Raw genomic sequence first — 72,089 nt, forward strand, 5'->3', positions numbered from 1 at the left:
TAAAATCTCACAAAATTCCAAAATTAAAATCTCCCCTCAAAACATACTAAAACGATAAATGGTAAAAAAAAATATATAATTGGTCATTAACACACATTAATAGGGTATTGAAGAAGGGATAGGAGGAAAAATATGGAAAATAGAGAAGTAAGATAGTACTAACGATTTGTGTGTTGGAAAAAATCTTTCACTTCTACTGCGTGAATAAATATAAAAATAACTAAGAAATAGTTTAAGTGGAAAACTCCCAACTCAGAGAAAAACCACAACCCACCAAAAAGAAATCTGCTATGTTAAAAATTGTTACAATCACATAGAATAATTCTCTCTCCCAATCCAATTATAAGACTACTTTCTCAAATCTTTTATACTACTCACACCCTTTTTCCACTCTCAAATTAGAGAATACATAAAGAAAATTTAACCATCGAAGCTTAAAGTGTTTTCAATTGGGACAAGCTCATTTTATAGTACTTAGAGCTCATGACTTACCTAAACCTTTTCAATATAGGACAAGCTCATGACTTTCCTAAATCTTTTTTATGTGGGACAACTACACTTCTAATATTTTGCCCAAAAAATCTAACAAATTCTACCTTGGCAAGATATTTGAAGAATCCATAACTTCGGTAACATCCATTGTCTTCAACAACAATCATAATTCTCAACTCAAAAAATTATAACCTACTTCACCATAAAAAGCAGTTGGAATACCACCTCTCAAATTTTCCTTTTTTGCCACATTGATAAACCTTGTTGATATTCATGGTGCAACATCCACCTACTTGGCTCACTTGGAAGTCTTTTAGCCATCGACACAACTTCCACCACACATTTTACATAACTACCAAATCAATGCTCGTGTGCAAACTTATGGAACTGCTAACATCACATCCTCTATCATGATAAAGCGAACATACCACAAAGATAATTTTTGTCTTCATTTTTGTCTTGTTCAGAGGAAGTCACTATCTCCTCTAATGTGAAAGATACTGTCAGCATCTAATCCAGAGCCATTTGATGAACCTACTCTGTTTTTCATGTGCTCAAACTATCTGCATCCTCAATAGCCTATCTTTTGCTCGAAGAATATTCTTTTTAAACCTCTGTTGGAATCACTTAGAAACTGCACTAGAACACCATCACCGCTTAACTTACACTTATGTAACTCATAGTGTATCAATACATCCTCGACTTGCACTTTCCACAAGCCGAAGTTGATCATTCCATGAAATTTCTCCACATCAAAATTTACTAGAATCATAAAAGCTTGACACACATCTGCTTCAGTTATAGAAAATCAACAGATAGTGAACAACTCACACTATTCACAAAACATCGCAACTCATTTCAAGAATTCTTTTATGATGTGGAAGCTTAGACAAAGCTGCAACCACATAGCATACTTAAACATTCAAGAAACTACGAACCCAACGCTCTGATACCACTTCTTGGAGAAAAAAATCTCCCACTTCTACCACAAGAATAAGTAGAAAATAACTAAGAAATTAAAAAAAAAGCAATAAAAAAAAAAACTAGAAACACGAGTTTGGAGAACTCCAAACTCGGAGAAAAATCACGACCTACTAGAAAGAAATCCACTATGTGAAAATTTATTACAATCACAGAACAATTCTCTCTCTTAATCTCAATTACAAGACTACTCTCTCAAAGCTTTTATACTACGCATACTCTTTTCCCACTCTCAAACTAGATAATACATAAAGGGAGTTTAACTAGAGTTAACACACTCAAGCTTAAACTGTTTCTGATTGAGGCAATTGAAAACCAAAAGCATAAACTCATTTTATAGTGTTTAGAGTCTATAACTTTCCTAAACATTTTCAATGTAGGATAAGCTCATGACTTTTCTAAACCTTTTTATGTGGGACAACTGTACTTTTAATATTTTGCCAAAAAATTTAACATTGTGTTCATATAACAGTAAAAGTAAAGTTTTTTACTTTTTCTTTTTTAAGTTTGGATATTGTTGAAATTTTTTAAAGTTCAAGGATATTTTTCACACAAAGTATAAAGTTTAGAGGTATTTTGTATAATTTGGCTAAAAAAGCTACATTGAAGTTTATATATACATATAATTCATTAAAAAAAAAGGCAGGGTTTGGATATATTTTTATTTTGGTCATATTTTATTAACGAGGTCTTCTTATGCCTCATTGGATAATCATTTGGTTTTTAGTTTTTAGTTTTTAAAAATTAAACCTATACACACATCTCTCACCTCTAAATTAAGTTTGTTGACGCTTATATGTTCTTTTATCAATATCTTCAAAACCAAGGCAAGTTTTGAAAATTAAAAAAAAAGTAGTACTTTTTAACAACTTATTTTGGATTTATAATTTAGCTAAGAATTTAAAGATGAAAATCATGATAAGAAATTGAGATGAAATAAGCTTATTTTTAAAAAATCAAAAAGGGCCTATTGGCTTAACCATTTAGGCCTCGTTTGGTAACCATTTGGTTTTTTATTTTTTTCTTTTAAAAACTAAGTCTATAGACACAACTTCCACCTCCAAATTTCTTCATTTGTTATCTACTTTTTACCGATGATTTAAGAAAACCAAGCTAAATTTTGAAAATTAAAAAAATGTAACTTTTAAAAACTTGTTTTTGTTTTTGGAATTTTGCTAAGAATTCAACCATTGTACTGAATAAAGATACAAATCATTGTAAGAAATGCATAGGAAATAGGCCTAATTTTTTTATAAAAAAAAACTAAAACTAAAAAAAAAAGAAAAGAAATGGTTACCTAAGAGGGCATTAGTTTTTTGTTATTGAAAATTAATCTAATAAAGACTACTATTATAATTTTTTTTTGTTTTGTTATCTACTTTCAAACGATGTTTCATAAGTCAAAAAAGATTTTTATCGTAATCTAAATATTAAAAAAAAAAAGTTTCTTTTACAATATGTGGGACTGGATTCTAACCTCTAACAATGAGGCCAATGGCATAAGCTTTATGTCAGTTATAAGTTTTATGTCAGTTAAGCTATGTTCATTTTGGAATTAAAGAAAAAAGTTTTTTTTGGTCATACTTTGAAACAAAAATGTAAATTTAGTAATTCATGTCGTTACTCAATTGGCATTTTGTCATAAAAATATATTAGGTAAGCATACAAATCATAATCCATGTTATCAAAGTAAGCATAACTCAACTATCATATAAATATGTTAGTGATAAAGAGATTTGTAGTTGATAATGACGCATGACAATGAGTGTTAGCTGTGAGGCCAAAATAAAATGTTGGAAAATTGTGGTTGGTAACTAAAACACATATCCCAAAAACCACCTTCATTTAAACAAGCCAAAATTTTTTACTAGTTATTTCTAATGATATTTTCAATACCCAACTAGGCCCGTTTAAATTGATTTAAGAAAAAATATTTTTTAAAAAAAAATCATTTTGATTTAAACACTTTTAACAAAAATAGTTAAAAATATACTTCAAAAGCTATTTTGAATGGTTGTCAAATAATCTATTTTTTTCTAAAATGATTTATTTTTTATATTAAACATTTGAAAATACATTTCAAACATACGCTCAGTCCAAGAAAAATACATCCCCAGTTATCTAAAATCGACCAACATTTTGATAGGAAACAGTATGCAACACTACATCTCATATTCCGAACTCAAGATGGAGATTATGGATTTTTTTTTTTTTTTTTTTTTTTGTTGGTCTGATTGCTTTTTATTGAAATCTTCTATTAAAATTTTTGGGAGATTCTTTTATGGACTATTTTTAAATATAGAAAAATAAATCAAAATATGGTAAAATTTTAGATCTATCAATGATAGACGTTGATAGACACTGATAGACTATCCGTGTCTATTAGTGATATTGATAGACTATCAGTGTCTACCAATGATATTGATAGACATTAATAGAATGTATATTAGAGTCTATCATTGATAATTCGAAAAATTTGCTACATCTTATAAATATTTTCAACAGTTTTATCATTTGAAATAATTTCCCTTCTTTTATCTCTATTAATTGCACATATTTTTCTAAACAAACCTTTAGTTGGTTGAAGAAATAAGATTCTTTTTCAAAACATAGTCTCTAAATCCAAATACTAAAATATTTTAGTATTGTAACCCTTTCGTTTTTTGTTTTTTATTTTTGAGAATTAAGCCTATTTCCTCTCAATTCTTTTTGCAATTATTTGTATTACAAGAATTCTTAACCAAATTTCAAAAAAATAAAATAAGAAAAAAATTAAAAGCTATTTTTTTTTTAATTTTCAAAATTGGACTTGATTCTCTAAATTATTACCAAAAAGTAAATAACAAAAAAAGAAATTTGAAGGTGGAAGTTAGTCTATAAACTTAACTTTTAAAAACTAAATGGTTACGAAACGGGCGTTAACTATTTTTTTGTTTTAGCTATCCCTCACAATTTCCCTATTTCTTACTGGTCATGCATATGCATAAGGCCCATTCGGCCTTAGATATTCATTGCAGCATGCATTTGCTATTGGGCTCACTTTATGTATAAGGCCCATGTGGCCTTAGATGTTATCACACAGATCTCATACAGGCCGCCCGTCTCTATGTGGAGCTCTTTCTGTTCGAAAAGTTCAAACGAGCTAGCTAACTAGAGAACTCGCATATGTGTGATATCGATTTAGACACATTTCAATGCTTAAATTAGTAGGTAAAGTATTTAATTTGTATAAGCACTCAAAATATTATTTACCACTTGAGATGGTGGAATGAGCTTATTTATAAAGTATGTCGTCTAACATTCAATGGGAATTGTGCAATATTGGTTGAATTTTTTATGTGTTTTTTGAGTTAGGTTAGGTTCTTGTTAAACTTTTAAAAATTTGGGTTGGAATTTCTAATATTATTAAAAATATATATATCATAACTTATAAATGTTATAACTCATATATATTTCTTTGTATGAAGTTTGTAATCGATATCTTGGATTTTGATATTTTATGAAATTTTAATTATAAGTTAATAAAAATATATAATAAAAAAGAAAAAAAAATAACTCGACAATCTAACCCAATCTAACCCGAATTCTAAGAGTTGAGTTGAGTTGGGTCAGAGACCTTATTCTGGTCGTTCGGCTAGTCAATCTGTTCAAGTTGGTCTGAAAAATTCCTCCAGTCTAATTACGCCCTTATTGAGATATGTTCAGAAGGTCTATTTTATAGAAATTTGTTAAAATTTGACGAATTTCAATCGAAATTTGTTCAAAATAGATGAATTTGGGTTGGAATTCATCTAATCTCCCAATAGAGATTCAAATATATATTTTTTTTCAGCTTCAAATGTTTAATTTGAAAACCTAAATCTCCTCGAAATTTGCCAAAAAAACTTTAAAAAAATCAACCAAAACAACTTTCAAACTCAATAAACATAAGATAACTTACTCAATATGGTAATTTTTATGAAGGGAGGTTGATTATTTTCATTTAGATAAGAGAATGATAGTCAAAATGAACAAAACAACGGGTATAAACTTGTTTTACCTATCCCACATATTGTAACGAGAGAGAATGAGATGAAAAAAATAATAGGAATTATTTTAGGTTGGTTATTATAGTGTGTAGAGTATAATAGTCTATATCTGGGTGAAGACTATTTTAGTATCAGATATTCAGTTATACTAATATGTGTTTGGGGTGCATGTTAATTATTTTTTTTTTACATTTTTTTATTATAATAATACCTTAAATATCATATTTTCTAAATATTAATAAAAGCATTTGTTCCATCAATTTATTAAAAAAATGTTGGATTTAAAATAATAAATAAATAAATAAATTATGTGTTGTATTTTGAGTTACCTTATTATCCGTATGTTTGGTAATTTTGGATGTAGTAATATATTGGTAAACATGCAAAAAAAAAAAAAAAAGAAAAGAAAAAAAATACATGAGATTAGGTTAGAATTCAAATATCAATCTCTAGTGGTCGTCGAATTTGAGTCCACTCATAGATGTCCATTTTTATTGCAGGGACTCACCCGATTTCACTATTGGCCTCTTTTTCAATATAAAAAAATTGGAGTACAAAGAAACTTTTTAAAGTTGCATTGAAAATATGGAAAATTTTGAAATTCTTCAAATTTTTAGCAAATACATCGTCAACCATTTTCCCCATATTTTGTTATTGCCCTCGATTGGTCCATCAAGATGCTCACATCACCATTTACATGTACAATATATTTGTATATTGGTTACGTGTTAGTAGATTTAAAAAGAATATTGCGTTCATGATTTTCCTCCCTAATCAAAATTTGGATTTCAAAATTTTGAATATCTTGTTTTAATGTATCTTCTATTTTTTTGTTTAGATTCCCTACTTTTTTTTTTTTTTTTTTACTATGTCTCGATAATCTTTTTCTTTTTTCTCTCAATAATCCTTTTCTTTTCATTCTTTAGCTTTGATCGTCTTTTTCTTTAGCCTATTATATTTACAATATTTTTAGGTACGTAGGTCGTATATCCACTTTCATTAGTAAACATAAATAACATGTGTATGGAATATCATATCACGAACATGTACAAAATTACTAGGATCACCGATGTCTAAATATTAGGTCTTATTCAAACTAAGTGCCATAACATGCTTTCAGATGTGAATTGCACACAAAATTATATTAATTATCAAAGAAAAGGGACTAAATATTGATAGAAGTTCCAACAATCCCCAAAGTTGTGATGTTAACAAAATTGCTAGTTTGTAATAATTAAAACTAAAAATACTACCTATTGTTCACTTTATATGCAATAGGGCTGATTTTTTTTAGGAAAAGAAAAATCTAAACTTAAATGGTTGAATTAAAAAAAATAAAATACACTTTCATCACAAAAAAAAAAAAAGAAAAAAAAAACCAATCTCAATTTAATATTAATTTCCAACGTATAATTTATTTTACTTATGACAATATTATATTTACATATATTTATTTTAATTTTATGATTTTTGGATGTTTATTTACCAACCACTCCTAATTAATATATATATATATATATATTTTGTAGTCTTCGAAAGACAATTTTCGTAATATAAATTAAAATTGAGTTGCTATCTTAATTCAATATATAATTTTTTTAAAAAATTTACATATCATATTAAAAAAATTAATAAATGACTCAAGTAATTCGAATCAATTCGACCTAAATGTTTCATGGTTAAATTGAGTTCATTATTTAATAAGTGTTATTTAGGTTGAAGAAACTTACAATCCAAATAATTGAATTGGGTCTAAAAAGCATATCAACCCAACCCACAAACATCCCTGCTTTTGGTGAGTGCAAGATCTTGCTGGAGATCGAACAACAAATACTAGAGAACAAGAATACGAAGGGACTTCACGATGAAGAAGGCCAACTAATGATGGAGGCATGTCGTTCCCCGAACTCGATGGACCCAACGACGAAGAAGACCCATAGCAGAGATGAAGGCGTGTCTGTAGAGCTTCTTGACCGACGGTGCAGTGAAGAAGAATCAGGTGGGTCGGAGAAGAAGCTGGGTTACTATTCCCCCTCTTTTTTCTTTTTTGTTGTATTTAATTTTTCTATTTTTAATTTTAACTTAATTTGATCTTTTTTGTGTGTATATTTTTTATTTCCAATTTCAAACATCGTTTTTTTAAAACAATATATAGGATCGAATCTCATTAATAATATAAAAATACAAGTAATATGTCAATTGAGTTATATTTAGTTTAACTAATTCAAATATCATTCATTGTTTCATATTATTAGTTGGTTGATTCGGTAGGGATAAGAGATTAAAAAGAAAAGGTCAAGAATTTTAGAATTTTCTTTTAATTGTAGATTGATTTATGGATTTTTTTTTTTTTTTTTTTGGTGATGTGTTAGTTAAAGTCGTCAATAGGTATAGATGACTCACTATATCGCATATTTTTAACATGTATTCCCTAATTCGAATAGAACACTTCAAACTCACTCATCACACTATTCTAAGATTTAGTCCGATATGAGCTAGCAGGAGGACCTAATGGACCTAAATATCATAAGCTCCAATGATCCAAGATTAATTGGCTAAACTCTTTTAGCCGAATTAACCAACATTCCTTAACTACCAAAATATTCCGTTGAAGCCCAGTAGTTGTACTCTCCTCACTGTAGATATATTTCTATCCACTTAATTTAACCATGATCAGTAAGTTGATCCTTCACAGGTTGTTCGTATTTACAGCTAGGTCAAAATTATCATTTTACCTCTGTAATACATCTTGTTCCTTAAGTCTCCACTGATCCACTAGTGAACAATTGGTTTATGGTCCTACCAATAAATCGAGTCCCTTTTAGTCATAGAGAGGACAAGCCCCTTGTTCAAGACTAGAAGTTAGTACTTAAGGGAACAACCTATCTACTAACCCTGAAATCGGGTAAGAGTGAATTCCATCTTGCAGGACTATATTCTCAGCTATCTACCTAATTGTACCCCTAAAATGGGAGGCTTATTGAGCGACAATGTTGAGCCACTCTCACCCATGTAAATTAAAGGATAATCCCAAATAAACAGGAGTTCATAGTTAGCTCAGGATCAAGAGCGAGTTACCTTAGGTCATCGAAATGAAATAGTCGGTTTTAATAGTAAACGACATTATAAAGAAAAATGACTATTTCATGGTCTGGACTTATGCAAACATCTTTTGCATAGGTTGCCCCCACTCGCATGTCTTTACATGAACGATTTAGGATCACATCGTTTTTCTTAAATACAAAGTAGGCCATATCCATAGTGTTTCATGGTCAGGAGTTCGTTAGTTTATTGGATTTAGGTTTTAACAAGTTCAATTTACATATTCAATAACAATTCTACTGAATGTACCCCAATAACATCTTTATTGCAAAATAGTATATGTTTAATATTTATAAACTACGAGTTTTAGGACATACAACCCAATAGTAACAATGTTGACTGAAGAGATTAACATTTTAAAGGATAACCATATGTAACTCAGTCTCAATCCTGAGTGAGTTATTGACTATTGCCTGTGAGGGCTTATCATTTTATTTGTATGGGTGAAAGTGGTTCATATCACTGACTCAATATGCCTACCATTTTGGGGACAAGATCGAGTAAGTAGCTAGGAACATAGCTACTCAAGATGGAATGTGCTCCTTCCTGACTTTAGGGTATAGTAAAGGAGTTGTTCCTTTAAATACTAACTTCAGGTTTTGAACAATGGCGCCCCTCCCTCATTGACCCAAGGGGGATTTTGTTTATGGTAGGACCATAAATAGGTTGTTTATTAGAGGAAAACATAGAGACTTAAGGAGCAAGATGTAATTATAGGGTTAAAACAATAATTCTGACCTAGCTATAATTACGAACAACTCATGAAAAATCGATTTACTTGTAATGGTTATATCCATAAACACAAAACATTCTACAATGCAAAGAGTTTAGCTATGGGTCTTTAGTAGAGTGACCCGTGGTTAATAAATGTTGATTAATTTAATTAAAGAGTTTAATTAATTAATCTCGACTTATTGGAACTTCTAATATGTAGGTTCATTAGGTTCCCCTACTAACTCACTAATGACTAAAAATAAGGATCAAAGAGTTTTGGAATAATTTAAATTGTTCAAATTAAATAAAGGGAATGTGCATTAATTGCATTAGATATAATTGATATAATATATGTTATACGTTATAATATGAAGTTAATTTTAAATAAAATTCAAAATTAAACTATATAATATGAGAGAAATATTTGAATAAGATCATATTAAAACTATAGGTTAAAATTAATATGGATGTGATTCATGTTAAAGTTATAGGTTGTGAGAGAAATAAGTATTTAAATATGATTCATGTTTTATTTAATTTATAATTAAATTAAAATTTATTTTATTTTATTTTATTCAATTAAATAAATAAAAATCCCTCCCAAGGTTCTGATGCTCATTATGTCTGGCATTGAATAGACTGCTATACTACAGGGGAGTGGATGAGTGAGTGGACAAAATCATAACTCCCTCTCACCTTAAATTAAGAGAGTCTGCATAATGTATTTTTATTTTATTTTATTTTGGAAAAGAAAGAAGTTACTCTTATCCCTCTCAAAAAAATTATCTCAAGTTTTACAGAGAAAACTCTCTACAAAATTCCAATTCCCTTCTCTTTCAACAAAGGTTCCCACACAGCCTGATCCTTGCTAGAAATATAGTGGAGAAGTCTTGATGGCGGTGTCCAATTTGTTCATTGAGGGAGATAACTTGCTAAGGAAAAGAAATCGAAGAAAGATCTTCAAAGGTAATCATCTTTTTTCTCTGCATTCCTTCTACAGTAGAAAAAGCATGTTTAATCATTGTTTTTCCTTCTCTATATTTTATGTAAATTCTAAATCATAATTAATAGCAAGGTGATCAATTGCTTCTGCTTGGGATTCAATCCCTTCAATTATGTCCATAAAAAAGCACACAAAATGACCAACAAAATTGTCTTCTTTGTACCATAAAACAGATGACCCACCAAAAGAGATGCAAAAATGTCAAAAATATTACCAAACTAGACTAATCACGAATAAAAAAAATATAAAGAATAATATATAAAAAATGAGAAGCAAAAGAACAATGCACAATCAAATGAGCAAGGGACTTAGAATGACCCTAACACATGACATACCAAGATAAAGAGATGGACATATAAGGCATATGACGCCGAAGACGATCAGCAGTATTGATAGCACCAAGGCTAAGCTCCCATAAGAAATATTTTATTTTATTAAGGTAATGATCCATCCAAATGAAAGAATATAAATCCTTGCAGGAGGTTCTACTGTGCCATCAAGTCACCAATAAGAGATTTCACAGAAAGTGATGAAGAGGGGTCAATGGTCAATTTCCATGATTCAGGGGAAAGATGAAATCAGATAGAGAATGACAACTAGGATAAGGAAGCTCCTTCTAAATTTTCAAACTAAGATTTCAACAAATACGTACATCCCAAGCCATCGAATTTGCAATCCACATATCAACAATCTTAATGTTAGGAAAATGAGCAAGACAAAACAGTCTTGGGAAAGACATTGAGAGGACACACTATTAATCCAAGAATCTTTCCAAAAAGAAATAAATGAACCCATACCAAGAAAACACTGAGTAGGAGTTGCAACCAAATAAACGAGAGATTAAGATGAACCACGAGTAACAGTCAGCCAAATATAGAAGAGAGAATAGTACTTAACCATGATTAGCTTCCTCCGCAAAGCATCATGTTCATGTAAGAACCGCCAAATCAATTTAGCTAAAAAAAAATTACGACAATGGAAATTTCTTAAACCAAAGTCGCACATTAACTTTGGAGGATGGGTAACCTCCCAATTCACACTATGCATCTCACCATCACCATAAGAATCCTCTCAAAGAAAGTTATCGATCAATTTTTCCAAACACTTAATAACATCAGATGGATTGCATAAAAGAGATAAATAATACGTGGGCAAACTAGATAAAGTAGCTTGAATAAGAGTATTCCTAATACCCTTTGAAATAAATGCAAACTTCTAAGTTTCAACAATTGGTTGCCAGAATCGGGTGAAAAGAAATTACCTTCCAAAGGAAAACCAAGATAAGTTGTAGGCCAGTGAATCTACTAATAGTGATTGAAATTAAAATCTAATCGATGTTGTAAATTGATACATCTATGTATGTTTTGTAGTCTCGGGGGTAAAACGGTTTTTATGACCCAACCGAGATTACGAACAACTTATGAAGGATTAGCTTACTAATCATGGTTATATCAAATGGACACAAATATATCTATAGTGAAGGGAGTGCAACTACGGGACTATAGTGGAATGACCCGTTAGTTAACGAATGTTGATTAACTCTATCTAAAGAGTTTAGCTAGCTAATCTCGGATCGTTGGAGCCCATGATCTATAGGTCCATTAGGTTCTTCTACTAGCTCATATGGAATAAACTTAGAACAGTATGATAGAATGATTCGAATTGTTCGAATTAGGTGAAGAGAGAGAAACCGACAAGTATACGTGATATAGCGGTTGGGTTTTTCAATTTAGAGATACAAATTTAATATTTAAATGTGATTTAAATATCAAGAATATGAATAGGTTCATATTCGGAAGCTCGAAAATGATGGAAATGGTCAAAGATGTAAAAAGTCAAAGAGTTGACTTCTGACTTTGAAAAGTCAAACTTTGACCGACCTTATATTCAAATGTGATTTAAATTTCGAGAAAATGAATGTGGATTCATGCTCGGGAGGTCAAAATTAGTCAACACGAAAAAATCATAAAAAGTCAAAATGTTGACTTTTTGGTCAAAGTTTGACTTTGACCAAATGACTATTTTGCCCTTTGACTAAAGTTAGTGGGAAAATCCAAATTTTTGTTGGATAATTCCATTAATAAAATAGTGGGCTAGTGTTGGCTTATAGTGGAGATATTAAGCCCACTAAGATAGTGGATTTTAGGTGTTGGGTTTTTATGGATTTGGTTCATGCAATTGTTGCATGGTTTTTTTCTATAAAATGGGCTTTCATTTTGAATGAAATTTTTTTTGCCAATTTTGTCAAATTATTTTTTAAAATTGGGCTGAAAAAAGGAAAACCCAAAAACCTACACAAAGTCCATTTCTTATTTTCCATCTCTTTTCTCTCTCTCTGTTTTCTTCATCCACCTGGTCCCACAACCCGGTTCTGAGTCCAGAGGATAGTAGGTCAACTTTAGTGGTGGTCTGGAAGAGTTTGGGTCGAGACTTAGCGAGGAAAAGCGTTTCGGGAGCTTCAAAGGTAATTTTTAATTACTGTTTTCCCTTCAATTGCATGCATTTTTTTCCTTTAAATTAAAAACAATTAGAGTGTAATTAGGATCTAATTCCACTACGTATGTCTCGTGTTCCATCATGTGGTATCAGAGCATACTTTAATTACGCTCGATTACTTTTAATGGGAGTGTTTTTTCCTTTCTATTCAAGTGTTGAATGAAATATGGACTAAAGTGGATTTATTATGATTTTGGCATTGTTTTTCTTTAAATTTCTAGTAGAAATTTGTAATTGCTCACATGTTTATGAGCATTAATATGTGAAAAAGGGTCTGTAAATTTGTTGGAGTCATTAGAGTTGAAATTATGTTGTAATTTCTTGATTCCGGGAGAGAGGACAGCAGCCAAATTGGAGATAAATTACTTACAGACCCGAATATGGCCACCAGACCCGAGAGAAGGCTCCTAGACCCGACCCGACCCGGTTCGCCACTGGTTTCTCTCACGCCTGCCCTGCCTTGATTCAACCAGTGCCCGCCCACTCCGCTTTACCGACCCAGTATGAAGCTGTCACGCGCGCCCCGTGAGTGCCTCCCGCCTCCACGACCCGCTTTCCGTTCGCCCGACCGCTCACAGTTCCGTTGACCACACCAGCGAACATTGACCAACCGGTCCAGACGATCTGGATTGGTCTGTTTGACCTGTTAAGCCGGTTTGATCGATTTAACTTGGGTTTTGGAGTTTTTGGGTCGGTTCGGGAGTTTTTGGGCCAGTTCGAGAGTTTTTTTGCCAGTTCAAGATGGTTCAAAATGTTTGAAGCCGATTTCGGGAAGCTGGTTGCTAATTTTTGTAATAAATTAGTTATTTGTTTGTTTTTAATTCCAAAATCGATCCACTTTAGTGTTGTTTACCTATTATGTATGTGATGTATAATGTTGTTTTATTATGTGTGCATATAGTATGCTTATAGTTTTAAAACCCCACTATAGGAAAAGCATGTGACATGCATTTATTATATCTTATAAGTGTTATAAAATATATATTATGCATGCTTAGTTTTAATATAAGTGTTATATTAAAGCATGTTTGATTGAAGGAAGCATGTTATAGATGAATGCTCTAGGGTTATAATTGTTATAATTTCTTTTATAATTGTTATAAAATAACCTAGACTTCTAAAATCTATAACAAAGATAAGATGCATGCTCATTTAGGGTTAACCATTGAGCAATCCTAATTTTCATAGAAAATAGGTCGATATCTTGTACAAGCGAAGTTACAAGAAAACTCACCCGGCAAGATCTTGGCAAAAAGTCAGATAAGATGACTAAGGTTGAAGGTTTTTAAGTTGACGGTTCACGGAACACCTACTGCCTGGAGATCGAGTCGGCGTCTGAGTTAGGTTAAACCGGTTTTATGAGCATGCGTGAGCAGTGTGAGGTAATAAAATTTGTTTATCACCTAGACATCGTAAGTTAAAAATCCAGTATAAAAGTTATACTTTGATGAATCACCTAGACTTAGGATATGTTTAGTTAGCCGAAATGTATCGCTAAGTATTTTATACCTTAATCGTCTAGAATGCTTCAGCTAGAGAGAAGTAATGTACTTTTAACTCTAGCGTCCCTAAGAGTTCACACCATGAGATTCATGCTTGGCTTTGGGCCTCCCTGGGAGCGGACTTCATTCGGAGAGTGTTTGCATGAGTCAATACCAAGGTGAATAGGGGAAGTTGTTCATAGTAAGTGGGAGAAGGAAGTGTGTCAACACATCCTACAGTCTCTTCCATTAGGTCGCACCGTGAGATTCCTATAATGCGCCTGCATGTCTGCCCTGGAGCGACCTTACCAATCGGAGGTTTGTATTATAGGATGCGGAACTCCGTGAACTCTAGAAATTGATAGGGTCTCTCAGGTCCGTTTTCATTCTTATCTTTCCAACTTCAGGAGCATAATGATTCTGATCTTTAAGGTCTGAAAAATAAGAGTCACACTTACGAGAATTACTAAGTGTTAGTAAATTCTTGACCAAATAAAAGGTCACACTTACAAGAATTAGAAAATTAACTTATGAAATTAATTTGTAAAATTAATAAATTTTGATTTTAGAAATAAAATATGATTTTAAAATCAAAATAGATTTTGAAAATTGAAAATTACACACAAAATGAAAAATGGTTTTTCATCTTCATCTTCAAGTTGCTCACCATGAAACTCATTATCTTCAACCTTTATTTACTCCAAGCATAAGCTGCATCCCATGCAGCAAATCTCTTTGCTTGAATGTCTGCAATATATTGAAGAAATTGGAGTGAAGTTGGGTGATGGCAACTGATTGAATTTTTTTGAAAAATTCGGACGAAGAAGATGTTCTTCATTTTGGGTTGTTGCAGTGAACTTTTTCCAAATTCCCTTTGATTCCAGGTTATTTTGAAGTCCCACAACTTAATCTAGAGCACCAAGAGAATAGTAAGGAAGATCTTGTGGTGGTCTTCACAAAAATTTAGAGGAATTTGCTGCTGAAAATAGAGATTTCAACGATTCTTCAAAGGTATATTCTTGAAACTCATTAAATTTTGTTTAAGCATGTTTTTGTTTATGCCAAAATTAATGAATTAGAGTGTTTATGGATCCTATTCACTTCCACTGCGTGCTGCTACCAGTCCCACAATTCGTATCAGAGCATCATATAAGCATTCAATTCGATTAATTTTGGTTTGGTGAGTGTTTTATATGAAAATATGAAACTGCTATATAAATATGGTTTTCTGAGTTTTGGCCTTTAATTTCTCGTTTAAATTTGTAATTGGCTCTTGTTTGATGAGCTTATATGTCTTCCCAAGAGTATGTAATTTATTTAGAGTCATTAGAATTGAAATTAAACTGTAATTCGAAGAAACAAGTGAAGAGGTCGAGCTGCAGATTCCAGACGATCAACCTCTGTTCATATCGTCATTGAGCTTCAGTAGCTAAGCGATTGTTTAGCTTCATGGGTTAGATGATGTGAAGAAAAAGCTAAACGATCGTGTACCTTCGAGCGTTGATCATTTAGGTGTTATGCGCTAGGAAATCGTCTACCTCAGGAGCTAACTGATGCGTTGTATTGCTATGCGATGGCATTACACAATCGTGTAGCTTCGGATGGGAACTAAGCGATGAGGTGAAGAGTTATACGATAGTGCTGCACGATTGCTTACCACGATCATTTACCTTTGATCGGAGCTAAGTGATGCATTAAGTTGCTATGCGATAGCACTAAGCAATCGTTTATATCTATGCGGCAGCTAAGCGATGTGTTGAAATGCTAAGCGTTAGCATTAAGCGATCGTTTACCTATGCGCGGTAGCTTGGCGATGCGTTGAGAGCTATGCGATAGCACTAGGCGATTGCTTACCTTTGTGCACGTGCTAAACGATCTAGACTCGGCTCTAAACGATAGAGCTCAGCGATCATGTAGTAAATTGTCCGTGCTAAACGATGGAGCTGCGCGATAGTGTTGGACACTAAGCGATCGTGTAGCGTCCTTCGGCACTAGACGATGACACTATACGATAGAAGGAAAACACTACACAATCATGTAGCTTTGTTAAGTGATGAGCATTGGTTGCTAAATGATCAAACAAGCGCTAAACGATGAGGCAAAACACATGACGATGTTGTCAATGCTAAACGATCAGCCTTAGCGAGATAATGGGCGAGAGCAAGAGCAGTCGGTTCGACCGGTTCTCTTGAGGTCTGGTCCGGTTCAACTTCAAATGGTTTTTGGCTAGTCCGGTTCAGACTCTGCTAGTTCGATTCAAATGGTTCGGGTCCGGTTCAAGCAGTTTTGGAGCGGTTCAAGCGGTGTTGAAGCTGTTTTTGTAATAGTTAGGTTTTTGTTTGCTTGTTTTTGCCAAAACTAAAACCATATCAGTTTGTGTTTAATTATTTATGCATTGGATGTATGTTATAATTAAATAAATCTTATATGTGCATATAGTATGCCATTTAGATTTAAAATCCCACCATAGAAAGCATGCAACATGCATTGAAAGTATGTTATAATTTGTTACAATATATAGTATGCATGGTAGGGTTTCTTGTATTTAATATAAGTGTTATATTAAATATTGAATGTCTGTATGTTGTGGATGTTTAGGATGTCTAAGTTTTATAAGTTGTTATAAATTTGGGTTAGGCATTTAAAATCCATAACAAAGAACAATTGCATACTCACATAGGTTAACCACTTGTCTTAATAGTTAAAATAGGTCGTTAAACTTGTAAAACTAGGGTTACAAACTCAAATCGGTAAATAATCCTGTCGAAGGCTAGGGGTATTTAAGTTGACGGTCTACGGACCACCTCCTACCTGGGGATTATGGCCGAATAATTAAGCGTTGGTAACCAGTTTTATGAGTCTTCGTGAGCAAGGTGAGGTAATAAAAAGGTTTATCACCTAGACATCGTAGGTTTAAGTCCATTTATAAGTATTATACTTGGATAAATCACATAGACTTAGGGTTGTTTTTATTAGCTGGAAAAGAACCTAAGTATAATTTTACCCTAAAATTAGAACACTTCAGTGGTAGCCAATAACTTCTATATGATAGAGTTATTGGAAAACTTCAGCGGGAGACTAATAACATACACGATATGTTATTCTTAGCTCTCGCGTCCCTAAGAGTTCATAGTCTGGATTTAAGCGGTACTTCGTGTCACCCTAGAAGTGACCTCCCTTCAGAAAGTATTTTTTAGCTTAAATTTAGATTCGGGTGAAGAAGGGGAAGTTGTTCGAACAGAAATTAAGTTTACGATTTCAACTGCCACATCTCCACATAGTTCATACCGTGAGATTCATATGACGCTTCATGTCACCCTAGAAGAGACCTCCTTTCGAAAAATGTTTTGTATGAGTCAATATCAAGGTGAACGGAGGAAGTAGTTCATAGTAATTGGGTGAAGGAAATGTGTCAACATATCCTGCAATCTCTTCCATTAGTTTGGACCGTGAGATTCCTATATTGCGCTTGCTAGTTAGTTTTAAGCGGCCCTTTGCTAGTCGCTTATTTTTTACGGTTATCCCCTCGGAGGGTTGTAACATAAGATTTGAAACAACTCAAGCTCCAGAAATGGATAGTATTTCTTAGGTCTTAGTGATCTCTGACATTCGAAAACGGCGGGTCTACACTTACAGAATTATTAAGTGTTAATAATGTCTGACCAAAAGCAGTGCTTAAATGACTATCAGAATATGAGTTATTTTGAAGGTAGTATTTAGACAAGAATGTTTTGTTGTAGTATCGTAGCAAAAGAATAATATTGGGTATATTATTAAAATTGCTAAAACTTGATTGGATTTAAAACTTCAAAATGACAAGTTCAATAATACAAAGTGTTGGCATTGGATAAACTCATCGGGGATAATTACATGAATTGGAAATCAAATTTGAACACGATACTTGTGATAGACGATTTGCGATTTGTCTTAATTGAGGATTGTCCTCCCATTCCTAGCTCTAACACCAACGAAATGTTTGGGATGTATATGACAGATGGGTCAGGGCTAATGATTAAGCCCGTGCTTATATCCTTGTTAGCTTATTTGATGTGTTGACAAAAAAATATGAGGATATGAGTACTGCCAAAGAGATCATGGAATCTCTGCGAGGGATGTTTGGATAACCGTCCTTCACCTTGAGACTTGATGCCATCAAGTATGTTTACAACAGCCGCATGAAAGTTGGGACCAATGTTCGAGAACATGTCTTGGACATGATGGTCCACTTTAATGTGGCAGAAGTAAACAGTGTTGTCATGGATGAGAGAAGTCAAGTTGGTTTTATTCTAGAATCTCTTTTGAAAATTTTTCTGCAATTCTGTATGAATGCGTTGATGAATAAAATTGAATACAACTTGATTACTCTACTGAATGAGCTACAGGTTTACCAGACAATGTTGAGAACAAAGGATCTGGGGTCAGAAGTAAATGTTACTACAGTCGAGAAGAGAAGAACATCTTTCAAGCCTGATGTTGCCTCCTCTTCAAAGAGTAAGAGTATTCCTATGAAGAAGGCAAAGGGAAAGGGAAGAAGATACCTACTGGAAAGAAAGTCAAGGATAACACTACAGAAAAAGGAAAATTTTTCTACTGCAATGAAAAGGGCACTGAAGGAGACATTGCCATCAGTATCTTGTCGTAAAGAGAACACAGAAAGGTAACCAGGCTAACTTGTTCCTGGGACCATATGCTCAGCTCATCCAGTGGGAGAAGTTGTTGTTTGTTTTTACTGCTTATGTAAAGCTTGTAAAGAACAAATTGTATATATTTTTTAGATAAATGAAATGTTCATTTTCAAAAAATTATGTTTGTTCAAGTAACCTCTGTTAAGAATAAAAATTGTCAAAATCCATTTGTAAATATTCAGATATTTAAATGACTAGATCAAAGTATAGAAAGTTTAATGATTTCTAGATCTGACTGTTAACAAAGAGTTGTTAAGACAGGTCAGATGCATCTTAATCAAAGAGTTGAGAGTACCTCAATGTAGTGGGAGGAAAGTGTGCTTCCTAGCCATTATTGAAAATAAGATGCATTCCCCATATAGTTTTATTCAAAAGCCTATTGTATACTAAACAATGTTTACAATGATTCTCTCGGCTAAAGTGTTTGAGAATTACTTAGTAATACTAGGAATACCAGATAACCTAGTGCAAGTGGGAGAAATATCAAGTATGAGATACCGAATAGTAAAAGATGGGTATGGGATACCCTAGTTTATTGTATTTCTCTATAAAACTCAGAAACTCAGTCTTATATATCGGATATATAAGTTACCACTGGAGTTTTAGTCTAAGTGGGAGTTTGTTGGGTTTTTTGTCCTAAAACTCGTGGTATATAAACAATAGAACTTGTTCTGAAAATTCAATTAAGGTATTATTAAATAGATCTGTTGCTTGATAGAAATCCAACAAACCTGAAAGTCCCTTGACTATTGGATGAGTACTTGAACTTTATGTGGAGACATAAAGGTGGATCATGTTCTAGTAAATAGTCAAAATAATATATAGTATATGAATAAGGTTGAGTACCTTATCCTAGTAACACTATTGGATGCAGCCCACTCTGTAGTTGTTACAAGGAGTTGTAAAGTGCTACAAACGAAGTGATCCTAATTCGTTCATGTTGGACATGAGGAGTAGGGGTGTCCTTGTGCAAAAGGGTTTGTACAAGATCAGACCACGAAACGAGTCACTCTTACTTTATAACGTTGTTTACTATTTAAGATTGACTATTTCAAAGCGATGACCTAGGTAACTTGACCTTAATCCTAAGCTAACTATGAACTCCTGTTTATTTAGGATTACCCTTAGATTTGCATAAGTGAGGGTTGGTCCAATAGCACCGGCTCAATAAGACTCCCATTTCAGAGGTAAGACTGGATAGATAATCTGGGACATAGGATGCAAAAGGAAATTCACTCCTATCCGCTTTAAGGATAGTAGAGAGGTTGTTTCCTTAAGTATTGATTTTGGGTCTTGAACAAGGGGGCCCGCCATCTCATTGGCCCGAGATGTACTCGATTTTGTTGATTGGATCATAAAGCAATTGTTCATTAGGGAATCAGTGGGGACTTAAGGAACAAGAGGTAATTTCGGGGGTAAAACAGAGATTTGACCCAGCTGTTATTACGAACAACTTGTAAAGGGTTGACTTACTAATCATGGTTATATCAAGTGGACATAATATATCTATAGTGAGGGGAGTTCAACTATGGATTTTAGTGGAGTGACCCATTAGTTAACGAATGAGGGTTAGATCGGTCTAATGAGCTTAGCCGATTAATCTTGGGTCGTTGGAGCCCATGATCTGTAGGTCTACGAGATCTCCCTACTAGCTCAGAAATGGATTAGCTCTAGAGTAGCGTGATAAGTTAATTTAAAACGTTCAAATTAGAATCAAACGGAATTGAAGAATATATATTTAAATATGATTTAAATATATGAAGATGAATTTGTGTAAAAATTAATTTAATATTGGATATTAAATTAATTAGAATTATTTAAATTGTTTAAATAATTATTTATTAATTTCATTAGAAAATTAATTTATGAAATTAATTTGTAAAATTAATAAATTTTGATTTTAGAAATAAAATATGATTTTAAAATCAAAATAGATTTTGGAAATTGAAAATTACACAAAAAATGAAAAATGGTTTTTCATCTTCATCTTCAAGTTGCTCACCATGAAACCCATTATCTTCAACCTTCATTTACTTCAAGCATGAACTGCATCCCATACAGCAAATCTCTTTGCATGAATATCTGCAATACATTGAAGAGATTGGAGTAAAGTTGGATGATGGCAACCGATTGAATTTTTCTGAAAAATTCAGATGAAGAAGATGTTCTTAATTTTGGGTTGTTGTAGTGAGCTTTCTCCGAATTTCCTTTGATTCCAGCTTATTTTGAAGTCCCACAACTCAATCTAGAGCACCAAGAGAATAGTAGGGAAGATCTTATGGTGGTCTACACAAAGATTTGGAAGAATTTGCTGCTGAAAATAGAGATTTCAACGGTTCTTCAAAGGTATGTTCTTGAAACCCATTAAATTCTATTTAAGCATGTTTCTGTTTATGCCAAAATTAATGAATTAGAGTGCTTATGGATCCTGTTCGCTTCCGCTGCATGCTGCTACCAGTCCCACAGCTTAAATCGTCATAGTAGCAAAAGTTGAATCCATGTATATTCGAGCTATAAGTTATCCATAGATCCTTCATACATGTTCAACTAAAGTTCAAAGAACAAGTTGTTTAGTTAATTAGGCTACCCAATTAATTAATCATCAATGGAATCCGTAACTTTAATGTGAATGTTTAAGTACTATGTGGATGCTATCAAACCTAATAGGGCAAAGATATTTAGTTTAATTAGGACATTAGTTTTAGTTAATAATTAGGGCCGTTTGTTTGGTTTCCCCAACAAGTTGGTTGAGTTGAGTAAGCCGATGTGTGCTTACTAATCAAATGTATGTTTAATTATGGTGTTCGATGATCGATTTCCATCAGACCGCCAACTGCTCTTAAACCAGATTAATCCAATCTTAGATTTCACTCACCCTTTATTTTTTATTTTCCGCACTTTATTTTTATATCCCTACACAATCCTCTATGCACCGCTTTAATTAGGAAATTGACTTAATGATACATATCTCACGCTTTCCTGCAGATCAACCTTATCTTATTATTAAGACTAAATAATTGAAGTTCTTGATCAATATTATAAACGTATTTGATTGAAAGAACCCCACGGCATCAATATTTCCATTCCTATCTTCACATATAAGAAATTACAAATAAAGTGGATTTTCTTTCTAATAATAGATAGCTTAAACAAATAGGAAATTAAAAAGAGAAAAAAATCAAATGTGATTGAATGACCTATAATATTAAAATTATTGGCCAAAAGTCCACAACTTTCAAAGCAAAAAGAACAACTAGGCCATTTTCCAACAATTTTTTATCCCTAATCATAAAAAACTCACTTTGAAACTAAAAGTTATCATCAAATACCACACACTTGACAAATATATGTCTTTCCTTGAAATCACCCTTTCATGCATTTGTTTGAGTATGTCTATATATATATATATAATCTTCTTCATTGAAATAGGATATTTTTTAATGATATAATAGGAGATATTTGAGTAAAACGGTCAAAATTGGGTACTCAATGGACTTTATCAAATCAAAAGAGATACATTGAATTGTTCTTCTAGGCTTTGAATATCTTCCTTTTAAATTATCCAAAGTAATCCATAGGAGACATGCCTAGGACAGTAAATATTTTTTCTTATCATAAATAGCCTTCAAGTGTTATAAACCATAATTTAATATGCTTAATGATGTTTTTGTAGACCTCATTGAAGTCTCCTTCATTGAAGAGGCTAAGTATAGGACTTAAGATAAATAAGTGGTTGCTTCTTTCTTCACGTATGTATGTCACAATAGTTTGGCACTCTCTTGTGTTCGAAAAATAATATAATAAATCAATGCGGGAAAATTCTAAAAACAAACAAATTAACAACTAAAAATTAAATTAGAAGTTGAGGGTTTAAGAAAGCATATGATTTTGGGTTGAGGTGCGCTATTGAACACTATCTTTAGAGAAGACGTATTATCCCCCACTTGCAATGAGTATTTCAGCACTCCACTTCCAAGAAATAATACCACCCTTCAAGAAAATTTGTGTAGGAATCTTACGAATTCCTTTGGACTTATTTCTCACGAGGCCTTTTGGAATCATGGTTTTAGAAGATCAAAGTTTATATACGTCTGTAATTTTGTATGCCATAAGGGAAGAAGACAATTAAAAGCATATGAAAATCCTAACCACTCCCATGTGATGTAAAAGGTTCATTAAACAACTAATTCTCACCCATTAACTAACGTTTTAAAATAAAGTAAATAATTAAGATAAAATAATAAAAAAAATAAATATACTTTTAAATTATCCAACATCTTGTACACAAGATTTGAGAAGTCTCTTCTCTTGTAATTCATACTTCTCACTTTGAGTGATTTTCTTTGTTACCTCTGGTGATATAATTTTTTAATTTGGTTATTTATTGTTGTCTTTCTTTTAAAAAATTAATAATCAAACATTTGTAAATAATTTTTTTTTTTATGAAATAACTTAATTGAAAAAAAATAAAAAATATATATAGTTTAAAGATAAATTAAAAATTGGACTTTGCATAATTAGTCATATTTACATTAATTTCGGAATCATTCTAGAAGAGATAAAATTAATGGCAGCGGAAAAAAAAAAAGGTGATACGTACAATAATGAGTGCAGTCTGCATGTGGTCAAATGCAATGCCACGTTCCCGCTTTGAGAACGACTTGTCGTTCGCTGTTTATAGTAAACCGGACACCAAAACCGTGTGTGTGTTTTTTATTTCCAAATCAAGTGCCTCAATTTGATTTTATTTTATTCTAAAAACCATAAGATTTTTTCTAAAAGATAATGTTATTTCGATATTTATTAACAAAAATATAGTTGATTTGAAAGTATGGACGGGTTCCACGATTCTCAGTCACATGTCAAGTAAAGATGTAAAACTAATCATGAATGAGGTTTGACTATTTTGAAAAGGACATTAATGTTTGACCATTTAAAAAAAATAAAAAGAAATAAATGGAAGAGACATTAATGTTTGACTATTTTTTTTAAAATAAAATGTTTGATCATTAAAGATTATGAATTTTTTTATTATAGAATTTGAAAATGTTGATTTTCATATTTTATCACATTATATATACCAATTAAATTTAAAATCTATTTATGAGGTTTTTAGAAAATTCATGAATTATGAATTTAAAACAAACATTACATTTGATCAAATTTAATTTTAGGATTTTTTTAAAATAATGTTATTTTAATATTTATTGACAAAAATAGAGTTGGTTTTAATATTTTTGAATTTTGAAAACAAATCCTTTCATTTTCTTTTTTAAAAAATAAACTGATACCATTAACATAAAGTCGAGTTTTTTTTTTCTTTTAGGTGAAAATTTGAATATAATGTTACATTAACAAATTTGTTGAATGAAACAAATTTTAATTTAAACAAATATTGATCCTTTTGTATATTCCAAAATTTCATCTCAAGATTTTTTCATTCAAAAAAGAAATATATATATATACCTTTCATTAAAATTTACTTTAATGCAGAAATTAATATAATAGCTACATGAAATTAATTCAATTTTTTCTCGAATTTTTTTATATGATAACTTATTAATATGGGAAATTGTGAAAACAATTAAAAATATAAAAATATGGAAATCATGGACTATGTCTACGAATTTGGTCTCGAATTTTTTTCTATGAAAACTTATTAATATGGAAAATTGTGAAAATAATTAAAAAAATGAAAATCATGGACCCCGTCTACGAATTTGGTCTTCATTGACCAAGTCATACGCTGACATGGAAGTCACACCAATATTTGTGTACCGGATATACGATTTTACTACCCTATTTTTGTAAACACTTTTCTCTTCCACCTTATTTTTGTAATTTCCTTCTTATATACATTATTTTTATCATTATCTAAAAAAAAATACATTATTCTTGAATTTAATCCAAACTTTAATTTAATTTTTTTTTTTAATTTTAATTCTCCACAATTGTAAAGGAAATAAACGATAATAAATCAGGTGATTTTAAAACGAAATAAAAACAGCAAACGGTAAAATGCTCTCCTACCACATGACTTTAATTAGCTGCACTTTCTAAAAAGCGACGAACCATAAAATGTTCTACCACTGCATGACATTAATCATAGGTATCACAATTTTTTTGAAATTTTTTAAAAATAGAAAAATAAGAAAAAACTATTTACATAAAATAGTAAAATTTAATTTTTTTTTATAGATGTCGATAAAGGTTAAGAGAAGTATATCAATATCTATTAGTGATAAAAATTAATAGAAATATATCAGTGATATTATGTAATAGACGTTAATAGAAATCTATCAATGTCCATTAAATTTTTTTTTTTACTACTTTTTGTAAATAGTTTGATATTTCTTTTATCTGTGAAAATTTTTCAATTTTTTTTACTATAGTTGAAAGGTTAAAGGCAGCTGGTTGAAAGTTTCTAAATTAACAATCATAATATAAGTTTAACACTGAGATTAGTTTATTTCACCTATATGATTTCAAAAGGAGTCTATTTAGCTTTAGAACTTGAAAATTGGATTTAAATAGAAAATCATAAATAAATGATTAATGACGTGACATAGTGAAGTGACACCTTTTAGTGAATGTCTATGAATAATTTTAAAATCAATAAAATCATTTTTGTTATATTCAGAATCACTTTAAAACACCTTTATAAATCATTAAAAATTAATTTAATGTTGAATTTTGCACTTTTAAATGGATTTTTCATATCATCAGAATTAAATACTTTTTAGAGTAATTTTAACAAGCTCATAATCATTTTCAAATAGGCTGTTGGATAATGAATCGAAAAATATATTATTCTAAACTGTCTTCCTTTTCTTTTTTTATTAAAAAATTTGCTTGAAACGTTTGTTTTGATTTTCCTTTTTTAGGGTCTTTTTAAACATAAAAAAATATTTATAAATATTTACACTTTATAACCAAAAGTTCTAAAAGTATAAAATATTCTTGAAATTTTTTGTTATAAAGTGTAAATATTCGTGAGATTTTTCTATTTATAAGAATTTCTCTTTTTTTTCTAAACTTTAACCTTTCCCTTCCGATCTAAAATATTTAATAAATATTGTATTATTTTAATTTTTAAATCAATCCATTGGTACTAGATAAACAAAATTAACATTAATGATTTACCTTTAAATGTAAGACATTAATTTACTATTTATAGCTATAAAATACATGCAATGTACATGGCTAAATATTTTTAAAATATAAATTTTATCAGTGAAATTTTAAGAACAAATTAATATAAATTTTATGAAGTTTAAATAATAAATATGTAACATAAAAGTTAAAAATAACAAAATAGTTAATAGTCAAAACTATACATATATTATATTTTATTTTAATTCACAACAGATATGAAAATGAGTTATACATGTTTGAGATTTTTGGAAAACTTGGAACATAAATTTTGATGGTGACGTAAATTTTGAATCGATATATTTTTATATGGCAGTAGTATAAACTATAAATCTTTTATGCAAGTATTATAAACTATAGATTCTAATAAAGTTGAAACTATAGAAATCTAATCAAAGATTTAATTGAAACTAATAATAATAACATAAAATTTTAAGTACTAACAAAAACTACATGCTCAACATTTAAATTTTAAAATAACACAAATATGTAAATCTTTGTTGTGGTTGAAAAGGAATACACTTTATATAGTTTCCTACAAATTGAAAATTAAAAAGTGTCGTTGCTCTTTTATTGAATTCAACTGCTATATTTTTTAATCCAAAATAATTCTCATTGTTAATAACACTTCCTCCTAAACTTTATCCTTTACTTTCACATCCGTTCTTCTCCTCTTTTCCTCATTCAAACCCATTTCCATTTCTTATCTGCTGAGCGAATTCTTTTTCTATTTTTTCTTCTTATAATTTATCTCACTCTCTCCCAAAAAGAAATTTAAAAATATAAAGAAAATGAAACCAAAATTTCCTACGTTTTGATAATTTAAATTTGAGAATAACCTAAATATTTGTTAGTGTTGAAAATAAATCTAATATTCAATATTGTATCAAAATTTAAACTTCAAGATATTGTGCATATCTGATTTTTTCCCCTCTCAAATATAACAGTCAGATGGACAATAATAAATTAAGATTTAAATATAAAGATAAAAATCATACCTTTTCGTCGAAGAAAATAAGTTTATGGATTATTTAGGCTTCACTTTGCATGATCCAATATTTTCTCTACGAATAACGAAAATTTCAATTATTATGCTACATTTCTTTCTATTATAACATTCTTAAAATAGAGATGGACCAAAGAAAATAGAAAAGCTTGTATTTATTCTTTTAAAAATATTTAATTATTATGTGAAGGGTTGTGTACTATTTATAAGGGATGGGTCTATTTGAATTTTAGTTTTTATGTGAAGGGATATATTCAAAGATTTGATGGCGGATGAAAAGATGTGATTAATATTTATTTAAAAAATATTTAGTAATTACTTATTCACAACACAAAGGATACATTTTTTTTATTATTATTATTGTATTTGTCTGAAAATTATAAAATTGGGAAAGAAAAATTAAAAATATCAACAAAAACTCTAAAGAATACAAATAAAATTGTTTTTAATTTAAAAAGGTGAATATAATTTATACTTAAAGTTATTTTTCCACTCTCTCCTCTCTCAACTCTTCATTTTTTTTTTTCCTCTCTCCACTCTCCATTCTTCATATTGTTTTCCTCTCTCCTCCGTTCATATGTTGCCTCTTCATAGGAGGCTAATTCGTTGAAAACAAAAATCTTTAAAAAAAAAAGAAAAAGAAAAGAAAAAGGCACACATACTTAATGAGAAATGTATGATGGGCATTTAAAAAAAAAAAATGGAGGGCAAAATGGAGAGAGAAAGATTCTCCCAATATAGCCTCTTTTAATATAATAGAGATTAAGTATTTAAAATTGTAATATATTAATAATATTGCATATTGCTCCTTGTGTACATTTAATATTATAAATTAGATTTAAATCCTATTTTGATCATTGAACTTTTAATCTAGTTCTATTTTGGTTCCCGAACTTTTAAAAACATCCATTTAGTTAGAGATATCCACGGGACGGAGATGGAGAAGACTTCTCCATTCCCATCTCGCCCCCTATTTTAATCCTGGGATCGGTATGAGGATTTTGCGAGGATCGGATTTTTCGCTGGAAAAAATTCTCTTTATTTCTAATTTTTTTAAACAACTTTTAAATTATTTGTGCTCAACCTTAATCAAAATTTATTAGTCAAATGGGTCATTTCCAATGCATTATTTTCAAAGAAAAATTTATGAATTTTTTTAATAAAGACAATAATATTTTATGTGCAAAAATATACTTAAAAAATTAATCTCATAATTTCTAAATTTTAAATATCACAAGTCCAGCTTTCAATTTAAACATTACAACATTCGAGGTCATAAAAGTAATAAAAGTTTAAATATGAGTAATTGTGGATGTTATGATTTTTGTAATATTTATATATTATACATATACACACATAAATAAACTCACATCATGTGAATTTTAAACTAACATTTTTTAGTTTTAATAAATTCACAGAATGTGAATTTATTATATATATATATATATATATATATATATATATATATATATATTATTTGTGTGTGCGCGGTATTATTTCTCTCTATCATTCACGTGCTTTCTTGTATACTCTTAATATATATAATCTTTAGTCTTAATGTCACACCCCCTCTTAGGCTACCTCTTTAACCTAAAAAGGTAATGGGAAGGACATTAAATATCATCTCTTTTGTAACATCTACTATCCATTTGTTTCCATGCTTACCTTGTACACCTGCACACCTGAGAAACAGTTTATAATACATATGCATCTATGAAAATCAACTCATTCAGGTATTTCAGAACAATAGATATTTGTAGATACATATGGGCCAAAACTACACAAGAATAAGTCCTAAGTTCCTCTCAAACCCATCTATATGAGTACAACACAATTCGCTTCAAAACCATAAACATACTTCTACTAGAAAGACTATGAAGCAACGGAAGTTGGAGGTCATGGTAGACAAGTTAGTAGTGGGTAGACTAGACACTAGAAACTCTCTATTACCTGGAGAAAGGAAAACATTTGAAAGAAATGGCGAGCTGAAAATCCAGCGAGTGACTATTTATTAAAAAAAATAATAATAAGTATATTCAGTTTAGTCATAAAACATACTAAAAGAATATGCACATCTCAAAATAATTCTAACTAAAACATTCAAATCATGAAATCAAAGTTCAGAGAAATATTTCACACATATCATCCGATTAGTGATAAAATTTAGACTAAATCTATACCCAGACCTTGTTGGTATAGAGTAAATCTCAAAACACTCAGCGTAAATACCATTCGTCATACGTGCATGCAGACATGCCCCTCAAAGGCTAAATATTCGAATACTTAGCCTCAAGCCTATAACATAGACCTCACCATAGGCTCAGGTTCCTTTGGATTTCTCGATTACTCTGGCCTCTTTCAACTTCGGTAATCCCCTGCTCGCCTATGTGGCACTATAGAAACACATTCACGTAGTATAAAGGTAAATCGCCTCGGGTACACTAATCTAGTGGTTTGAAAACCATTATCTACTCATGATTAACATTCCACTTTACACATCTCATGGAAATATCAAATAAAACGTGTGTTTCAAAAATATGTAAACATTCATAAAACCCATAGAATAGAAAATATGTCATAAAACTCACATTCTGGAAAAAAAAAAAAAGGTTCATATCACATATTTAAGGTGCTGGTGCTTTTCAAAACATAGAATATTCATGGTATAATAAAGTCTCATTACCCAGATTATCAAAAGCCCATTTTTCAAACACATAAAAGAAACATATTTGAAAATAAATCACTCACAGTCTTTGACTGGTTCCCTCGAGTTTATGAGTTTCACCTATCACCGTTTGGCCTGAAATTCAGATACAAACTTAGGGTCATTCCCTAAACATTCCAATCAATCTATAAGAGTTCAAATAGATCATAATTTCAGCCACCAATAATGAATTCCACAATGCTCTAATACATTCTTTAACTCAAGGTTATACATTTTTCGTTTAAATTATTCCAACCTTGAAGAATTAATCTCGAGACCTCAATTCATATGTTTCAAGGCTAGAATATCTTCTAAATATATTTATTTGATCTCTAAAACAACTTACGGAAATCAATTTACCCAAATTGGACCTCAAATCATGCTTAAAAACACCTTAATTGACCTAAAATTACAATGTCAACCTGAAAGTCAACCATTTTACCCTTAAATGACGGATAATAGGGTCGAACTTCATCTTCAACCTCTAACCTCAATTTCAACCCTGTTTTCCATTAGCGCTTTCAGACTTAAATTCATCAATTTCTAACCAAATAACTTCAAATTTCTTGCATAATTCTTTTAATCAACATCTTAATTAGCTAACTAAGAGTTTAGAGCTTCAAAAACATGTGGATAACTCGAAATCAACTCCAAAACTATTGTGCTTTGTTTGACAAGATAATGGGCTTTGGATAAACCCACCGAGGCCCAAAGTTAAAATCTTTAGCTCAAGCCAGCTGAAAAGAAAGAAATCAGTTGCCTTTGATTTTGTATGCTAAAAGCACAATATGTGTATTACAAGATCTTGGCCTTACACATTGAGGGCTGAGATCTTCTTTAACCACTCACACAATTAGATTGCCTTTGAATGACTATCTTCACTTTTGCATTTTTTAGATTTTAGAGAGGGAGAGAGAGGAGGCTGAGATGAGAGAATGAGATGCTACCAAAATCTTGTGAGATCTTGAAGAAGAAGAAGAAGCAAGCTACAAGCATGAAGAGTAAAGAGAAAGGGAAGAAGGAAGACACAAGTTTAACGTGGTTCGACCTCAAAACTGCCTACATCCACGGAGGAGCTGGATTCAAGTCTTGGAGAGTTCTTGAAGAAGCTTTTACAGATGAGTTTAGCTAGCTTTTACACTCTAATTTTCTGTACATCAAATGAACTAGCTACATTGTATTTATATAGGACTTTCAAAGTAAATAGTTACAACAAACTTTGTTTAAGTTAATTTCAACATGTTTCTTTAACAAATCTCCACCTTGAAATTAACTTCAATAACTCCTCTTGAACTGACTTCATCTTCTTTATCCTTTGTCTCTCAGCTCAAACCCGATCATGTTGAGGCATTTTTGAAGTTTGAGCTAGTTGACTGCTTTGGTTAACATGTCAGAGGTATTCTCTGAGGTATGTACCTTTAACACTTCGATCTTCTTGTCTTCTATCTGTTCACGTAAGAAATGGTATTTAACATCAATATGCTTAATTCGAGTATGATATTGTGGATGCTTAGATAAGTGTATGGTACTTTGATTGTCACAAAACAATTTTACTGTATCCTGTTTAATACTGAAGTCAAGTAGAAACCCTTTAAGCCATAAACCTTCCTTAATAGCCTCTGATAAGGCTATAAATTCAGCCTCAGTGGTAGAAAGGGCTACCACTAATTGTAGTGTTGTCTTCCAACTTAGTACACAACTTCCATATACGAAGATATAACTTGATAGGGACCTCCTTTTATCTAAGTCCCCTGCATTGTCAGAATCAACATAGCCTATCAGTACTGCTTCACTGTTAAGAGTTTGTTGATACAGTAGTCTAGCACTCGTAGTGCCTTTTAAGTACCTCATGTTCCACTTAGTTGCCTCCCAATGCCTCTTACCTGGATTAGCCATGTACCTACTGACCAAACTTGTAGCATAGGCAATGTATGGCCTTATAGAAATCATTAGATGCATGAGACTTCCTGAACGATCCGAGTTCAGGAGGGGTACATGAATGAACCGATATCACATCCGAATGAGAGGGATCCTGAGGACATGAAAGTATGGTTAAGAAAGCCTTAAAAGAATTGAAAGTTACTACCTATACCAACATGGTGCACTTTCCTTTTTGGTGGCTCAATCATAAGAGTTCCAAAGTTAAGCATGCTTAGCTTGGAGCAATCCTATGTTGGTGACCTCTTCAGAATTTTCCAAGATGCAATTGAATCTTTGTGAAATTCTTGAATCCTTAATCAAGCTGAAACATAAACCAAGCTTTAAAATTAATAGTTAAAGCCAAATTCCAAACACCCAAATATTACAAAATATTTTCAGAACCTCAATACCAATCGATAGATCCGGTGACGGAAAGAGTGAACGACGCTTGAGCAGTGGTATAATTACATTTAACATGCCAAATAATAAAGTTACTGAAATTATATTATTACTAAAAAAATGTGCGGGGTTGTTACATTCTTCCCTCCTCAAAGAACTTTCATCCTCGAAAGTTCATTCTTGAAAAAAAAAAAAAAAAACTCCGGGGTTGTTACATTCTTCCCTCCTTAAAGAACTTTCGTCCTCGAGAGTTAATTCTTGAAAAAGCTCCGGATACTGGGCCTTCATCTCATCCTCCAATCCCAGATAGCCTTCTTGAACTGGTGATTCTGCCACAGGACTTTCACAAAGGCAATTTCCCTATGGTGCAATGTTTTTACCTCCCTGGCGAGAAATTCTATAGGCTTCTCCTTGTAGCTTAAGTTGTCGTTCAACTGCAATGGCTCAAAGTCAACCACATGGGACGAGTTTGTCACATACTTAGCATCGAAACATGGAAGACATTATGAACTGAAGATAGTGCTGGAGGTAATGCCAATCAGTAAGCTACAGGGCCAATTCGCTCTAAGACCCCGAAAGGCCCAATGAACCTCGAACTTAGCTTCTCTTTCCTGCTAAACCTCATAATACCTTTTATAGGTGCCACTTGATGACGGGAATTTGGAAGTCAATTTTACTTGACAACCAACTTCCCTTGGACGCGGGATGCGATGCATGTACCTAAGATATGCGTTGATAGTCATGCATCGATGGTCATGTGTTGGAATGAAAAATGCGTTAATCGAATGTATGCGATGACCATGCGTTCTGCCACAAGTTTTCTTGCGTTCACACCAAGTATAACATGAATGCAAGTTTCTCAGATAATCCGAGGTCGAACACAGGGACTTGTAGCTATATGTTTGCAGTGATTGTGCATGTGGTGGTCGAATAAAAGAATGGAGGGGATAGTGCTACGTTAATCCTACTCCTACTCCTATCTAACAGACAATGCAATGAGAATCATGCATGAAAGGTAGAGAAGCGACAAACCTTAACATGAAATAAATGTATGGGAAATAGATAAAATGCGGAGATGTTTTCATTACAACCCTTAAGAGTGACCACAAGGGCAACCCTAGTCAACGCAAATTAATGCGATCATGCAACACTCATACAATAGTAAACCACTTCTCGGTGCGAATGCTACGGCTTCTAATGCTAGAACGCATGTGATGTATGTACAGAGGTGTCTATATGGCCTACACATAAGCCTCTAATTCTTGTCTATGCAATGATACACGAACAAGGTGACCACATATCATCATTCCTATTCCTAGGGTGCACGCGATGCAGTGTTGACAAACAGAGTTTATCTCTAAGTCCCTATCTCTTGCTTATGCCAATCTAATCTCTCTCTCCCGAGTCTAAATTCTAACCTAGCTCTGTCGAGTAATTAGGTTATTTCTTTAGACTCTCTCTCGAGTAGCTCTAAAGGGGTATTGGGCACAACATAAGACAAGACAAATGCATGAATTTGGTTGACGCAAGATTGTTACTATCCCTAGTGAACAACGCATACCTTGCTTAATCCGACCAACCACTTACCCTCTCAGATAGTTGATTGTTGGTGACTTCACTCATAGATAAACAATGCGTTAGCCTATAGACAGGTGTTACTGCGGCTTCACACTAAGCAAATAAGGTTACTCACACACTCGTGCAACGCACACCTCTCGGTAGGTTGCTACATGCTTCATATCCCTAATCCACATGACTAAGTATGCAATACTAAAACAATCTCATTAAGTGTGAAAGTAAAGATGCTAAGCAAAAAGATGGAGATGGAGTCGAAAGAATAGAGAAATGCATTGAAAACACATTGTATTAATTTCTTAATTCAAAATGTCATACAATACAATATAAAAAAAGAAAGGAAAAGAAATGACCGGCTGGAAGTAAAACTTTGCTTCCAGCGGATGCGCGTCAAGGCTGCCGATGGTACCATGGATGGGTGGAGGAGCTGACTATCTCGAGATCTAACTCCAGTCGAAGGCTCCGGTCGTCACTCGGAATGGATGAAGGAGGTGAAAAACTCTCAGCTGTTTTCTCACGCGTTTGTTTGGATCGCAAGGATTCGCCATAGGCGAACCTTAGGCGAAAACCTTGGATAAAATGAATTTCAGCTCATCGGCTTCTATTTATAGGGCTTGGGTCACCAACAACATTAATTGAACTGCTCTGAGTCTGACGTTCAGCGCGTTAGTCCTTTTTTGAACCCCTGCCATTAACGGCGTGGTAGGTGAAATGTCAACATCAACTTTGGATTTTCTCGAGGTAGATGCGTTGATGTGTTCATTCCACCTACCTTGCATTGATCCCATTAGAGTGCGTTGTCGCGTAGCGCAATCACTCAATGGCCACATTTGCTTAACACCGCAACTCTACATGATGACCACAATCGCTTGATGAGCACAACTCCCATGCGATAGATGCATACGGCTAATTACAGCATCATCCATGCGTTGATCGATGCGTTTGCCTTACGATGGAGTGTTTCTTCGCATGCAGTCATCTATGCGATGATCCGGTTACCGCGTTTGCATTCATTTCCTACGTTGGCTACAAAAATAGAACATTGAATGCATAATTAATGCAAAATAACAGGTTAGCTGAGATTCGATATGTTGATTGACGCACGCTTATATTCTTGTGAATTCCTATCATGATCGACGCATATTCTACCTAACAACCTTCATAATTCTAAGTAAAAGACCTAAGATGACATGCATTTCTGCATGTCATCACCACCCTTAAGAACACTTTATCACCAATCTCAAATTTCAGGTCCTTACGTCTCACATCGACATAGCTTTTCTGTCTGCTCTGAGCTGGTTGCATACGAGCTCTGATCTTCTGTATTGCCTCATTCGTGGTTTGCACTAGCTCAGTACCTAGCAACTTCCTCTCACCAACCTCATCCTGACATACTGAAGACTTGCAACTCTTTCCATATAGGGCCTCGAATGACAATGTGCTAGTGGCAGTCTGATAGCTATTATTATATGCGGACTCCATTAAATGCAGATGAGAGTCCCAACTCCCTGAAAACTCTAGTGCACAAGCGCACAACATATCTTCCAATATCTGATTCAGACATTCTATTTGACCATTAGTTTATGGGTGAAAAATTGTACCAAAATCCAATTGAGTACCCAATACTAACTGGAGACTCTTAAAAAAAAAAACTAGATGCAAAACGAGGGTCATCGTTTGACATAGCTAAAACTAGTACCAAAAGAGGTGTAACAACCCCTTCCATAAATAACTATGAAACTTAAGATGTTGAAAATCAGCAACATTTTTACATGTTCGAGCTGAGAACTGTGAAAACGGTCATGAAGTTAAGAAAGCCTTATATACTAAAAACATATATTTGAGCCTACCATGTCACAGGGAAAACTTCGTATGTGCAGTGAAGAAACTGGTCATACTATATAATGCGTCATCTGAAGATACGTACCAGAACAAATCTAGTCAACTGAAAACTGCTTCTACTCTAGAAGTGCCAACTGTGATGTCTTTCCTAGGGTCTACATGTTTGAGAATAACTCTGTCTAATTAAGTCTCATGAGAAACTCATCATGAGGCTCTATGCTGTCATGAACTATAAAACTTGCTTGAGCCATCCTCATATTATTCTTTAGACCCCGCTGCGAACGAGTCCAGAATTTCTCCCAAAAATGAGGTTTTGAAGTCCTTGGATGTTAAAGCATAAGTCAGTTGATAACACATTTTCATAACCTCGTAATAACCGTGATTGATCCTTGAAGTCATTTTTTTAACGATAAAACCTTCTTGATTCATAAGTCCTAGCTTGGATTACTCGTACTCCCTAAAGCTAGTTAACTCATTGCCCATGCAAGAGAATACATACTATCTTGTAATGCTCCAAACTCACTTTTAGTAACTTCTTACTATCAACTCAACTTTATTGCCAAATCTATCCCTTATACCAATGGTTATATTGGAAGATCCAACTTACTTAATTTTGTGCATATACCATTACTGTCTACCTTGAGTTGGATTATTTTCTTTTCTCAATCAAATTGATGGTCTTGCTAGTTCATGTTTCCAACACTTGCACACAAAGTCAAAATCCCTTAAATCTTACTAATGCCATCAATGTTTTACGTCTTAACTAACGAAGCCTCAACATACCATATCAATAGTTCTCGAACATCTACTGTTACTAGTAACTCCATTTTAACTTATCCCTTCTCAATCTTCTATTTTGGTAACAGATTCTTGTGTTAAAATAAAACTCCATACCAATCACCTACATAAGCTATCTTTCCATCTAACACATATTGTCCTAAAATTCCACATGATAATGAGGTATTCTTCTTTTACATCAAAACAAATACCTTGTAACCCCTCTTATCAAGCCTTTAAACCATACTTAACTAGGAGTTTCGAACACATTAAATTTCTCTCTTTCCAAAAGAGTAAACTTTCTTGGATACTTTTCTCTCATTCACACTTATCTCTGATAAAACCACTAAATTCAAAACACCTATATTATTTATTTATTTTTTCACTTTCCATGTAGAACATAATCTCTTTACTAAATTATATTTTACTTAACTCCTCCATAAATCTTATCTCTCTCACTAAGAATTTCCATCTTGTAGAATTTCTCTTTACCAATTTGCATACATTTAAACTCCAAAAGACTTTTGTTTCTTCAAGTCTGTCTAACTTGGATCTCCTTAATACAATAAGGCTCTGGGTTTACTAGGTATACTAAAATAATCCTTCAACTTAAACAAATAACACCTTGCTTTAACCCCTTTTAAGTCCAAGGTCATGTCCAACTATTTCAGCTTCCTTTAATGACATTTACCTAGCTAGATATTCCAAAAGAATTCTTTATATCATTACACATACTTTACCTAGTTCATCAAGTCGTAGTATTACCCAAATGATTATGACTTATGAATCCTTTCTAAAATTCTTCTCAAAATGTTGGGTATTTAATATCTCAAAACCTTTAATAAATCTATAGACTATTTCTTCTTTTCCTCCTTATTCATAAAACAACTTTTAACCTTATACTTGAGCACTGGCCTGTGTATTTATACTACCACCGATTGCACTATCCAACACAAAACATAACACTAGTCCTTGATCAATTCTTGTCTCAACAATTTTATTCTTTGACTTAAATATTTAAATACCTTCATTCCTAAATTGTCATAACTCTACATAGTTTCATCAACCTTTAACATTGCTGAACTGAGGTATATATTTGTTCGTTTCTAACATAATTTCCTTGAGATTAACTAGTGCCAAGTGACCTCATAATTTACTCTATTTTATTTTTCTCCTTTTGTAATGTCGTACTTGATAATCCTCTTATAATAACTTCTAACGCGTCACTGACCTAGCATTAAAACATAACTGGTGCATTTAAGCTAAACAAATATTTTAATGCACAACTATCATAAAACTTGTAATTGATAAGACGTACCTGGTGATGACGAGGAATCCGTTCATGGGCCACAGGGACAATCTAGACTTACATAGTAAGTCAGTTTACATAAACCAAAACATGGGCTCTGATACCAATTGTAACGACCCGACCCCCTAGGACTTAATTTAGGCCAATACTAAATACGTGCATGCATGGAACTCAAAACGACACTCAGTTATGGTGAAATAAATGCTAATTAAATAAGGTAAGTTCAAAGACTTTCATTAAATTCAAATACTAAATCAATAGTAGGGTACCCATAAATCATAAAGGATAATAAATAAATTTGAAAAACGATTCTTAAAGTAAGTTTTAAACATCAAAACTAAAAATTAAGAGAAACATGAAAATAACTCTAAATCTCATGATGCGGAAGCGTCCCAGTGGCTCGATCATGAATTCCACTCATCCATTGTCGGTGCATCTCTACCCTTACCTGAAACAACAACATGAGAAAGAATGAGTATAAAATACTCAATAATAAGTAACCCTACTACTGGGGTCAGGTTGAACATCTATGTCCTCTAGATACCCACCTCTGGTGAAACATATAAATTGCTCTAGTCCTCATGGGACACATATGCACATGAAACAAAAAGGAGACTGAGTCCTATCCTACTGTAGTTAAGTATGCCCACTTCCTTTGATGAATCCCGAAGGAGACACAAACTGGTGAATCCCGAAGGAGACACAAACTAGTGAATCCCGAAGGAAATACAAAATCTAATGGGCATCTAACTAATCAGTAAGGACATTTGCACAGTCTCAACATCATAATCATCACTGTACGAATTTATGACATACATATAAACCTCAACATCATGGTTCTACAACTTACATGTATACTTCAACATCATCAAATCAAATACAACCATACGGAAGCACATACCATCTCATACCAGCATTCAAGTGCCTATGTGCATAAATAAATAATTCAGATCTTGTATCAGAACATATTTTGATCATATTATACTATCAGTCTATCAAGCTAACATTTTGCCATAACATACATTTATCATGCTAGCATACATCTAATGTCTAGCCCATGGGCAGTTCCAGTAGTAAGATTACTTACCTTGATATTAGGTTGAACCAAAAAGCAATTGAATCTTTGTGAAATTCTTGAATCCTTAATCAAGCCTAAACATAAATCAAGCGTTAAAATTAATAGTTAAGGCCAAATTCCAAACACCCAAATATTACAAAATATTTCCAGATAACCTTACCTAAGGTGTGGTCCAATTCGAATTCACCTTCCAAACCTCTAATTTTAAGCCCAAATAATTAGCAAACCAAACTCTTCTTCATCTTGAATTCTTGAATCAACCCCCTAATCATAATTTGAAATTAGGCTTACATGATTAAAACTTGAATCAAATACATACTTCACTACCAATGTCTCAAATAAATTATCCATATGTAGTTTCATAAAAAAAAAAATCACTTTCAAATGACTTTACCAAAATTTCTCAACAACCAAAATTAATCCACAAGAGGGTAATTAAAACATAAAATTTACCAAAACTCGTTAAAACAAACTTCAACTTCACTGAACAACACCTCAATACCTTCACAAACTTGAATCTAAAGTTGAAACATAATGGGTATCAACCAATTGATGCCAAAAGTAAATGAGTATTCAAGAATCAACCGAAAACAAACCCAAACGACAGAAATCTTACCCAAATTGATGGATCCAGTGACGGCAAAAGCGAACGAAGCTTGATCAGTGGTGGACGGAGGTCATGAAGAAGAAACTGACGCGGCGGCTTTGGACGGCGTCGGATGGGCTCACGAACATGAGGAAGAAAAGGGGGTGGGGTTTGACTTTTTATACAAACAACAACAACAACAACAACAATAATAATAATAAAACAAAAAAGAAAATAAATATAATTACATTTAATTCCTTTCTGTTTTATACTATTAAATTTCTTTCCGTTTCAAAAGAAAATTAATTCCTGCCATTAATTTCCAATTTAAATAATTTCACGTCAACAATTAAATTTTCGCACTTACACTTGAAGTCCAAAATTCCAAAAATGCCCCTCCAATTAATAATAATTATTGAAATTCCAAATAATAAAGTTACTGAAATTACATTATTACTAAAAAAATGTGTGGGATGTTACACTTCTCATAGCTTGAGAATATAGAACAGTAGACATTAGCTTTAGGTGTTCAATAACTCTTACCTGGATTAGCCATGTACCTCCATGTGTTTGCTAAAAGAAATTGGAGATCGTTCGAGGGAATGGTTGCACTGACTCGAAAAATAACTATACTTTCTTTTAAAAGTTCACCGACTTCTTCAACCTTTTTTCTTCCTTCTTTTTATTTTTATTTTTATTATTTATTTATATCATTTACATAGTTGTCTTATTAATATTTATCTTCTTTCTTTAACTTAATTAATTATTTTATTTACTTTTACCTTTTCTTTTTATTTCTCTAATTTTTTTCATCCCAAAATTTCATTTTCCTTTCTAATTTACCAAACTTAATTTTAATTTTAATTATTTCTTAATTTATTTAAACCTATTTTCCACCAAGAGTTAAACTCACTTAACTCATTTAACCCTAAACAACGCTAAATATACCAATGTTATTTTAAGAATGTTATTTTTCCTTTATTTTATTTTGGTATTTTTCTCATATATTACAAATATTGATGGATTATTTCCTTTCTTTACTTGTTTCCTTATTTGTGTATATGCATAAGGCTATATATTCTTGTGGATAACAATTATTCACCAATTTAGTGTATGGTTCTTTTTTAGCCTTTCAAGGTTATTAGTTTGTGTGTTCTACGTAGGAAACAGATAGAATTTATTTGTCACGTTATGTAGAAGTGTATTATTTCTTCCCTGTTAATATTAGTATGTTTATTGTTGCTAGGAACATTTTGTCTCCCTCGGACCATTGAGGCTACCTGAAATTTGTGTGTTCACACGAAGACTTAAATTGTGATTTAATCATCTTTTGAATTGTGTGGAACTTGTGCAGTGATATATGTTTTAGGAAGGGGGTGCTTGATCTTGCTATTCTGAATCACAGGAGTCGCTCCAAGGCCTGGAAAGTGTGAGCAAGTTCTCTTCTCTCGCTCTCGGTACAAACTTGGGATACCAAACAACCGTAGCTACTCTATCCCGCTATGGTATAGATGGAGTTTCCTACCTCTTGAGTAGAAAGCTTTGATTTGAAGAAAGGAGGATATCCTGAGCGAAGCACAAGCAGTAAGTAGGTCGATCAGAGTATCATGGTACACCATCCTTCCTTGAAATGGAACTTTCATATTGAATCAGAACTAGCATGAAAGTCGATCTATTACGACCAGCGTGGCTTACGTGTCCATGAACATTAGTTGGAGTCTACGCCTGATTGATTTGCTTCTTCTTTCGCGCAAGCGCTTGGTTTGATGGGAGCTGAATGCTATGCAAGTCTAAGGAGAGGTTCGGGTAGGCTCGTTGGATTGTTCACGATCATAATGGGTGACTAATCCTTAGGGGCTGCAAGAATATTAGGAAGGGTTAGAGCATCAATATGTTGGAGGTCAAAGCTATTTTGGAGGGTCTTTTCGCATTCGAGCGCGAGTGGTCTAAGACCAATTTGTTACTTGAGGTAGAATCTAATGCCTTGGAAGTTATCAATCTATTGAGTAGAAAAGTTAGTTCTTTAGCTAATATCAGGTCTCATTGTTACAAAATTACTCATCTTTGATATCTTCTCAGAGGTTCTTTTTGTTATGGAAAGATCTCTTTTCTGCTTATATTTTCACTTTCATTTATGATGAGGAGATGTGGGAGTAGTTGATTGGGTCGTTCTTTGGTTCTTTAGTCTTAAAAGAAAACTATATCGTTCATGAAAATGTGTTTATTTGAGTAATTTATAAATATTCAATTGAAATTATACATACATATATACATACATACACATACATACATACATACATATACATACATACATATATATATATATATATATATAGTGAAGAAAAACTTCAAATGTCCCTTGGATGAAATATAGACACAAGGGGCAAATCAACTTGACCATCCAATAATGAGTCAACCTAACAAATGCATTTTCTTTGGAACTGTTCTTTCAAATTTGGTTTCTTAATATCCAACTTGGTGTCAATAATTTTCTTGGTCAAACATCTCCAATAGTCCCATCAACTCTAACATAAGCACATATCTAAGAATTACAAAGAAAAAAATAAAAGATATTTCCTATGTTATTTTCAAGTGGCCCTTAACACTGGTTAATCTAATCCATAGTGAATTTTTTTTATGTATAAATAAATAATTAAATCAATTAATTAACTAACTTGAACATAATTCAACGACAATATCATATAAATAAATCTCAACGTCATTTTCATTACTATGCACATATATATTAATTCACTTATAGATAAATGAATCTTAACGTACTTGTAATTGTATGGTAGACTGTTCTGGTTTGAATCTCCCTAATCACATATTATTTTAAACCAAATAGGGAAAACACCTTTTTCGTTCCTAAGTTTTGGATATAGTTTCTATTTAGTCCTTAAGTTTCAAAGTATTATACTTTTAATCGAGTTTAATTTGAATGTAATCCCTAAGTTTCAAAATTTATAATTTTACTCTTGAGATCTGAGTTTTATTTCAATTTGGTCTCTGTATTTTGAGATTTACTTTTTTAATCGTGATTTTTAACTAAGGCCACGTTGACCTAGTGAAAACTGATGTAATCATAATGAAATTTCATCGATGGATAAATTGTAATGAACTTGAATCACAAATATAATTGGATTGTTTTTTTATTACATTTACATAGAATTATAAATTTTATCATATTTGTTATTATCGTTACCTCTGAAGGTCAAATGGTAACGGTAACAATAAAGATGTCAAAATCCATAATTTTTCCTTTTGAATATTGACAATAATGGTAATGGTAACGATACAACATAATTTCCAAATGCAATTGGATTGAGCACGTTCCACTCATCAATCAATTTGTATGTTTTATTACAGATTTGATAGTGGGCCCCATGTGCCGGATGCAGAACACAAGTAAATAACACAAAAAGTAATCAAATGGGACCTAGTTTTCACATTATCATTTATCCATCACCTTTTCAATTGGGTAAACGTGGCCTAAATACCTACTTTCCATCTTTAATGTTAATATTTATTAATTAATTTAAAGGAATTAATTAATTAAGTTTCACTATTTTTTTCATCACTATTAAAATTAATTTTAAAGTTTCACTTCATAATAAATTCAAATTAATTACTAGACATTGACACTAAAGATTGAACTGAGTATTTAGTGAAAATTCAAGTTTTAAATCTTGAAAACTAGAAACCAAATTTAAGCACAACTCACATGCCACGGTTAGAATTGTAATATTTTTTAAACTTAGAGATTAAATTGAAATAAAACCTCAAGAATTAAAGACTATATGTGTAATATTTTGAAACTAAAGACGTGTTTGACTCATCAACATGAGTTAAGTTGAGTTCCTAAACATTACCAACTCAATGTTTGGCCCCCTAACTTTAAATGTTGGTATAGTTGAGTTGGTTTTTTTACCAACTCACTCCAATTTACCTCAACTCTCCCTCCCTTGCTCTAATGTTTTCAATGGCTCCACCCATTGTTAAAGCTATAAAAGTAAATTTAGGCTTGTTAATGAATTTTACATGCTAATATGCTATTTTGTAAGTATTGGGCACCAAAGAGATAGAATTGAGCTTAAGATGTCAAACAAGGTTAATTTAAAGTAATTTGGAGGTAATTTGAGCATCTGAACTTCAAAAGAAGAGAAATGACAAAAATACCTTTGATCGGAGTATTGCAACCCTCACTCAACACTATAACGCAACACTGTAAAGGCGAATGTGTAGATGCAGGATCAACATTGCAACGCTACCCCAAAAACACATACAGAAGGTGGAACTCTCCATGTAAGTCTCTAATGGGTCATGTGCCTTGGTACGTGTGGGTCATTCCCAACATATGTTATGTAATTGAGTTTTCACAAATTGAATTCAAAATTTGTGTTAAGTATATGTGTAGGAATTTATTATGTTTTAAAAGTCAAGAAAAAACTGCGCATTTTTTGGTGTGAAAAATTTTAAGAAAATATGTGTAGTTTGAAATTAAAATAAATAGCAAAAAAAAAAAAAATCTAAGAGAAAAACAATTTCGTTTAGAAAAACTACACCATATACTTCAACTTAACTCTGCACCTCAAACACAAACTTTCTGACTCAACTCAGCACTCCAAACACTGACATTCCAACTCAACTCAATTCTGTACCCCAAATACAAATAATCTAATTTCTCAGATAATAATTACTAACTCAATCTAACTCTATGTGTCAAACGCCCACTAAGAGATCTACCAAATAGAAACTAGATTCGGAGAAAACATAATTTACCAAAAAGAATTAATAATTATGTGTCACTTGTGGGTACAATTCACAAACGTGGCATTACATATTAAATATTATCTTCACTGGGATCCTTAGGTAATCAAGGCATGGAATTGAATGTATTATTGGGTAAAATTAAAAATATATATATATATATTTTAGATAATATTATTGGGTAAAACATTGACATGAAGTTTGAACCTTTCTAATTACCATGAAAGTCGTCCATGTTGACGTCCCACGGTGGCCTTATTTCAGATTAAATACAAATAATTTTGTAATTTAAATTATTTAAGTTAAGCCCACCAAAACTACTTTTCAATCCCCACATGTGGTTTTTTTTTCCTCCATTTTATAAAAACATTCGCATTTGTGCATGTACATTTATGAATCAACATCTTCAATTATTTTAAAATATAAAATTCATTATTTGTGCCACGTCACACCATTTTACTCCTTCCAAATATAATTTTCATATTACAACAATAAATATTCTATTACTTTACCCTAATCACATTGACACCTACTTTATTTTATAAATTACATGTCGTAAACATTCATATCATTGTTATTTATTTATTTATTTACTTTGTGTGTAAAAGAAGGGGAGTATAGGACTTAAGTGCAGTCTAAATTACTACTAAGTCAAATATCAATTTGATTTTTCGAGCTTTTCGGGCTATTTTCAAATGAAAGAAAAAGAGCCAACTTATTTATAAATATAACAAAATTTCACTATCTATCCATGATAGGCCATGACACACCTTGATAGACATCTATTAGTGTTAGTGATAGATTTCTATCGCAGTCAATCACTAATAAATAGTGACGTTTTCTTATACTTAAAAATACTTTTAGTAGGTTTACCATTTAAAACAATTATCCTTGATTTTTCGTTAAATTTGATTTTTTTTTTTAAATTGAGTTTGATTAAGCATTCATATATAGCTCAATTTTGAGTATGTTACTAGTTTAATTTTGCATGGTTAATTACTAAGTTTGTTAACAATTCTCTAATTTGACCTCTATTTTTTTTAAATATAGAAAAATAAAATAAAATATTTACAAAATATAGCAAAATTTTAAAACTATTAATGATAGACGTTGATAGTTCTAAAATTTTGCTATATCTTATAAATATTTTCAACCATTTTACCTTTTAAAATAATTTTCCTTTCTAATATAATACTTAGAAAATTTTAATTTCACAATTTAATAGATGAAATTGAAAGTTTGAATTAAAATCGATTTATTAAATCAATTATATAATGAAAATGAGGTTTTTTTCCCTCTCTTAAACAGTATTATAGTAAAAATAAGTATGACTTAATTTAGTTGATGAGAATGTTTATAGTAAAAAGTAATCCACAATAAATTATTGTAGGTAATTATTAGAAGGAAAAAAAATCCATTATAATTTGTTGGAAAAAAATATAATCTATGTGTTTTGAAAATGGCTGAAAATTTTGATAAAGGTAATTTTGAATAAATCAAATGGAATATTCTTGACTAGCTTTCAAACCTAAAACCCACCATCATTGAACAAACTTTGATTGTTATTAGAACTTAATTAAAAAAAAGAGGGGAAGAAGATGGAAAACGACAAATCGATTCGGAAAAAAAATGGAAAACGACAAATCGATTTTTGCTTTACCTAATTATCACCTAATGCAATTAGAGTTACGATTACCCATACAATAAAAAATTTAAAAAAAATGAAACTTTTTTTTTTTTTAAATAATAATAATAAATGAAGAAACGTGGAGATGGTTATTTTATTATTTTTTACAGACTTTTCTACTTACTTTTAGGTCAACTTTGTCTTTAATTTTCCTATTTCATCATAGTAAATTTCAACTTGAAGTTAAAATGATTAAATTACGAAAGCACTTAAATCCATTTAGAAAATTTCTATGGATTATTTTATTTGAAAAAAAATTATTATTATTATTATTATTATTATTAGTTTGTTGAGAATTTTAGTAGATTTTTCAAAAAGAAAAAAGAAGAAAGAAAAGAAAAGAAGAACAAACAATTAAGTGTTTGAATGATTTAAAAATAACTTTGGTTTAGAATTTGAAATTTCTAGTCAAAGGTGGATTACATTACAAAAACATTTGAATAGTTTAAAGTCACGTTTACTAAATTGTAATGAATATTGGTATAATTCGAATGAAATTTCATTGATGGATCAATTGTAATAAGCTTGAATTTCAAATTTAATGGGATATTTTTATTCAACACGTTTACTTAAAATTATGAATTTTTTCATATTTACGTTACCATTATTGTTACCATTGAGGATTAAACGGTAACGATAACGGTAAAGGTGTCAAAATCCATAAACTTTCCTCTAGAACAGTAATAATGATAATCGTAAAGATAATAATAATGGTAACGATAATGATACAACGCAATTGGATAGAGTATGCTCCATTCGTCAATTAGTTTGTACTTGTTATAACAAATTTGGAAGTGGGTCTCATGTGTCAGTATAGATGCAGATCAGAGGTAAATAGCATTGAAAACAATCAAATGAGACACACTTTTCACGTTACTTGATTTATTACCTTTTCACTCGAATACAAGGGGCCGAATTTTCAATATTTCCCTAAAATAAAACATTAGAAAATGGAAGATAAAATAGTTACTAATTATTGAGATGGAAAAAAAAAAAAGAAAAAGAAAAAGAGAGAAGTGTTGGACTTGGTGATTGTTCTTGTAAGTTGTAAGTTGGAGGGTTCGTTTCTGTCAAAACGTGACTGCTTCAACAACATTGATAATTCCAATAATTTTCACCCAAATTATATATATATATATATTTTAATATTTATTTTAATCTTTTACTTTTCTCTCATTTAATTATAAAAGTCACTACCTGCTCCCTTTTTCCGTTTCTAGTCAAACTCGTCGCTGCCTTTACCACTCCGCCTTTTAAAAGATAATAATAAGATTTTTCTCTCTATATTGTAAATTGCTATTTTTTTTTAATAATTCCAATGTAATGAACAAAACAAAACAAGTTATGTTAAATTCCTTATGCTTTCTTTCGATAATCATTTTTGTTCTTCCATTTGGTTTTTATTTTATTTTGAATGCATAAAAACATTCCATAAACAAAAATATATATATAGAAACTACTATTTTTTAGTTTTCAAAAACCAAATTTGAAATTTTTAGTAAGCTGATCAAGTTTAGCCAATTGATCTTTGAATTGGAATCCTTTAGTTAGAGAAGATATCGAAACAAACCTGCAAGAGAATTTTTATATGTATGATGTCGAGTTGAGTACATTTTGATGCCTAAATTAGTATACAAAATACTTAATTCAACTATTTATAGAGCATGTTGTCTAACATCCGTTTGAGACGCATGCAATATCGGCAATGTGGTCTTGAATTGTAACTTGCTAGTTGATGAGCTTGACTAAGTTATTTTTCTTTAGGTGGAACGGAACGAGCTTGATTGTCCAACCTAGAGATCGAGGATTGGACTTTTGTTTTCGGACACGTACACTCTCTAGAAGCCCTTAGACTTGGGCCCACTTGTGGCCCGAGATCTTGCCTTGAAGAACTATTTAAAGCAAACACTTTTAAATATAAATTTAAAAAAAAAAATGAAGATTTATCCAAAGATGCTCAAACTTCTATAAACAGTATAGCTGCTTAAAACATTTTTAATCTATGTACTTTGAGTTTCATTAAATTTTAGTCTCTGTATTTTTAATAATAACCACCATTTTTGAATGGTAACAACTTTTTTACAATAAAAAAATCATTATATGAATATTTGAATACAAAGTTACTTTCAATATAGTAGACTAAATTAACTTATTTATAAATATAACAAAATGTCGTTGTTGATTAGTGACAAACAGTAATAGACATCTACGAATGTCTATCACTAATATTAATGGACGTCTGTAAGTATCTATCATTAATAGTCAATAATATTATACTATATCTAAAAATAATTCTAACCATGCTGCCATTTTAAACCATTATCCATGAATATATCATCAATATTTGTAAATGAAATGTAGACTAAAAAGCAAAACACATATGAAAAGATAATAATCCAAGAACAAAACTTTAACTATTATTATTAGTAAAAAAAATTTGTAATCTAAATTATTTAATAAATTCAACAAATCCTCTCTCTCTTAAAACAGAGATTCACACAGTACCCTTATGACCAATACATTCCCTCCCTTATTGTGATTCCAATGTAATAGGCCATACCGCGTCTGCCTGGGTTTTGCTCCGAATCTTCCATGGCAGCACACCATAGCTCAAGCCTTTGAATTCTTCTCTTTTCCTCTCTCTATATAGACCCTCTCCAGTTTCTCCTCTTCCCATTTCATCATCTTCATCCTCTTCATCTTCCCAATTTCCTTCTGCAACTTCATAATTACTCTCCATTGAATGCAATTGAATTGAACTCACCCAATGAAGTTCGGCAAGGAGTTCACAGCTCAAATGGTGCCGGAATGGCACGAGGCTTACATGGATTACAATTTCCTCAAAACCCTTTTGAAGGAAATTCAGAGATTTAAGCTCAGAAATGGCCCTCCCCAACCCCCTCAACCCTCTGGCTTGAAGCGCAAACTCACTCTCTACAGAGCCTTCAGTGGCCTAACTCAAGGCTATGTTCATCCTTCAACTCCTTCTTCCCATACAGATATCGAGAGCCAAGCCATTCTGGTTAGCTCTACGCATGAGGATGGTTCCCAGAATTATAAGACTACGTTTCTAATGGCCGCCGATGAAGGCGCTGAGTATGAACTCGTATATTTTAGGAGACTGGATGATGAGTTTAATAAAGTTGGTAAGTTCTATAAGGCTAAGGTGGAGGAGGTTATGAAGGAAGCTGAGATGTTGAATAAGCAAATGGATGCTTTGATTGCTTTCAGAGTTAAGGTTGAGAATCCTCAGGGTTTGGTTTTCGATATGTCTGAGAAGACTGTTGAGATGACTCGTCTTGCTTCTGGGATTGCTGCTTCTTCTGCTGCGTTATCGGCTTCCACTCCTAAAGGGGCTAAATCTGGAAGTGAGTTTTGAATTTCTGCTTTTCTTTAAACTAGATTACTGTGTTTTTTGTTTTCTTTTATGGCTTTGATGAAGTAGAAATTACAAGTTGTCGTTTTTTTGTTTGTTTTGGTTTTAATGGAGTTTTTGTTGGTAGAAGAAACTAAGTAGAGGGAGTGTTTTATTGAATGTATGTTTTGATGAGCAGAAAGACCTCACATGGCTATGGAGATAATTGAAGAAGGAGGGATTAGTGAGCATGGGCAATCTGATGAGTCGAATGAAGATGGGGACGATATCGACACGAAATTGAGAGATAAAAAGGTTGAAGAAGATAGCTCTAGCAAAAGGAAGGGTGTTAGACCACCTCCATTAGATGTTCTTGATCGTGTCAAAATCAATCAACCCATTGAAACACCTCGTTCAACCATCAAGGGCTTTCTTAAAATCTCTAAAAACACTGAACTTCGGTTTAGCAGAGACAATCTAAAGAAAGTTGAAGAACAACTCAGGCAGGCTTTCTCTGTGTTTTACCAGAAACTTAGGCTTCTCAAGAGCTTCAGGTACATCTTATCTTTCTTCTAGCCTCTTTTCTTTTTCAATGCTCAAATTGCTAATATTTTCTCATTGATGGAATTTACCCAGCTTCTTGAATACACTGGCCTTCTCAAAAATCATGAAGAAATATGACAAGGTATTTTCATTTCCTGTCTGATTGAGTGTGTTGATCTAAGAAGGGTGATTGTGAAGTGGGAAAAAGACAAAGGAAAATATTATCAGACATTTATGTCTTTGTAATTTGATTGCAGATTACATCAAGAGATGCCTCGAAAGCTTACATGAAAACGGTGGATAGTTCTTACCTTGGAAGCTCAGATGATGTGAGATATAGCTTCTCTGACATCTTAGTTTTCAACCATTTCTTTCTTATACAAGTTACTCTATAAAGCAAGTTCTTCAATACTAATATGCTACATGCCACTGCAGGTTGCTAAGTTAATGGAGAGGGTTGAGAACACATTCATCAAACATTTCTGCAATGCTAACCGCAGCAAAGCGATGAATATTTTAAGACCCAAAGCTAAGAGAGAGAGACATAGGACAACGTTTTCCATGGGTAAGTGCTCTGATTTTCACCATGATTTGTATTACCACTTAAGCTACTTATTTTAGGGACATGCCTTTTTCAAAATTTTCACACTTGAACTCAAATGATTTACAGGTTTCCTAGCTGGCTGTTCTGCAGCTCTTGTTTTAGCCCTCATCTTAATTATTCGTGCCCGCCATATTATGGATAGCAGAGGAAGCACAAAATACATGGAAACCATGTTTCCCCTTTACAGGTAAACTTTACACATATTACACATCTTGATCTGTTCATTTTCATTTTATACTTTCTCAATCTTTCATGTTCTTAAGTTAAACCAGTGTGTAAATAACTTGGTTGGCAGATCAAGATTATAGTTATTGTTATAGGGTAACTCAGTTGCCTTAACCACTTTGCAGTGTAAAGTTTCTTCTGTTCTATTGGTCTGACATGGGAACTACGTCTGTTTTGCAGCCTGTTTGGATTTGTTGTACTGCATTTGGTTATGTATGCTGTCAACATATTCTATTGGAGGCGATATCGAGTGAATTATTCCTTCATATTTGGTTTCAAGGAAGGAAATGAGTTAGGCTATCGTCAAGTTCTCCTTATTGCTTTTGCTCTAGCAGTACTTGGACTTGGCTCTGTGCTCTCAAACCTTGACATGGAAATGGACCCAAGAACAAAAGATTTCAAAGCATTGACTGAACTTCTGCCTCTGTTTGCAGTTGTTGTAAGTTATTCACACCAACTTTCTCTAGTGACTTTAATTTTGAATATACAGTAGTGCTGGTACTAAACGAACTCGCTTTTTTCTTCTGCAGCTTGTAACTGCAATACTTATCTGCCCGTTTAACATCATATATCGCTCAAGTCGTTTCTTCTTCCTCACTTGTTTATTTCACTGCATCTGTGCTCCGCTCTACAAGGTAAATTCCGTTGTCCATAATGTATGTAAGCTCGGAGATACCGAAGTTGCTAAATTGTTTCCTAAAACAAATTTCTTTCCTTCAGGTGGTGCTCCCAGACTTTTTCTTAGCTGATCAGTTAACAAGCCAGGTGCAAGCACTCAGAAGTTTGGAATTTTACATTTGCTATTATGGTTGGGGAGACTACAGAATGAGAGTAAACACGTGCAAGGCTAGTGCCGTGTTCCAAACCTTCAGTTTCATCATCGCGGTTATTCCATACTGGTCTCGCCTTCAGCAGGTACACCAACCTTGCTAAGGATTTTTAACTGCAACTCCAGCATTGTAGAAAGTACAAATTGATCCTTAGCTTAATGTCTCATTTTTCTTGTGTTTTAACAGTGTCTTCGTCGACTGTACGAAGAGAAGGACAAAATGCACGCACTGAACGGATTGAAATACTCGTTTGCGATTGCGGCTGTCTGCTTCAGGACAGCATACAGTCTGAACAAAAACTTATATGTTTGGTATGTACTAGCCTGGATATTTTCAGTCATAGCAGCAATTTCGGGCACGTACTGGGACCTTGTGATAGACTGGGGGCTTCTGCAACGACGTTCGAAGAACCGCTGGTTGAGGGACAAGCTTCTCGTCCCTCAAAAGAGCGTATATTTTGTTGCAATGGTGAGTGATATAATCAAATAATAATGATCAATCAGATTCCAAACACAAGAATATTATGTCTGGTTTAGTTTGGAGATTTCTAAACAGAAAGAACACATTGCAGGCATTGAATGTGGTGCTGAGACTTGCTTGGATGCAAACTGTGTTGAACTTCAAGGTCCCATTCTTGCACAGAGAAGGGTTGGTTGCAATTGTTGCTAGCTTAGAGATCATTCGTCGCGGCATATGGAACTTCTTTAGGTATATAAATACTAAACATTATTTTTAATTTTCATACTCTATCATATTTCCCTTAAATGAAAAGTCTTAATTATATGTTTTGATTATGATATAGGATTGAAAATGAGCATTTGAACAATGTTGGTAAATATAGAGCATTCAAATCAGTGCCTCTACCTTTCAACTATGATGAAGATGATAAAGATGACTGAATGCTGATCCAGAATGGATTTGGAACACCTTTTTTCCCTTCTTTTTTTTTGTCTCCATGTATTTATTATATATTATTTTTTGATGTTTATAGCAATTTTGAAAGAATTCCCACTGTCCAATTTACAGAAAAGTAAATCAAGTTAGATGAGAAATGCAAAGAAATTTGAATTCTTTTATGCCTGTTTTGAGATTCCTTGGGTATGAGTGGTCACAGGTAGTGTAACCCTTTTAGGTATGAAATTCAAAAGCAAAAATTATAATATGTTAAGAAAATATTTCCAAATTAAAAAAAAAGAAAAGAAAAAGGTGTACCAAATGATAAATTTATGATATATATTTGTTTTTTTTTCTTTTCACAAAGGACTTTTATGATTGATGACCTGTCCCTAACAAATGTATGAAATATAACCTTTTAATTACATCATACTGCACCACCGCATTTTTATAACATGATCATAAGGATCAAATTTGTAATTTAATAAAATATTTTTATTTTCAAGTAAAGAAATAAAAAAGGAAAGAGTTTTAAATGAAGAAATTGCAGATATAGCGAAAGTGAAACATGAAAATTATTTGTGTATGTGGCCTGTGGGGGACCTGAAAGCTTTATAAAATAAAAGGCTGTTATATAGTTGGATAGCAGAAGGCGCACCCACTTATAAGATCCAAATGAAAATGAGAGTTTGATGTGGTTGGTTGGTTGGGTCCTTCAATTTCCAAATTGACAACCTACCAATTAATGGAATCAATTATGGATTTTTCGAATTTATTAAATCCCCACTAGCTGTAACCATCCAATATAATAATTTCTAAGTGTGTGGATAATACACGTATTACTATTTTTCGTCCAATATCTCATATTTTCTATGAAATGGATAAATTACTCTTTTTTTATTTTCGAACTTCTTTTAGATTAAATTCTAAGTTTATTTACGAGAAGAAAGTTTTTTTTTTTTTTTGACCTATTTCCTATTTAGTTTCTATATTTATCTTACATTTTCTGTTTGATTTCAATTGACTTTCTAACTTTCAAAATGTTACAATTTTACCATTGAGATTTGACTTTTTTTTTCCTTCAATTTGATCTTTCGTTTCAAGATTTATACTTTAACCTAGATTTTCCACAACATACTCACTTTTAGTCTTTGGTGTTCCATTAGTTAATTTAAGATAATTATAAAGTGAAATTTTAGTAATGATGAATAAATAGTGCAATTTAATAAATTATACTTATTTCACTTATTTTAAATTCATTAATAAATATTAATGCCAAAGACTGAAGAGAGTATTAAGTAAAAAATCAAGGTTAAAAATGTAAGTCTTGAAACTTAGGGACCAAATTAACAAAACTCAAATCTTACCGTGTAACATTTTGAAACATGAGTAAATTGAAAATAAACTCAAAACTAATAACTAAAATGTAACATTCTAAAATCTAAGTGGAAACTAGACCTACCTATTGTGTCTACCAATAAGGTTCTTTTTTTCTTTTTTCTTTTCTTTTTTTTAAACACGAGTTTATTTATTTAAAAGGTCGAAAAAGTCTCCCTCTCTCTCACTCTTTAAGTTCCCCTCTTGCATTTTGGCAAAATGGTAGCTCTTGACAATATATGTACAAGATTGCAAGCTCACCAAAATAATAATAATAATAATAATAATAATAATAATAATAATAAATAAAAAAGTACTACCTTGCTTGTTCTCTCAACTAACTATAAATTTAGTAGTACAATCAAAATTTGATTGTTATGTGTTTTTAAGTTCATATAAGTATTATAATCATAAATACATGCCTATTGATATGAGATATATATCCTTCTAAGTGTGAAATATAATTAAAGAAAGAAAGGAAAAAAGGTTAGTTTTTGTAATATACAATCAACTTTGAACAATCTATACAAAAAAAAGAAGTCTTGACATTTCAATTCTTGATATATATACACTCATATGCATATTTTATATAGATTGCCATACTATTACAATTTCCTTTAATTTTAAATATATTTGTTAAAATTTGAACCTTTGAATTATATGTTCATTAAAAGAAAAAAAATCAAATGGTCTTGTTTATAGTAATTTAAAATTATGACCCATTTTAATTGATATACCATTACTCATCAATCAACTCGATTGACTATTATATTTGATAATGACTCACAATTTGATATTATTTTCTACTTCATTGTTGTACTTTTATTATTGTAGTTGTTGTTTTACAGCTTTATAAGGTACTTTTCTAAAACTACCCTTCCAATTTTCCTTACTTTTATTTGTAATGTAGGAAGGAAAACACGTGGAACAAATGAAAGTAAAAATGCCAAAACAAGCATAGTTCAATTGACATTCGAATATACTAGAAACCATAAGATCTGTTGTTCAAAATTCGAATCCCCCTATCCCCATTGTCGTACTTAAAAAAATGAATGTAAATATTTTTTAAAAATATGCTCCATTTGATGCAAGTTTTTAGCATAACTATTTGGGGCGCTGAGAGAATATAAGATGTGGGAAGTTCTGATGTCTGGAGAGTTATGATATATGAAGAGTTTTGATCGAGTATGAACAATCGAGTATGATCAAACATTGAGATGATATACGATACACGGAAGGAAAATGATACGAAACACATTCCGAAAATGGCCCACAAACAATTAAAATCGGCGAGATAAGATAATAGGTCTCCAAACACTAATATAGGATATGGGGATATACCTTCTCATGTTGGGCCCCCAAACAGCTGGACATATACCACTTTTCTTTAAAAGTTTGAATCTTTACAACATATAATAGAATAAAAAATATTTACACTTTATAGCAAAAAGTTTAAACAAACTTTATATATTTGTACTATTTGAAACATTTTACTATAAATATTTAAAAAGGCCCTTATTTTATTGAATATAAAAGTTTTGAAATATGCTTTATAATATTTTTCATATGACTTTGTATCAAACACGTATTTATAGTTTTAATAACTTTTGATAGACAAAAAAAAAAAAAAAACATGATTTAGCTGATATAAAATATGTACAACAAATTTAAAATAAGATAATTTTTTTATATAAAAAAAAGCCTAGTTTAACAGATATGAAACATGTAAATAAAAAAAAAATAAGATTTTAAAAAATAATTTTTCATAAGACTGAATCTTCAAAAAGACCATGGTCCAAACTTGAAAAATGGCAGGTGTGCTCTCAAAGTGCGAGTAAACTTTAAAATATGAAATAATAATAATAATAATAAATAAAAGTGGAAACACGTGAGACATCAGCCATTGGCCTATTCAATTTATTATTTTGAAAACTAATATTGCCCTATCGTCCTATATTTTATACTTCTTTTGAATAAATAATTTTTTTTATCTCTACATATTTTTGTCTAATTTTCTTTTGTTTCTAGGTTTCAAAATGTTACACATTTAATTCATTAATTTGAATTTGATTTAGTCTCTAAATTTCAAAATATTACAATTTTACCCTTCAATTTTGAGTTGAGTTTGAATTTGATCCACATGTTTCAGTATTTATACATTAATATCAATTTTTTTTTACTAAATTTACTTTCAGTATTTATCGTTAATGTTTGTTTATTAATTTAAGAGAATCAAAAGAATTATAATTAATTAAGTTTTACTATACATTCGTAACTATTAAAATTAATTTTAAAATTTTACTTTATAATTATTTAAAATTAATTAATAAATGATACACGTAAATGTACGTGTCAAGTTAGAGTATAGTAAAATGGTCTTAGGGATTGAGTATCGTCCTCAACAAATCAAATTTACGATTTAATTTAACTATTCAAGAATTGTTAGAACTTAAAAAAAATGTGGAAACTGTAAGCACGTGAGCCATTAGCCCTTTTACCTATTCAATTTATTGTTTTGGAAACTAAGATTGCCATTTGACCTATTCAATATTTTATAGTTTCTTGTCAATATTTATACTTTTAACATCAACGATATTCATCATTTATATCCATTAATTTATTTAAGAAAATCAAAAGAATTATAATTAATTAAATTTTACTATCTTTTCATCACTATTAAAATTAATTTTAACATTTAACTTCATAATTATTTAAAATTAATTAATAAACATTAATACCAATAACTGAAAGTGAGTATTTAGTAAAAATTAAGGTTAAAGATATAAATATTGAAATCTAAGAACCAAATTCAAATGAAACTCGAACTTCAAAGGTTAAATTGTTATGTTTTGAAATTTAGAAGGATTAAATGTATAACATTTTGCAGTTTAAGAATCAAATAAAAACCAGACCAAAAAACCTACCTAATGTTTTGTTTAACCTTTCTACTTTTCCCTTTGCACATAAATTTTAAAAATCATAGTGGTTCTCTATGCGTTTCAAAGTATTGAGATTCTTCCTATAAATTCAATCGATTGTAAATTTGAAATTATAACAGGTCTTCTTTTTAAATTGTTAATATAACATTATTGTGCCTTAATATGCTTTTTTAGCAAAACACTCGTGCAGATTGAAAATCAAATTTCTAACTACACGAGAGAAAATAACTACAGTCTACCGGAGAGTGCATACCAATTATCGTAGAACTAAACTGAACTTGACATTATAACATACCTTTTCAATTGACAATATTTATGAGTTGTCACAACTTGTCAATATCTATGCTAAAGAATTTTTTACTAATAAATTATTGTTGGGTTGTATGTCCTAAAACTCGCAGTTTGTCATGTTAAACATATTCTATTATCAATAAAGATATTATTGACGTTTATTCCATAAAACTGTTATTGAATATGTGAATTGCAATTATAAGTCTAAATAAAATAAACTAAAGATCCATGGCTATTATATGAATACATGAACTTCATATGGAGACCTAAGAGTGGATCAAGTTCAGTAAATAGTCAAAATGATCTATAGTATATGAATAAGATTGGGTACCTTATTCTAGTAACACTATCGGATGTGGTCCACTCTGTAGTTGTTACAATTTGTTGTAAAGTGCTACAAACGAAGTGATCTTGATTCGTTCATGTATTGACATGAGGAGCGGGGACATCCTATGCAATGAGTTTGCATAAGATCGGATAAAGAATTAAGTCACTCTTATTTTATAACGTTGTTTATTGTTTAAGATTGCCTATTTCAAATCGATGATCTAGGTAACTTGACTTTAATCATGAGTTAACTATGAACTCCTGTTTATTCGGGATTATCCTTAGATTTTCATGAGTGAGGGTTGGCTCAACAGTACCGACTCAATAAACCTCCCATTTCAAGGGTAAGACCAGGTAGATAGCTGGGGACATAAGGTGCAAGATGGAATTCACTCCTATTTGCATTTAAGGATAGTAGAGAGGTTGTTCCTTTAAGTGCTGACTCCGAGTCTTAAACAAGGGGTCCTACCCTCTCATTGGTCCGAGAGGGACTTGATTTAGTGATTAGATTACAAACCAATTGTTCATTAGAGGATCAGTGAGACTTAAGGAGCAAGATGTAATCTCAGGGGTAAAACAACTTTTGACCCAGCCATTATTACGAACAATCTGTGAAGAGTTGATTTACTTATCATGGTAATATCAAATGGACACGTAATATATCTACAGTGAGGGGAGTGCAACTACAGGCTATAGTGGATAGTCCTGTTAGTTAACGAATGTTGATTGACTAGGTTAAAGAGTTTGGCCGGTTAGCCTCGAATCGTTAGGTCCATCAGGTTTCCTTGCTAGCTCACTATGGACAAAATTGAAGAACTAGGTGAAGTAAGAATTTGAAATGTTCAAATTCAGGCTTAAGGGAAAATTGTATTTTATATGAGATATAATTAACAATTAAATAATTAAGTTATTAATTACTTATTTTTTAGAGTATTCTTGAACATTAGCATGAAACTATTTTTTTTTTTTTTAAACTTCATTAATATAATCAATCAAAGTTAGGTGTCAAAAAAAAATTTAATATGTGATATTAAATCATATTAAATTTGTTTTTAAATATTTTCTAAATTATGAAAATATTTTTCATAAAAAAAATTGATTTATTAATTTTTTAAATTAGTTAGTAAAAAAATCCAATTGTTGGATTTTCCTACTAACTAAGTAGACTTTGAAGTGGCACTTCCCAAGCTTGACACCTAAAGATTACATCCTACTGGATTTTTAGGTGGAAGACTTATAAAATAGGATTTTGTCATGCAAGTCATCCAACTATGAGAAATATCTCCTAACAAGGTGCCAAAGCTTACTCATTCCTCGGGGTACTTTAGCTCAGAGGGAAACTACGGGCATCATAGCTGCCCCAGGTTAATCATAACCCAAAGAAAGAGGAGTAATCCCCTTAAAAAATAACATTCCAAGCTTGCTTTTACTTTACAACACTCTGCCTTTTACAAACTTGCTTTTCACATACTCTACACTTGCCTGTTACAATACAAAACAAGAGTTTGGCAAAAACTTAGGCATGCATTACTAGGTTGAGCTTTTAGTCACTTAACACATATCACCTAGGTCTTTCGAGGTGACAACAAAAATATAAGCCCAATAATACAACTCTAAGCATGCAAGTCCTAATTTTGTTGGATAAAGGACTTAAAAATGAAGTGATCATGCTCTTTAAACATAGTTTCATGCAAACCTAATCACAAAAAGGGTGCATCGTCAACTACTCATCATAACCAACCAAGTAAGTGATGAAGCAAACAAATTAAGCATACAAACATCGTCTGAGCACAACGCTTAAGCACCCAAACAATCACAACATACCCCACCCTCAACTTAAAATGATACATTGTCCCCCATATATCTCTAATCTAAGCCCAATAAAATAAAATAGTTAAGGAAATAGATGTTATTAACATTTATTCAATAAAATTGGAGTTTTAGTCCAAGTGAGAATTTTTTGGGTTGTATATCCTAAAACTCGTAGTTTGTCATGTTAAATATATTCTATTATCAATAAAGATGTTATTGACGTTTATTCGATAAAACTTGTAAAGATGTTATTGACGTATATCCTAAAACTCGTAGTTTGTTGGGTTGTATATCCTAAAACTCGTAGTTTGTCATGTTAAACTCGTAGTTTGAATATGTGAATTGCACTTGTAAAGTTTAAATCCAATAAACTAAAAATTCATGGCTATTATATGAATACATAAACTTTATGTGGAGACATAAGAGTGGATCAAGTACAATAAATAGCCAAAATGGTCTATAGTATACAAATAAGGTTGAGTACCTTATTCTGGTAACACTATCGGATGTTGTCCACTCTGTAGTAGTTACAATTTGTTGTAAAGTGCTACAAATGAAGTGATCCTGATTCGCTCATGTATTGACTGAGGAGCGGGGGTGTCCTATGCAATGAGTTTACATAAGATTAGACCAAGAATTAAGTCATTATTAACGATGTTTACTATTTAAGACTAACTATTTCAAAGCAATGACTTAGGTAACTTGACCTTAATCTTGAGCTAACTATGAACGTCTGTTTATTTGGGATTATCCTTAGATTTACATGGGTGAAGATTGGCTCAACAGCGCTGGCACAATAAGCCTCCCATTTTAGGGGTAAGCTAGATAGATAGCTGGGGACATAAGGTGCAAGACGGAATTCACTCCTATCTGTTTTTAGGGATAGTAGAGAGGTTGTTTCCTTAAGTGCTGACTCTGGTATTGGGTTTTATGTCCTAAAACTCGTGGTTTGTAAACATTAGAACTTATTATGAGAATTCGATAAAGTTGTTGAATATATTATTTTTTAGAAATCCAATAAACCTAAGTCCCTTGACTATTATATGAGTACTTAAACTTTATGTGGAGACATACAAGTGGATCAGGTTCGAGTAAATAGTCAAAATGATCTATAGTATATGAATAAGGTTGGGTACCTTATTCTGATAACACTATTGGATGCGTCCTACTCTGTAGTTGTTACAAAGAGTTGTAAAGTGCTACATACGAAGTGATCCTAATTCGTGCATGTTGAGACATGAGGAGTGAGGGTGTCCTGTGCAAATGAGTTTTGTGCAAAATCGAACCATGAAACCTGTCACTCTTACTTTATAACGCTGTTTATTATTTAAGACTAACTATTTCAAAGCGATGACCTAAGTAACTTAACCTTAATCTTGAGCTAACTATGAACTTCTGTTTGTTCGGGATTATCCTTTGATCTGTAAATGATGAGAGTAGACCAATTGCCTCTACTCAATAAGCTTACCATTTTGGGGATACAACCGAATGAATAGCTGGGAACATAGGGTGCAAGAGGGAATTCACTCTTACCCGATTAGGGTTAGTAGAGAGGATGTTCCCTTCAAGTGCTGATTTTGGGTCTTGAACAAGAAGCCACACCCTCTCATGGGCTCGAGAGAGATTCAATTTGTTGATTGGATCACAAATCAATTGTTCATTAGGGGATCAGTGGAACTTAAGAAACAAGAGGTAATTTTAGGGGTAAAACAGATATTCGACCTAACCGTTATTATGAGCAACCTGTGAAGGGTTAACTTACTAATCATGGTTATATCGAGTGGACATAATAGATCTACAATGATGGGAGTTCAACTATGAGCTTTAGTGGAATCACCCATTAGTTAACGAATGAGGGTTAGATCGATCTAATGAGTTTAGCCAATTATTCTCGGATCGTTGGAGCCCATGATTTGTAAGTCCACAAGGTCCCCCTACTAGCTCATAAATGGGTAAGCTTTAGGGTAGCTTGAGAAATTAATTTGAAACGTTCAAATTAAACGGAACAAGAAAATAAATATTTAAATATGATTTAAATATATAAAGATAATTATTGTGTAAAAATTAATTTAATATTTGATATTTAATTAATTAATTTTTTAAATCAACTTATGAAACTAATTTAAGAAAATAATTTTTTTGAATTAAAATGGTTTAAAAAAATTTTATGTTTTAAAAAGAAAAATGGAAAAATGTTTGCATGGTTGCACAAAATGGAAAATGAGTTTTTTCCATTACCATCATCTTTATGCTCACACAAAAACCATTATCTTCTCTACTTTAATTCTCCGAGCATGAGCTGCAAGCCATGGACTCCATCTCCTTCCATGTTCATCTAAATATATGAAGATTGGAGTTGTTGGAGGAGGAGGAGTACAAAATTTTGAGAGAAAATTTTCTGAAGAAGAAACTGTCTTCTTCAGTTGAGCTGCTGTGAGATCTTTTGTTTCTTCACATCTTCAAGCCGTTCTTGAGTCCTACAACTCTGCCTAAAGCTCCAAGAGCATATTAGGGAAGGCTTTGAGGTGGTTCGCGTTGATATCAAGTGAAGACAACAACTGAACAAACGTTTTCTTGGAGAGTTCATCAAAGGTATGTTCTGAAAACCCATTTTTTATGAAGAGCATGCTTTAGTTTTTGCCAAAATTAGTGAATTAGAATGCTTATGCATCCTTGATACTTCTGCTGCATGTTGTTTAACTCTTACAATTGATATCAGAGCATCTTTTAAGTTTTCAATTCGGTCTAATTTTGGCAAGGTAGGTGTTTTTTCATGAGATATATGAAACTGTTGCACTGCTATGGTTTTCTCTATTTTGGCATCTTAATTTTCTTTAATTTCTCAACTAAATTTGTAATTGGCTCTTGTTTGATGAGCATTTATGTGTTAGCAAGAGTCTGTAATTTATTTGGAGTCATTAGAGTTGAAATTAAGATGTAATTGAAGAAACAAGCGAAGGAGGTCGAGCTGCTGTTCAAGATTTTTCAGCTTCTGCTTAAATTTGTTGTTGAGGTCCAGTTGCTAAACGATCATTTAGCTTCAGATGTTACACAATGAGAAGAAAAGCTAGACAATCGTTTAGTAATATGCACTGGTCGTTCTGATGTTGAACGCTAAACGATCGTGTACCTGTAGGAGCTAAGCGATGCATTCATTTGCTATATGATAGCATTACGCGATCGTTTAGTTTTAGTCGTGGGAACTAGACGATACATTGTTTTTGCTAAACAATGGCACTATACGATCGTTTAGCAACGATGCGCGTGATACAATGAAGTGCTATGCGATAGCATTGAGCGATCGTTTGGTCGCGGAGCTAAGCGATCGTATAGATAAATGCTATGCAACACGATGATGTTCTATACGATGGTGCTATACGATTGTTTAGCTGCAGGGGATACTAAACGATGACTTGAATGCGTTGGGCGATGGTGTTATGCGATTGCTTAGTACTATGCGATGAAGCTAAGTGATTGCACTGCGATGGAACTAAGCGATTGTCTAGTCCTATGCAATAGAGCTAAATGATCGTCTAGCTTTCAGCAAACACTATGCGATCGTGTACTTCCTCTTAACCCAAGGCGATGATGCTAGACGATTACTTTCAGGCATTACACGATCGGCCTTAGCAGCATATTAAGCTTGGATCGAGAGCAATCAGTTTGACCGGTTTACTCAAGGTTCAATCCGGTTCAGCCTCAAATGGTTATGGTTGGTCCGGTTTAGACTCGTCCAGCCCGATTCAAGTTGTTTTGGGTTTGGTTTAGAGTGGTTCGAGTGGTTCAAAGACGGTTATGAAGCTGTTTGTAATAGTTAGCTATCCGTTTGCTTGTTTATTCCAAAACGAAAACCATAACAGTTAGTATTTAATTGTTTATGCATGAGATGTATGTGATAATTAAATAAATTCATTTATATGCATACAGTATGCCATGTAGATTTAACACCCTACCATAGGAAACATGCTACATGCATTAAAAGTATGTTATAAAATGTTATAAAATATAGTATGCTTGTTAGGGTTTCTTTTATTTAATATAATAGTTATATTAGATATTGAATGCCTTTGCTATTTGTCGTGGATGTTTAGTATGTCTAAAATTTTGTAAGCTGTTATAAAATTGGTTAGACGTTTAAAATCCATAACAAAGAATAGCTGATGCTCACTTAGGTTAACCACTTGTTTTAATAGTTAAAATAGGTCGTTAAACTTGTAAAACTATGGTTACAAACTCAACTGGTATATAATCCTTTTGAAGGCTAGGGGTATTTAAGTTGACGGTCTATAGAACACCTCTTACTTGGGGAATATAGCCGAATAATTGAGCATTGGTAAACAGTTTTATGAGCATTCGTGAGCGGTGTGAGGTAATAAAAATGGTTTATCACCTAGACATTGTAGGTTAAAATCCATTTATAAGTGTTATACTTGGATAAACCACCTAGACTTAGGGTTATTTTTATTAGCCGAAAAGAACTTAAGTATAAATATACCTAAACATTTAGAACACTTCACTGGGAGAATAAAAGTTATTAGCTCTCATGTCCTCAAGAGTTCACACCGTGAGATCCATGCTCGGCTTCTTGTCGATTTTACCTCGACTGCTCCATACGGAAAGTGTTTGCATGGGACAATAACAAGGTGAATGAGGGAAGTCATTCATAGTAAGTTGGTGAAGGAAATGTGTCAACATTGTCCTACGGTCTTCTCCATTAGTTTGAACCATGAGATTCTTATGTTACGCCTACTGTCATTTTTCATGCAACACTAGCTAGTCGTTAACTACGACGATCTCTACGGAGGGTTGTAACATAGGATTTGGAACAATCCAGGCTTCAGTAAAATGAATAGGGTCTTATAGTTTCGTCTTGGGTATTGTCTTCTATTTCGGAGGCATACTCATATCGTTTTGTTAGATCTGAAGATGGCGGGTCTACACTTACAAGACTTACTAATTGTTAGTAATGATCCTGACCGAAAACGATAACTAAATGACTATCGGAATATGAGTTATTCTGGAGATAGTATTTGGTCAAGAATTGTCTTGCTTTTGTGAAGGAGTTCTTGACTGCCCCACGGTAGCATTTGCTTTTGTGAAGGAATTACTTAAGTATCGTTGTAAAAATAATGATTATGGTTACATTATCACTTTGCTAAAACTTGATTGGATTTAAAAGCAATTCACTTATAAAATTTGTTTATAATTTCAAAATGATGAGTTCTATTATACAATCATTGGCTTCGGACAAACTAATTAGGGACAATTATGTAACCTGGAAATTGAATTTGAATAAAATAATCACGATAGACGATTTGAGATTTGTCTTAATGGAGGAATGTCCTCCCATTCCTAGCTCAAATACCAACCAAATGTTCGGGAAGCATTTGATAAATGGATCAGGGCTAATGATAAAGCCCGTGCTTATATTCTCGCCAGCCTACCTGACGTTTTGCTGAAAAAACATGAGGGTATGAACACTGCCAAAGAGATTATGGAATCTCTAAGAGGGATGTTTGGACAACCGTCCTTCACCCTGAGGCATGATGCTATCAAATACGTTTACAATAGTCGTATGAAAGAAGGGACCAACGTTCGAGAACATGTCTTGGACATGATGATCCACTTTAATGTGGCTGAAGTGAACGGTGCTATGATGGATGAGAGAAGTTAAGTTGGCTTTATTCTAGAATCTCTTCCGAAGGGTTTTCTGCAATTTTGTACCAATGCCTTGATGAATAAAATCAAATATAACTTGGCAACTCTACTTAATGAGCTGCAGGCTTTTCAGACCATGTTGAGAACTAAGGGTCTGGAACTAGTACCAGAAGTAAATATTGCTTCTACTAAGAAGAGAGGAATGTCCTCCAAGCCTAAAGTTTCCTTGTCTTTGAAGGCTAAGAGTATTCTAGCGAAGAAAGACAAAGGGAAAGGGAAAAAGCTTGCTGGTAAGAAGAGGAAAAAATCGTTGCAGAGAAAGGGAAATATTTCCACTGTAATGAGCTGGGGCACTGGAAGAGAAATTGCCCTAAATATCTTGCAGAGAAGAGAGCAGAGAAAGGCAAACAGGCTGCTTAGATCCTGGAGACCATTTGCTTAGCTCATCCAGTAGAAGAAGTTGTTGATGAAGATGTAAATTACCTGTTTTTGTTAAATCTTGTAATGAACCTTTTGTACATATTTTTTTATGAATGAAATGTTTTTTTTTTCAAGAAATATGTTTGTTCTATCTCATAGAAAATTCTATAAAGAATCAAATCTTTAATAGCCATCAGCAAATATTCAGATATTTAAATGGCTAAGATCGAAGTATAATGAATTTAAGATTTCTAGCTCTGACTGTTAACCAGAGTTGTTAAGGCAGGTCAAACCATCTTAATCAAAGAGTTGAGAGTACCTCAATGTAGTGGGAGAAAAATGTGTTTCCTAGCCTTTATTGAGAAATAGATGAATTCCGCATAAGAAACCTATTTGTGTACTAATATAACGTTTACAATGATTCTCACTGCTAAAGTGTTTAAGAATAATCTAGTAAGACTAGAAATACCAGAGGTTAATAACCTAGGGCAAGTGGGAGAAATATCAGGTATGAGATACCAAATGGTAAAACCATGGGTATGAGATGTCCTAGTTTATTGTATTTCAATATAAAACTCAGAAACTCAGTCTTATATATCGGATATATGTTACCACTGGAGTTTTAGTCCAAGTGGGAGTTTGTTGGATTTTATGTCCTAAAACCCATGGTTTGTAAACATTAGAACTTATTATGAGAATTCGATAAAGTTATTGTTGAATATATTATTTTTTAGAAATCCAATAAACTTGTCACACCCTTCCCCGAGCCCGTACTCCTGAGCTCGAGCCACCCTTTTGTGATATCTACTGCCCATCTGTACCTCTTTACTACACTTAATAAACTTCAAGTCAAGGAGATAAACAACAACTGATTAAGTAGGCCCATTTTATTACAACAATGTAAAGTTTATACAACTCCAAGACTTAACAACAAAATTTACAACAACCACTCTTAAAACCCTCTAGAAGTGCGACGGTGGCACGTGGCAGACCTTGACCTTAGCAGCTTCCTGGAACTTCTCACCTTTCGCTACCTGGGAAGAAAAACATGAAAGAAAAGAATGAGCTTCACAAAGCTCAGTGAGTGGTAAGCAACTTTTAGAGTCTATTTCAACTTATAAAAACAAGCACATCATAAATACGGGGTTACATTCAAACCTCATCTTCGAATGGGTCTGTTCTCAACTCTATCTACACACATGGAAGATAGCTAAACTAATAACTACTTAGAATGAGTCTATTCTCTACCTACACACACGGTAGATAGTTAACTGATACTAATCATGAACGCTTACTCTGCTGCGTTCCCTTTTGTTCCCATTGTCTCCTATGTCCACATAGTTCCCCGCTCATTGGCTTAAAAGCTAGGCTCATCGGCCCTCTGACCATTCCATACGAGGATCCTCCCACAGGCTCATGAACTAGACCTCTCAGTCCCCTAACCATCTCGTGAGGTTTCGCTTTCAGGCTCAGGAACTAGGTCTATTGACCCCTTGACCATCCCGATCACATAATCTCATTCTCATGCTAGATACTCATTCATAACATAAGCATATACAATTTACTCTAAAAGATATGCTTTAAGACTTAAAGGAAAGTACCACTCACCTTGGTAAGGTAGGAATCTTCCTTTGTAGAAGTTCCTTGATCACCTCGGGCTCCCTTTTGAACCCTAAGATCCAGATTCAAATTAAAGCTAAGATTACTCATAGTTCTAGGCTTTATCTCGAGATGCGTCCTTCTACAAACACACTCTAACATGTCTCAAGAAAATTGCCTCAAAATATTAACTCAGAACTCCTTGTGGTTTGGCCAAAATCTTCAAAACATCAAGACTAGCTCAGCATATTCGACAGCTCGACCCTTCTGTCTTTTCCTCATTTTCTAGCCCGATTCCTTAGAGCTTCTTCTCTGGCAGCCCTATGCTGAAAAGTATACTCTTAGAGCTTTCAGGTGGCTTTGAAATCACTCCAAACGCACGAGTATTCTGGGAGAACTCCTCGTCCCAAGTTGAAGCTACTTCCAGACCTTCCTGTCCGACAACATCTTCCCCTCTTGGAACCTCTTGACCAACGCATGGTCTTGCTACCGGTGCATGCGCTCTTCCATCAATACATAGTTTCCTCACAATCAGCCTTCATACACTCTTCTTAATGTCCTTTGAGTTATGATCTTAAGAGAAGTCCTTGGCCCTATTTATAGGCGTCCAAAATCTCCCCCAGTGCGACACCTCCTGCTTGGCCGCATGTCCGAGTGTCCTTTCCCTACACTATTAATGCAATCTTAAATCATTGCAAACCAAGGTGTCTTCCTCTATTTATCCAATACATAGCGCTCAAATTTGCATGTCTTCTTGTGGATCCACCTCATTTGCTTAAGGCCTAAGATTTCTCCCCAACAAGCCACATGTCCAGATGACGACCTTGAATGCATCAATCCAATCTCATATGCGCCCATCCTACCTCAATGCATCCATCTGACCACAATTGCATCCATCTAACTTCATATGTGTCCATCCTTTATATGCGTCCATCCTTCATATGCGTCCATCCTTCATGTGCGATCCTTCATGTGCGTCCATCCCATCTTTGCGCCTTTGAGGTGTCTTTTTAACCTCATCACAACACCCTTCAAGCCATTGTTGCCTAGCATCTTTCCCCATATGCGACCTAACCTCGATTGTGCCATTTCTAATTAACGCAACCTTACCTCGTGCATCTAATTAATGTAACTTGGTCACATATGCTAGATGCTCGCAAGGCTCATCCTTGGCCGCATGCCCTCTCCCGCACGACACACCTTTTCCTTATGCGTTTAACTAGGATTTTGACCAACCTTTTCCAATGCATATTATTTGCCTTGTCCTATGTGCCCACATGCCCTTAGATGTTAGCTGCATATAACACATCACCAATGCATAACAACCTTATGTACCGCAAGCCTTAGCAACGCAAGACGTTTCACCATGCGTCCACCATGGCTTGTCTCATCGCCTAGCTCATTGTCTAGCACTGCTGCTGCATAGCACCATCACATAGTGTTGCCGCATAGCACCATCGCATAGTGTTGCCGCACAGCTCTTGCTCATCATGTAGTGCTGACGCCCATCGTCTAGCGAAGCACGACTATCGTCTAGTGATATCGTTTAGCACTATCGCCTAGCTTCCACGCTTATCGTCTAACGCTTACATTGATCGTGTAGTACTTTGTCTATCGTATAGCCCGATCGTCCAGCTTCCCCCTACACGATCGCCTATCTCATCGTGTAGTCCCACTCACTTACTAAACGATCGCATGCCCCATCGTGTAACGCTGCTCATTTGCTACACGATCGTATACCTCATCATGTAGCACTGCTTATTTCCTACACGATCAACCAGAGCATGCAACTCCAACGCCCAACGCCCATGTCCGTGCAACTTAAGGCTGCCGCATGCTTTGCTAACCTCTCAAAACATAAGTTGCTGCATGCTTGTCCCTGCATAGCCTTTCCTCTCGGCCATACTTCAGGCTCTTTCATTGCCCAAATAACCTCTCAAATGTTTATGGCCAATGCATGGCACCACAGAAATGCTTAACACAAGGCCAACGCATTGTCAAATACTTAAGCCATTTCTTTCTTGGCTTCCAACTCATGGTTCCTTTTTGAGATCATATTTAACCAAATTTTCACTAGTTAAGGCTCAACTTAAAGCTACTCAATAATCTATTTAAACACTTAGAAATTTCCTTCACTTCAACATAGGATTTAACTTTCACTTAGTTAATTCCCTTAATCACCTACTTAAGTAGGAAAAATGAAAATCCGGGTTTCACAAAACCTAAATCCTTGACTATTATATGAGTACTTGAACTTTATGTGGAGACATACAAGTGGATCAGGTTCGAGTAAATAGTCAAAATGATCTATAGTATATGAATAAGGTTAGGTACCTTATTCTGGTAACACTGTTGGATGCAACCTACTCTGTTGTTGTTACAAAGAGTTGTAAAGTGCTACATACGAAGTGATCCTAATTCGTGCATGTTGAGACATGAGGAGTGGGGGTGTCCTGTGCAAATGAGTTTTGTGAAAGATCGGACCACGAAACCTGTCACTCTTACTTTATAACGCTGTTTACTGTTTAAGACTGACTATTTCAAAGCGATGACCTAGGTAACTTAACCTTAATCCTGAGCTAACTATGAATTCTTGTTTGTTCGAGATTATCCTTTAATCTGCAAACGGTGAGAGTAGACCAATTGCATAAGCAAACCATTTTGGGGATATGACCGGATGAATAGCTGGGAACATAGGGTGCAAGAGGGAATTCACTCCTACCCGATTAGGGTTAGTAGAGAGGTTGTTCCCTTCAAGTGTTGATTTTGGGTCTTGAACAAGAGGCCTCACCCTCTTATTGGCCTGATAGGGATTCAATTTGTTGATTGGATCACAAATCAATTGTTCATTAGGGGATCGGTGGAACTTAAGGAGCAAGAGGTAATTTTAGGGGTAAAATAGATATTCGACCCAGCCGTTATTACGAGCAACCTGTGAAGGGTTAACTTACTAATCATGGTTATATCGAGTGGACATAATATATCTATAGTGAGGGGAGTTCAGCTATGGACTTTAGTGGAATCACCCATTAATTAACAAATGGGGGTTAGATCGGTCTAATGAGTTTAGTTGATTAATCTTGAATCGTTGGAGTCCATGATCTATAGGTCCACGAGGTCCCCTACTAGCTCCTAAATGGGTAAGCTTTAGGGTAGCTTGAGAAATTAATTTGAAACGTTCAAATTAAACGGAATAAGAGAATAAATATTTAAATATGATTTAAATATATAAAGATGATTATTATGCAAAAATTAATTTAATATTTGATATTAAATTAATTAATTTTTTAAATTAACTTATGAAATTAATTTAAGAAAATCATTTTTTGAATTAAAATGGTTTAAAAACATATTATGTTTTAAAAAGAAAAATGGAAAAACGTTTTGCATGGTTGCACAAAATGGAAAATGAGTTTTCTCCATTATGATCATCTTTATGCTCACACAAAAACCATTATCTTCTCTGCATTGATTCTCCAAGCATGAGCTATAAGCCATGCACTCCATCTCTTTGCATGTTCATCTAAATATATAAAGAAGATTGGAGTTGTTGGAGAAGGAGGAATACAGAATTTTGAGAGAAAATTTTCTAAAGAAGAAACTGTCTTCTTTAATCGGGCTGTTGTGAGATCTTCTTATTTCCTCACATCTTCAAGCTGTTCTTGAGTCCCACACCATGCCTAAAGCTCCAAGAGCATAGAAAGGAAGGCTGAGGTGGTTCATGTTGATATCAAGTGAAGACAACAACTGAACGGACTATTTCTTGGAGAGTTCACCAAAGGTATGTTATGAAAACTCATTTTTTATGAAGAGCATGCTTTAGTTTTTGCCAAAATTAGTGAATTATAATGCTTATGGATTCTTGATACTTCCGCTGCATGCTGTTTAACTCTTACATCCGGGTCTTGAACAAGGGGCCCCACCCTCTCATTGGCTCGAGAGGGACTCGGTTTAGTGATTGGATCAAAAACCAATTGTTCATTAGATGATCAGTAGGACTTATGGAGCAATATGTAATCTTGGGGGTAAAACAACTTTTGACCCAGTCATTATTACGAACAACTTGTGAAGGGTTGACTTACTTATCATGGTTATATCAAATGGACACATAATATATCTATACTGAAGGGAGTGCAACTACAGACTATAGTGGACTGTTGTGTTAGTTAACGAATGTTGATTGACTAGGTTAAAGAGTTTGACCAGTTAGTCTCAGATTGTTGGAGCCGATGGACCGACCTTGCTAGCTCACTACGAACAAAATTGAAGAACTAGGTGAAGTAAGAATTTGAAATATTCAAATTCAAGCTTAAGGAAAAATTGTATTTTATATGAGATATAATTTATAATTAAATAATTAATTTATTAATTTCTTATTTTTTAGAGTATTCTTGAACATTAGCATGAAAGTGTTTTTTTTCCTAAAACTTGATTAATATGATTATACAAAATTAGGTTTCAAAATTTTGGCTAAGTATAAGAAGCATGTGTTGATGCCATGCATTGGGATGAAGGTGTGTAGAATAATTTCCTTGCCATTTGAAGTTTAGGCGATGAAATTTTCATTAAAGGTTAGGCGAGCTTATTGACTAAATGTTGAACGCATAGAGATACCATGCGTTGGTGTGGAATACGCGGCCAAGACACCAAGCAATGAGTGTTGTGCTCGGCAAGTTGATGTGTGTAGTTATGCGATTAAATAATGGAGTAGAATGCGATGGTGGAATATGCGTTGTGCATGCAAGTTTTCTCAGCAAGATCCAAGTATAAATCCTACTGAGTTACTTGGTAAGCCCAGGGTTGAACACAGGGACTAAGGAAAACAGTATGCGGTGGTAATTTTTTATTACTTTGTGGTAACAAATAAATCAATGCCTTGGTTAGTATGTTGTTTACAATATAAGGTTTATGTGGTGGAGTTGAGAGAATAGTTAATAATACGAAAGATTTGATGAGTATGCGGGGGAACGGGTTGAGAAGGGGTTTAGCTAACACTTCCTAGGATTGCGTTCATGTTATGCGATCATGCTACATACATACAACAACAAATCATCTATCAATGTAAATGCTACGACTTCTAGTTTTAGAACGCATGCGATATATGCGTTGATGTCTATAGGACTTACATCTAAGCCTCTATTCTTGTCTATGTGATGACGAATGTCACACACATATACAAGGCGACCGTATACTACTATAACCTATCTTTAGGGTGCATGCAATGCATGTTGGCAAATAGAGCTTATCTCTAGGTCTTTATATCTTGCTTATGCAGATCTAATCTTGCTCTCTCAAGTCTAGATTCTAACCTAGCTCTCTCAAGTCTTAAGTTCTTTCTTTAGATTCTCTCTCGAGTAGTTCTAAAGGGTGATGGGCACAACATAAGACAAGATGATCACATGCAATGAAGATCCTAGGTCATGTTAGC

At 32.7% G+C, this 72,089-nt stretch overlaps 1 protein-coding gene and 1 long non-coding RNA gene across 2 annotated transcripts; both read left to right on the forward strand.

The window, feature by feature from the left end:
- Positions 1-30,755: 30,755 nt before the first annotated feature.
- LOC150035511 (uncharacterized) lies at positions 30,756-41,449 on the forward strand. Its single transcript, XR_016530138.1, has 2 exons — positions 30,756-31,252; positions 40,685-41,449. It is a non-coding gene; the product is annotated as an uncharacterized LOC150035511 (long non-coding RNA).
- A 6,736-nt stretch (positions 41,450-48,185) lies between these two features.
- Positions 48,186-52,420, forward strand: LOC120079051 (phosphate transporter PHO1 homolog 3). The gene is made up of 12 exons (XM_039033239.2): positions 48,186-49,155; positions 49,342-49,696; positions 49,779-49,827; positions 49,943-50,014; positions 50,121-50,250; positions 50,356-50,476; positions 50,695-50,953; positions 51,045-51,149; positions 51,235-51,429; positions 51,531-51,812; positions 51,916-52,052; positions 52,147-52,420. The coding sequence occupies exons 1-12, from the start codon at positions 48,555-48,557 to the stop codon at positions 52,241-52,243; spliced, it is 2,403 nt and encodes an 800-aa protein (XP_038889167.1). The 5' UTR covers positions 48,186-48,554; the 3' UTR covers positions 52,244-52,420.
- The last annotated feature ends 19,669 nt before the right edge of the window (positions 52,421-72,089 follow it).

Source organism: Benincasa hispida, chromosome 6 (assembly GCF_027475165.1).
Source record: "Benincasa hispida cultivar pf3 chromosome 6, pf3_genome.v1.1, whole genome shotgun sequence".
Lineage (NCBI taxonomy): Eukaryota > Viridiplantae > Streptophyta > Magnoliopsida > Cucurbitales > Cucurbitaceae > Benincasa > Benincasa hispida.

Coding starts and splice junctions, on each gene's coding strand:
- LOC120079051 (XM_039033239.2), top strand. CDS start 48,555: ATGAAGTTCGGCAAGGAGTTCACAGCTCAAATGGTGCCGGAATGGCAC. Junction 50,251..50,355: donor TAGGACAACGTTTTCCATGG/GTAAGTGCTCTG, acceptor AATGATTTACAG/GTTTCCTAGCTGGCTGTTCT. Junction 50,954..51,044: donor TGCCTCTGTTTGCAGTTGTT/GTAAGTTATTCA, acceptor TTTCTTCTGCAG/CTTGTAACTGCAATACTTAT.